General features: G+C 38.9%; 2 protein-coding genes across 3 annotated transcripts; both read right to left on the reverse strand.

Moving 5' to 3' along the window:
• Positions 1–3,964: 3,964 nt before the first annotated feature.
• On the reverse strand, positions 3,965–18,559 carry znf830 (zinc finger protein 830). 2 transcript variants are annotated; one of them, XM_028817429.2, is made up of 10 exons: positions 18,373–18,559; positions 18,045–18,144; positions 17,704–17,830; positions 17,025–17,058; positions 13,114–13,328; positions 12,160–12,241; positions 11,549–11,612; positions 10,361–10,441; positions 6,070–6,146; positions 3,965–4,379 (listed from the first exon to the last, which is right to left on the reverse strand). In XM_028817429.2, the coding sequence occupies exons 1-10, from the start codon at positions 18,504–18,506 to the stop codon at positions 4,181–4,183; spliced, it is 1,113 nt and encodes a 370-aa protein (XP_028673262.1). In that variant the 5' UTR covers positions 18,507–18,559; the 3' UTR covers positions 3,965–4,180. The 2 variants fall into 2 exon arrangements, with proteins under 2 accessions (XP_028673262.1, XP_028673264.1); XM_028817431.2 differs by having other exon boundaries at positions 17,025–17,052; positions 18,373–18,558.
• Positions 18,560–36,457: 17,898 nt separating this feature from the next.
• Positions 36,458–38,056, reverse strand: LOC114663794 (jerky protein homolog-like). Its single transcript, XM_028817716.1, has 2 exons — positions 38,053–38,056; positions 36,458–37,965 (listed from the first exon to the last, which is right to left on the reverse strand). The coding sequence occupies exons 1-2, from the start codon at positions 38,054–38,056 to the stop codon at positions 36,458–36,460; spliced, it is 1,512 nt and encodes a 503-aa protein (XP_028673549.1).
• Positions 38,057–72,089: the final 34,033 nt, after the last annotated feature.

Consider the following 72,089-nt stretch of genomic DNA (forward strand, 5'->3'; position numbering starts at 1 on the left):
TAATAAATGGCATGAGATTATGTGAGAATTCAGTCCCCAGTGAAAGTCAGCTTTAGTTTGTGGGTTTCACAAACATGGAAATATCTTACCTTAAGTGCATACTTGATTGAAAAAAATGCAAAAGGTATAACGTGGGTATCATAAAGGCTCTTCTCTTCTGATTGCTCAGTTGTTCTAAACTGCTTCCATGTAAGAATTATAGAGGTTGCTGTGCTCTTGAAAACCTTCAGTGCTGCAGGAATTTTTTTGTGGCCTTCCTCAGATCTGTGCCTTGACACAATCTCATCTCTAAGCCCTGCAGGTAATCCCTTCGACCTTCTGGTGTGTGAGACATGTTGTCAGCTCTGGGACCTTCTATAATGAGGTTAGTGTCTTTCCTAATCATGTGCAATCAATTGAATTAACCACAGGTGGACTCCAAACACCTCAACGACAATCAACAGAATGGGATGCAAACTTGTGCCAGGGGGCTATTTCAGTTTTTTTATTTGGAATACATTTGCGAAAATTCCACTTTCAGTTTACCATTTTGGAATACTGGGCTGTTGCTTGTGGAGGAAAAAAATTAACTGAAATGATTTTAGCATAAGGCTTTAAACAGGACATCGGGAAAACCTCTTCCCTTTATGAAGGGTGTCTTGGGATCTTTTAATGGCCACAGTGTCAGCACCTCAGATTTACATCTCATATAAAGGACTGTACCAATTTTTACAGCACAGTGTCCCTTGTCACTGCACTGGGATCCACACGCAGTGATGGCCTCACCAGCACCTCTGTTCCAAGCACTGGCCTTGATGCTTAGGTTCAGATGGACTACCTGCGCTGAAGTTCAACGTGCAACTGGTGCACTTTGAGAATTAACAAAGAAAATCTGTTGAAACATCAGTTTAACTTTAGAGCTGACAGATAATCAATAGAAGCTGTACGTTGTACTTAAGGGATGCCATAGTGATCAGTCTAATGGTTTCAAATGGGCAGTTGCTAGTCACTCACCTATTGTATTTGTCTTGTTTGTTTTAGCTTAAAATTCTTTAGAAGAGTAGCTTTAAAATTCATTTAAATGTTAGGTCGCCTGGGCAGCACGGTGGCGCAGTGATAGTGCCGCTGCCTTGCAGTTAGGAGACCTGGGTTCTTTTCCCAGGTCCTCCCTGCGTAGAGTTTGCATGTTCTCCCCGTGTCTGTGTGGGTTTCCTCCCGGCGCTCCGGTTTCCTCCCACAGTCCAAAGACATGCAGGTTAGGTGCATTGGCGATCCTAAATTGTCTCTAGTGTGTGTGTGCCCTGCGGTGGGTTGGCACCCTGCCCAGGATTGTTTCCTGCCTTGTGCCCTGTGTTGGCTGGGATTGGCTCCAGCAGACCCCCGTGACCCTGTGTTCAGATTCAGCGGGTTAGAAAATGGATGGATGGATGTTAGGTCGCCTTGGGTGTTTCCCCAGGGTCTTTCATTACCTTTTGGCTGAAGTGAATGTTTATGCCGTATGTTGGAAGTGTACTCTCTAAAGTGCTATTTTTTTGATGAAATAATTGCTACTTGTAAATTGCAAAAGCCAAGAAACTGCTTGGAATGACATTTTGTTTTTGTTATCTTTTAAGTAGTAACTCTACCAAAGAAAAATGAAATGAATATATTTAAATGCTATTATTTAAGAACAATCAGAATGTATTGCAGGTATCCAATAACATACTTCACATCTTCTACAGCTGTTGGGGGGCTGGTGTGATTTTTCAATGATGTAGTGTGCTGGGACAGTAGTGTCACTTCAAGAGAGGCCCACCAAATCAACAAGCTGAATAAAAAGGCAGGCTCAGTTATGGGGCTCACACTGGACCCCCTGGAGATAACAGTGAAGGAGGCAATGAAAACAAAACTGAGTGCCATTACGAGTAATGCTGCAGATCATCTCTTTGACACACTAATACGGAGGACTTTCAGCCAACAAATTATTCATCAAAAGTGTGTCGAGCAACGCTATGGGGGCTCCTTCATGCCAGCAGTAATACATCTGCATAACTGTGACTGAAACTGCCAACCCAAACGTTTTTTTTTCTTTCTATTTTGTCGTCATTTATTTAGCTTCTGTAAAAAGCCCCAATTCAACCCAGGGGGCAAATAAAATGCTATCACCTCTTCCGCTATTATCAGGTTTGTTTTTTTTTTTTCCTTTTTCCTAAATAGGAGGTAGCAAGTCAAAAATACGAAACAAGCACTGCTTCTGGCAATACATACAAAGTAATAGAAAATCAGAGTACATTATATACACACACACACCTAATATACACGAGGGTTGTCTGGGTTCCGTGCGGAATCACTCGAAATAAGTAGCCAAGGATTTTTTTTTCTATTTTTCTCATGTACTTCAATCCTTTTTAAACTTTTTCCAAGTATTCACCGCCAACATGAATGCACTTTTGGGCTCTTCTGACCCACATTGCAAAACACTCGCGAAAGGCTGTCTTTGGGAGGTTGTCCAGCTGTTCTTTGACAGTTGCAATCAGTTCCTCTCGAGTTTCGAAGTTGTGGCCTCGCAGGGGTTCTGTCACCTTTGGGAAGAGCCAAAAGTCACATGGTGCAAGATCAGGCGAGTAGGGTGGCGTGTTCAAAACGTTGACACCACTGTCTTCAATGAAATGCTTCTGCCATCGCAGAAAAAACATCAGGCAGGCACTGAGTGGTGTGCCACTCAGAGGTCACAGTTTTCCTCTCCATCAGTGGAATTGACGCGACAATGCCATCGATGTTGAAAAAGATGGCAAACATGGTGCATTCCACCGAGCAGATTAAACCATCAGAAAAGTCGTAAGAAATCATCACTCAAAAGTCACGCACGCACGGAGTCGGGAGCTTCGCCGCTAGCGCTGGCTGCGCACTCTCAGTTCGTTTGCTTCTCGTGTTCATTCTGAAGGAAGAGAGGGAGCAAAACATCTGAACAAAAACACGCAACCACTTAAATAATCCCTCTACACAGCAGAACAGGTTTCGACAGGCTGACACTCGACAAACGATAAAATTCCGCGCGGAACCCAGACAACCCTCGTGTATATATGGCGGCACGGTGACGCAGTGGGTAGCGCTGCTGCCTCGCAGTTAGGAGACCCAGGTTCACTTCCCAGGTCCTCCCTGCGTGGAGTTTGCATGTTCTCCCTGTGTCTGCGTGGGTTTCCTCCCACAGTCCAAAGACATGCAGGTCAGATGCATTGGCGATTCTAAATTGTGCTTAGTGTGTGTGTGTGAGAGAGTGTGTGTGCCCTAAGGTGGGCTGGCGCCTTGCCCAAGGTTTCTTTCCTGCCTTGCACCCTGTGTTGGCTGGGATTAGCTCCAGCAGACCCCCGTGACCCTGTAGCTAGGATACAGTGGGTTGGATAATGGATGGAGAGATTTATTTATATACACGCACGCACGCACGTACGTATTGATGTTTTTGATTTGATACATTTTAATCCTCATGTGAAATTGCTTTTTCTCATCTACTGCATATTACATATAGACCTCAACAAAAGTCAACATTAATTTGATGTCTTATTTACTTTATTATATTAGAACGCATTAAACTGAATATTTTACTTTTATATTGAGTTTATTTCATTGAACAGTGGTGGAGAGGTGGGGCAACATTCATCCTGTCAACACTGTGCACAAGGCAGAAATCAGCCCTGGCCATCGTGCCACTGTCCACACGCAGACATAAACAGGACAGGTTTAGAAGTGCCATACAGCCTTACTTAGTGTGTGGGATGTGGAAGGAAACAAAATGTACAAGGGGAGAATGTGTAGAGTGCTCATCCTTCTAGATGTGAGACAGCAACACAAACCACAGCACCTTCACACTACGCTATTGCTGAATGTGTTCACTCAGTAAATATGTACTGTATGTATAAACCAGCAAGAAAAACAACTATAATATAAAAAAAAAAAAAAAAACCACTGCTTTTATGTACACATAAAAAAAGAGGAAATTTTTCTTTCAGAGTCTGAACAAAGCTTTTAGTTGGTAAAGTTACTATTTACAATGTACTAAATAAATACGTAGAAAAAGGCACACATCTGCAATAGTCACCCAAATTTTCCTTTATCCATGACTGTCATTTTTATTGGCATCTGAAGTTACTGAAAACATTTGTTAGGTCTGTTGAAAGAATATGAAACATAAAAAGCAGGTCAGGAGGGAAAAAGAACAATGTCTTCAGAGGGGTGTTGAGAGCTGAAATAATAAAGTGCCCTTTGCCCTCCAATCTGAAGACAAAAGATCCTGAAGTTCCTCTTCACCTTCACTGTCAGTTTCATCAGCAGTGTGTGTGGATGTGGATTTCATTTGTTTCTTTAAGCTTTCCTTAAATAATTCCTGTTTGTCTCGGAGGACTTCAACACGTCGATAGCACTCACTAGAAACAAGACATAAAACATGGATTAAAAAAAAATATTGTGCAATGCACTTTCATAAAATCTGTCTGAAATGATGTAGTCATCAGTTACATTAAGCTGAAATATAAGCCTGGGACCAAACTAAGAAAAGCTACCAGAAATAAAGTCAAGTAGGTCATATAAAAAAGGTGAAATAAAAGAACTGGGAAGACAAATTGGCATCTCAAAAACGGAGTGAAAAAGACTTGCTAGTCAATCTGATGTGTTAAAGCCTTCATATTACAAAAAAATGGCCAGTGTGAAAGAGCTGCAATGAAAAGCAGAACGGAGTTAGCCTATTGCCTGAAGACAAGAATATATAAATATATATTTTACAGTTAAGATACAGTATATTACCTTTACTATAAAGACTAAATGTCTTGCATTCAATGTACAGGAACACAATATCAAATCACTGAAGTATGTTCAAAAATTAGGCACCTGACATGATTAAGCAATTATTGAATGCTATGTGTTTAAAAAAAATCTCTGGCATATGTAGGCATGGTAGGACTCATGCCATCTGCCGTCTGCCCAACAATGCCACTGCAATTTGTAGCCATTAATGGCTCCTTCCATGTGGCTCCACATGGCCTCAGCTACTTTGATCACTGCCTTGACATTCAAACGCCAGCTCCACCTTACACCTCACTTGGGACACCATCTGCCACAAATTCCCCAACTCTGTGAAACAATCCAAGCCATGCATCCAGACTACTGGGAATTAACACAGAAGCATCTCCGAAGTACTAGCAGGTGAAGTACTCTCTACCCATGTCCCCTCTTCTACCCTCTGCAATAGCTCCTTTCATGACTGGGTGGTGATCTCAATGATTTTGCTATTTGCCGTATCTTTTTCCCCCACTTCTACCCTCTTTATAATCTGCATCTTAATTACTAAACATACTGCTTTATGTTTTAGTGACATACTGCACAAATTATGCATTATTTTCTAATTAATATTATTGTGCACATAAAATAACTATACTCTCAAGTATAATAATTTTGCATTCTTCATCAGCCACAAAATCTGCAACAGAAAAAAAATAAAAAATAAACTATTCTGTGGAAGGAAGTTCAATAATAGCTAACACAACACTGTAGCAGAGTGATATTTAAGGATGTGCCATGGTGCATTTTATGTCTACTTCTACTGAGAGCTTTGTTCTCGGAGGATTCATTAGCAGAGGTGTTATTATATTTAAAAGGAAAGTGCATTAATATCTGACACTTGAAACTAAGATAGAACTATGACAGTGATCCATAAAGAAAAATATACCAAAGTCTATACACATCCACAAGTATAACAGAAATATAACTAACTGTCCCTGTGTGGAGTTTGCATGTTCTCCCCGTGTCTGCATGGGTTTCCTCCGGGTACTCCGGTCTCTTCCCACAGTCCAAAGACACATGCAGGTTAGGTGCATTGGTGATTCTAAATTGTCCCTAGTGTGTGCTTGGTGTGTGTGCTCTGCATTGGGCTGGCGCCCTGCCCGGGGTTTGTTTCCTGCCTTGCGCCCTGTGTTGGCTGGGATTGTCTCCAGCAGACCACAGTGACCCTGTAGTTAGGATATAGCGGGTTGGATAATGGATGGATGTAATGTAATATAAAAATGTACACAGAAAATCTTGTTAAAATAATGAAGGCCACAGTAAGAGAAATTAACTTACATTTGTTCATCAATTTCTCCAATCTGACGGTCCAAACGTCCTTGCTCATCATCTTCTGCTACTATTGCTTCAGACACCTAAATAACCAAACAGAGTACTTAACATTTGAAAATTGACACAACAATACATAAAAAAGCAACTGTGTTCATAAAGGGCCTAATAAATGTGTCAGTAAGACAAGAAAAGTCCACCAAATTCCAGTCTTGTCCTATGCAAAGGGAGCAAACAACATCGGACTCAGCTATCTTGTTTTAATGTTACATAACTCATGTGTATTGTAGTGATGACTAAGAATAAAATTTATCAAACTGCCATTCTTGCTTTTTGTTCACACCATGCTTTACCACTGCAAAATGGCACCTATCAATGGTGGCTTCTATCTTAATGTGTGCACATACCACGTCTTTAGTAAACTTACTGTGGAGATAATAAAACAAAATTAAGCTAAACTCCTTGTGTATTCGGTTCAAACAGTGTACCATTTTAAAGACTATATCGAACACTTCAATATTGTATGTGTGTAATGTTATAACAATAATAAATATATGCATACACAAGCCTATATATGTGCATGAGTATAGATTACATTAAGTGCTTTAACTTAAATAGTAGCTGCCCTGTTAGAAAAGGCTTTCTATAATTATGTATACCTTTACATTACAGATACACTACAGTCCAAATATATTCATATTTTGTGATTAGGGAAGCAGTTGGGCATGAAGATTTTCATAGCACAAGGAAAATTAATTTCTTTAACAAAAGTGGTGTGGTACTGATCCATATGAGAAAAGCACAGTAAAACCTCAATTGTCCGACAAAGGTCAGGACTGAGGCTGTGATGTAGAAGAGAAAAGATGCATAACAGAACAGCTTAAAAATGATGTACAGTAGATTAGATTAGTGAATAGTCAAATTTACAAAACAAAACTTAAGAAAATACAACACAGTATTAAAATTAATTTACATACTGCACTTAACAGGCATGACAGTTAGGGTTATGTTTTTAAATGACCTGAGCTTTTCCAAATTTTCTATAACAAGCAATGGAAATTTATGGTCATTGCTTGCGTTAGGACATATCATTACAGTGATGTGATCTTTTTGAAGGATGCCTGACTTATTAATGAGAACAGTAGTTATGAAATAGAAAATGCAAATACTGTTATTGGAAGTGGTGTGCTAATGGAGGATAAAATCTGAAAAAGTCTGCAAGTTACACTGCAATGCCCAGAGTGCAATAGGCTGATTACGGAATTTCAGTATTTTTCATTTAAGTTTGAATACTCAAACTGTACTGCACATTCAGATTAAATTTAATTCAATTTCTTATATTTATGGGATAGCTTTACTTAGTCAATTTGAGCTTTGAAGCAACAGTGCTAACTATTCTGCTGCTCTAAACAGAACAAATACACTTCTACCCATTAAGTATAACTACTATGATTTTTGTAAGTGGAAAAACCAGGACAATTAATGTTTGCATTAAAGTGGAGTTTCTTTGCAACAGACGTATTAACTTAAAATGTGCAATTTGCTCATCTTAAGCAAGATGCTAACATATCAGCCCACACAAAGTTTATCCTTTATCCTGAAGTAATATGTTTAATAGCAATATGAACTTTTGAAAACACAAATTCATACTCCTTTTGTATTTTCCTCTCTACCCTTTCCATCCAGCTCTTTTTCTAAATTTTTCTGTAGTTACTAATTATCCTCTTTATCACTTCTGTAACCCCATTGTTAAAAACATCTGGGGCCTCATGCATAACGCCATGCATAAAATTCGTACTATAACATGATGTAAGCACATGTGCTTACACACAAAAAAAAACTCAGATGCATACATCTGTGCGAACGCCAGCTTCCACGTTCTTCGGCTACATAAATCCCAGTCAGCGTGAAAATTAAACACACGCGCCTGCTGCCCCATCCCAGCTCCTCCCAGAATTATGCCTCTTTGAATATGCAAATCAATATAAATAGCCCTTAAGCTCAGTGTTCTGTGAAAAGACAATGGCAAAAGCATGGGGGAAATTGAAGAATTTCAGCGAAAACCAAGTGGAGGCAAGGAAAAACGTACTATTTGTTGGTTTGAAGTAAAGTAGCACGTTAAATGCTTTGTTTTGTATTTGATCTTTTATGTGCTCTGTGTGTGTGTGAATCACTATGTGCTTCCGGGCTTTCTCTTCCTCTGACAGGACACAGAATCCATTACATTCGTGATATTACAGCTCCCTGAATAATTAAAATAATGTATACGTGATATCATATTCATGATAATAGGAGTTAAAGCATGTTATTAAACATGGGAACACTGTGGCGCTGTGATTGTTCATGTTCACGCAAGATGCTTGCTGCGCTGTGCACAACCTTCGATGAAATACTTTATTGTAGCAGTACTGTCTCTCTCAAACGTACTAACCTCCAATTCCTGTCCTTACTTTTCTTTCTCAAAATACCCAATCGCAACACAATCAGCTCTGTAATAGACGTTAAGCCATCTGTAAGCTTAGAACACCGATTCTTCAAAACTTTTAAGGAACATTGAAATATCTTCGTAGTACGTGTTTAATTATTCTATCCATCTATCCTTCCAGTGTCGCGTCAGCACCAGCAAGAATACAGCGCAAGGCAGGAACAATCCGTGAACGGAGCACCAGCGGCTCGCTAGCTCTGCGGCACCATGTCATCACATGTTTAATTATTAACAATATAGATTATTTAAATGAAGTTAAATTTTTATCTGTATAATAATATAATAAACACATTTTGCTGCATTTCATCTTAAAAATATCATCATATGTAAATACACACTTTATAAAGTGGCTCAGGTTGTGCAATATTATAACTGTATAGCAAGTTTACAGTGAGGTAATTGTACTAATAAGTACAAAAAGTTCTACAATGAGCACTTGGACTGATTGAGTGTGTTTAGAGTTCTTGGGATGAAACTGTTTCTGAACCGCAAGGAAAGGCTCTGAAGCGTTTGCCATGTGAGAGCAGTTCAATAGACAGCATGGCTGAGGCAGCGTGTGCTTGATGCTGCACACCGATAATTCTCTTTTCGATCAGCTGCTGTACAGCTGTGATTCACACTCAGATACAGCGATATAAATACTCCGAGTGGTGCAGTGAGAGTGATATGGAAAAAGATGATCCGATGTGGCAACCCCTAATGGGAGCAGCTGAAAAAAGAAGAAGAAGAAGGTGCAGTGAGAGTAACAACGCTAAAGCAGCTATTGTATTTAGAATAGTTTGGCCATTCTGTGAACCATTATACTGTTAAAGTTTAAATACAATCAGATGCATTTAACTAATAAACAATATGCGGTTAATTTCAGTGTATTTATAAAGCCGCGTCAAGGATGTGGATCTAAAGAAGAAAGGGAAACTACACTGGAACAGTAGCATTGCTTTGACGCTGGGTGCCGCCAGTCTGCAAAAACCAAGCGTAGAACTTGCGTACAACAGGGTATGAGCTACCATGGAAATGTGTGTGGCTTTACGCCAAGTTTAGGTTTTATACATCACGATTTGAACGTGGAAATGTTCTTACGCAACATCTTTTTGCGTATGCACCGTTTATACATGAGGCCCCTGGTCTTCATGACGACAGTCTGAACAATTTTTGTCCTCTCCATCACTTAGCATGTCTATCTAAATTTCTTGAGCATGTTGTGGGTTCCCAACTGAGTAGTTACTACAAGTTACTTAAGTCGTAATAAGCTGATGGAAGTCTTTCACTCTGGCTTCAGATTACAGGAAAGCTGTAAAATTTTTATTTAGTAAAAGGTACAAAAAATGCATGAATACTACTGTATGAAAAATATGCATTCATTAAAATGCATAATATGTACTTACTTTATAATTATTAAAACTTTTCGTTACTACATAATCAAGTGTAACACCATATACACAACAACTAAATGATCACACATTGTGTGCACTGTGTAAAGATAAGCATTTCATTGAAAAAGTGATTTACTGATATGGTCATTAGAGAAGACTTTTGCATAACACAATAACAATATTGGCTTTATATGACAAATCTATTTTTCAAACTGTCCAGCAAGAGGCTATATTTAACATAACTTGTATTTTTAAACAAATGCAAACACCAAAGAACTTAACTCCAAATGTTAAGAGTTTACATAATAACATTTTGACTTTTACCTTTTTTTAAATTACACAAATGATCTGTATTATGAAAATAAGTTGTTGCTTGGTCACATGACACACACTGTTGAATAAGCATGAACCTTTTCAGACTGCTTCTGGTTTGGCTACTTACATTAGTAACTTGTCGCATTTCCTTTTGGAACTCGTCCCATTCTTTATCCATTTGGTCCTGTGGTGTGTCAACATTCCGTACCTGGAAGTTAAAACACAAATAAAAGAAAATTCTGATTTTTATAGTGCAAGATAAATGGGGAGTTATGTTCACTAAAATGTTAATTTATGATATTTTTAATCAATCACAATCTGTTTTAAAGTTTACACATAAATGAGGCAAAATATATTTCTTTACTTAATTATAAATCATTCATTGAATTGGCTTTTCTTATATAAAAACGTCTACATGTGGAAGTGTGTGTGTCTGTTCGGCCCAAAAGTGAGAGATGGAGTCGGGGTAAGAGCTCCGCCTCTGAGGAAATAGTAAACTCTCTTAGCTGCCAATAACATAACTGAGGCCAGCACGTCGGCAAAACTAAACCTCAGAAGAACGACAAAGTCTCTCAGTCGCTAACGTCAGCAAAATGGTATCCCTTTTACTTATCCTCCTGCCGCTAATGCACAAGCGATGCAAACACATCGACAAAACAAATCCTCCTAGGAGAGAGATGCTCACAATAGTTCCTTTCAATTACCTGACATGTCTACATTTTAGTTTTTTTCTGACAATTTTAATAGTTTCTAGAACCCCAGGCTTTTTACAGCATGGGCTTACACAGCAATTAGTTCATAATAATGCTGGAATTGTAGTAAAGCAGAAAGCATTTATTCTTCACTGCAGATTCTTGCAGCAAGACAGTTGTCTTACTTTACTTGTCTTTATAATGATCGAGTGTGTAAGTAACACTTTACGTAATTGAGGTGTATAATGAGTTAATTTTTCTAAGCACACAATTTTTTAATTTAAAAAAAAAAAAAAAAACACACCATCAGCATTAGTTTTTTTCATTTTTGGCAAGTACTATAGATAGTTTAAATTAAAGGTCTATTGACTATGACACTAACATACTGTACATACAGCTGAAGTCATTCTGAAATATGTAATCTTAACTGATAATCTGCCTTTATAATAAAAGAAATCAATGAATAGTTTTAAGTGAATACTAAAAAAGTAACAACATAATAAAAGATGCTAATGCTAAAACTATAGTGAATCTATGTGGCTGCATTGATTATATGATTGGATTACAAAATAAGTGTAGTTTGAAATTATTTGCCACTAGACCAAGTCGTAATAACTTATTACCTTTGCATCTTTAACAGGGTCATCAAAAAATCCTTCAGGTAAAGCTTCAGCAGCATTCTCCTTTCTGATAAGGGGAAAAAAAAATAGGTATCAAAACAATGCTATTGCTAGACAGACGACACATGCAAACTATATTCTTGTATATATTACTAAGACTTACAAAACATTTACCTTTATTTAAACCCTGCAAATTAAAGGCATTTTAGATTAAACATAAATAGAGTAAGTGTCAGACAATCTTTGACTTAAGCAGCTAACTAGAATGGATGACGCAAGTAATGAATTCCTTGTACATACACTTTAATAGTGATTTGACTATCCCAAAATATAATACAAAACTGAATGACGGTTTCAAAACAGACTAACCATCTTGGAACAAAGGTAACACACATCTCTCAGATCCATTGATATAAATTAGCTACATTTGAACACACTGATAACACTTATTTTTACGGTGTTTCATTAGGCCAACCTATGCATGAACTAGCTCCTAACCCTTTTGGGGACAAAGAATACCCCATAACGACCATCAAGTTTTATTAGTGTAAAGCAGATTAAAAGGAAAATCTCAATTACACATTTGATAACTCCAAAAGTCATAAAAATCTTACTTTTCAGCTGGCTTTTCAGACTCCTCTGCTTTTTGAATGGACCCAGAATGAGACGGAATGGGAACGTTGCTATCAAAAAAATCTACAACACAAAAACAAAACAAAGTCATATATTCAAATTAACTACTACAGTATTTTAACCAAATGAAAAGCTACATTTTTTACCATATGATGAAAACACGTAATGGGGAAAATACATACATATAAATTGTGTTAATTTAATAATACAATTGGGGGTGAGTCGGTTAGTGTTACGTGTAACATGTCATCTGTTATGAAAAATACCCTATGGGATTAACTGAATCCAGAGCATCCTCTTTTCTCCCTGAAGATTCAACGAATGAGAGAAACACTACTCACCCCATGTAGATTCAGAAATACTGTAGTATTGTAAATGCACATTTCATGCACTACTGTCACCATTGGGTGTTTTTCATGCTTCATTATTACTAGAAATACAATTTATGTCACTCCCACTGTCACACAATAAATTGCTTTGTACTTCCTGTGATTGAAAATGCTGTTCAAATAGCCCCCTACCAGCCAGTCAACCCTTGTGAGCAGCTGCTGCTCACACTATGACAAAAACTCGGGCATGATGATGATGTGTGCAGTGCCTACATATTAATGATGAGTTAACTCTGTGCATGCAACTAACAGTGCTTAGGGAATGGTGGTAAAGAGTTTGATGATGTAATTAGGTAATGGATGACAAAATAGGACCAAATATCAACCCAGTAAAAGAAAGTGGTGGTTTCAGTAACTAACAATTAAAAGTTTATTTGCCATTATCACAAAATTGTAATTTTTGTCAGACTGCCAACTATTTCAGTTGTAGTTTAGAATCCTTCCTAAATATTAATAAAAAAATCTTTCATAGCAATTATGACTTTTGAAACGTTACTTTACAGGTTCCCTTCTATAGGAAAGATTTCACTTGAAAAGTAAAATTACCTGAAGGAAGTTTGTCCGCTACTACTGGTGGAATCTCTGTATTTTTCTTCAGACTACCATTCCCAGATACTGGCTTAGAATTCTCATTTCCATCATTGTCTTCATCATCATCATCATCGTAATCATTAGCTAGCAATCGTAGGCCAGGGGTTTGAGAAACTGAAGAACTACAGACTCCTTTAGAATTTTTACTATCAAAAAAGTCAGCTGGAAGACTAAAATAAAACATGAAATAGACATTTAAGAAAACCATTCTACACAGAAAAAAAACATGAAAAAGGTATTAAAATCCTACAAACCTCTCATTATAAATACAATTAACTGAATTCTGGTACCTGAAATGCCTAAATGAACTTATTACTGCTATAAAGAGTGCCATAGCTTTCACATTATTATATAAAAATGCATGCAATTGATATAAAAGGGTTAAGCACTTTTAAATTATTGGGTAAGCGCCTTGAGTTATAGCTCTTCCCAGTAGGAAGGAAGGAAAAATTAACCATTATAATCGGTGCAGGCTGATTAATTACTTAAAAGTGTAAAACTGGCCATAGGGCAAATTTACTTTTTTATATTTGGTAAGGTTTTTCAAAAACTTATAGTTATGACATTTCTGACATAAGTGCTTAAAGAACACATTATAAAACATTAAAAAAATTAAGTCGATGAAAACACAAATGAACAAAAAAAAAAATAAACAAATAAAAAAAAAAAACAGATTTCCTTTACTCACTTTCAGGTCGTCAACAACTATTAGTTTTCTTGTGAAAAATGCAAGCATGCCTATTACTTGTTCAACAAAGACACAGTCTACTATACATTTTGATAAGTCACTCAAAATATTGCCCCATCTGAGACAAATTATGAACAGAGTTTCTTAGGGTTTAGTTATAAACATAAAATCTTCACAACTAATGGAACTGCACTGTTCAACAAAAATATAAAACTAATAAGGTGTTAAACAAATAGATGCCATGTTAACCTATCTGCCAGCCTCCCAACCACAAGAAACACAAGAGGCTCTCTCTATTATTGACGTTAACGAACCTAGTCAGTTTGGTCACACCCTACACATCTTTTAATGAAATAAAACCTACAATGTACTCATACAAGAGTGCTGTAGGCAGCCAGACATATTATTAAAAAACAATTGCAAAATGTTTAAGAATTTACTAGCATACAAATTAAGAAAATTAGTCTACAATGTTGCTGCTTAAATGTGAACATTCTTCAAAATTACATCACAAGCATGCAGGTCACCACATCAAGGAAATACTACACTTCTTCTGGTACAGCAGACGTTTGCGCTCCAATGTCAACAAAGGACACTAGCTGAATACCAATGGCAATGATGACAGAAAAACAACTTTGTTCTTGAATAAGAACACTGTTGCCAAGTTTGCAAAAAACAAAGTGGATAACGAGACTTTTAAAAGAATTTCCTATGGACGAATGAAGTCAAAATGTATCTTTCAGTCACAATAAAAATATGAACTGTGGTGAAAACATAACACTATTTTCTACAAAAACAACCTTAACTCCACTGTCAAGTACCGTAGTGGAACTGCCATAATTTTGGACTGTGATACGGCCCATACACATAAATGGCTTGCTATTATTTAGTCATACCAAAACATTCCTGGAAAAACAAATAAAATTAACCATCCATACGAAATATGCATACCATGATAAAATGATGCTAAAAATTCTAACACATCTACCAAAAAATGTAAAACAAAGAAAAAAAATGGGAGTGTAGGGGACTGCCCAAGGAAAGTCCAGATGTTCAACTGGAGAACAGCACTGCTGCAAGACCTGATTTAAGTGGTTTGTGTAAGATAGCCAAATAGGTATAGACCAGATGAAACAGTTTTATAAAGTACTAGCTACACTTACCTGTCATAAACAGATCATAGAACAAATATGAAAATATAGAATACTTGGCCTCTTTGCCCTACATGCACCATCAGCATTCCTTACTATGTCTCAACCTTTCTTGCTCTGGACTTCCTCTCTCAATCATGTTCCCATAAAGTCTACTTCTCAGACTTCGCCATTTGGCATCCTGTCTGCTTTTTGACTACTACCAATGGTAGACACAATTTGTATTCTCACAAATACTTCACATCTTTGAAGGCAACTCTGGTTGCACCTCATTAGCATGTAGCAACCCAACATTGCTAGGCAATTTATTCGCTTAGCTGTAATTGAAATGCTACAATTGTACTCATAAAAATAAATAAATAAATAAAAAATCAGGAATTGAACTTCACACCCTTAAACATATTGTGCCACCATCCCTACCACTGAGCCACCAAAGCCAAGCTGACCAATCAGATTGCGCAGAGGGACCAAACACACACAAGCACAACACAATGCTACTATGACAGATAAATGCATCTTAATGCAATTTGAGAAAATGAGTAATAGCTACAGTAAAGACTTGGTTGCTATCATAACTTTTAAAGGACATGCCTGAAATAAAATGTTCACTTGCATTTGCATACTACCTAATACTTACTGACCTTTTTACCTAGTGAATATACAAATAATTTATTTTCCTCAAGAAAAAAAGCCTCCTTAATTTAAATAAAGTTGAACTTTAAGAATTTTACATTTACAGTAATCCCTCGCTATATCGCGCTTCGACTTTCACGGCTTCACTCTATCGCGGATTTTATATGTAAGCATATTTAAATATATATCGCGGATTTTTTGCTGGTTCATGGATTTCTGCGGACAATGGGTCTTTTAATTTCTGGTACATGCTTCCTCAGTTGGTTTGCCCAGTTGATTTCATACAAGGGACGCTACTGGCAGATGGCTGAGAAGCTACCCAACCAGAGCGCGTATTACGTATTAAATTAAACTCCTCAAATATATTGTGAGCACGGGGGCTGTTCGCACCCCTAGAGGATACGGCCGCTCCTCAAAAAATACTGAAAGATTACCTTCACATTGCTCCCTTCCTTGCTGGGCTTACATGTGGCTGCTTTGTCAAGCGATATGCTTCCCGCACAGTGCTTTGCATACTTAAAAGCCAAACAGCCCTATTAATTTTTGATTGTTTGCTTTTTTTTCTCTCTCTCTGACATTCTCTGCTCCTGATGCGCACTCCTTTGAAGAGGAAGATATGTTTGCATTCTTTTAATTGTGAGACGGAACTGTCATCTCTGTCTTGTCATGAAGCACAGTTTAAACTTTTGAAAAAGAGACAAATGTTTGTTTGCAGTGTTTGAATAAAGTTCCTGTCACTCTACAACCTCCTGTGTTTCTGTGCAAATCTGTGACCCAAGCATGACAATATAAAAATAACCATATAAACATATGGTTCCTACTTCGTGGAGTTTCACCTTTCGCGGGGGGTTCTGGAACGCAACTCCCGCGATTGAGGAGGGATTACTGTATCCGATTTAAATTCTTCTGCAGATTCTCTTTTCTCCAAGCACATAACGTTACTATATATTTTTACACATAAATTGAGTAAAAACTTAAATACTAACAGAAAGAGTATTATTTTAGTATTAACAGAATATTTAATACCTTCATGTGCTACTCACAGAATGCACTTTAGAGATGGAAAATCCATTTAATGAAAGAATGCTTAAAAAACACTGCATTATTTTTAGAACTAGAAAGGTGCATAACAATAAAGTTAACTTTATTTATATAGCATCTTATCATACATTTACATGCAACTCAAGGTGCTTTCCACAAATTAATCAACATAAACATTTACTTGATTATAATACTATGATAATTTTTAATAAATGTAAGTACACTGAAATCAAAAATCAACCAGGTACTGTTAAGCAAAATTTAACCAACAAAGTGCAAAACAAACCTTCACTCTTATCAGAAAAAGGTTTTCTAATTAAAATATTTAAACATACGTATGAATAAAGACTTACTCCGATTCTGTAGAATGGGCTGTTTCTTCTAAAACTTAAAAGAAAAAAATAACATATTTAGATTTTCTACATCTATCCTCCACATCTTTGGGATCTTGTCATGTAGGAAAAAGTAAAATATGTTTATTAAGTTACTAATCTACTTTAAAGATTTAAATTAGCTATGAGGACCTAGATTATAAAATGTGAAGTACATATAATGCCGTGTTATAACATGTAATTTAATTTGACACATAAAACCATGTCTCATTTTAGCATTAAGTGGACAAAAATATGATATAGTTCAGGTAAGTGATAATGTCATGAAATATTGCACAGCATATCACAGACTAAATGGGGAATTTAACTGGCTTTTACGTAAATGAATTCAATAGGCACTTGATAACAAAATTGATTATTTTAAAGCAGATAGATTAATAGATGATGTATTCATCCTGAAGGAAAGTGCTGATGGAGACTGAAGGAAATGCGATCGTCACAAGGTGTAATGTGTAAAATCCAAAGTCTCAGGCTCTTGTTTCTGTGACACGATCATCACTTAACTTTAAGAAACCGCATCCCCGAATAACAAGCATTACAGAATTACAACAATTTGTACTGGTGATTTGTTAGTCACTCCGTATTTTTTTTTAACTGAAGACTTAACGAGTAATTGTAGAAAAAATGTCATATGCATTACGTTTTACTTTCTTCACGTCTGGATCGGTTACACTTGGTGCTTTCCTCTTCAAATCTACGGCTGCTGGTGTATTGCTAACAGGGGCAGGAGATGAGGTTTGCTCCGAGCTTTTCAGTTCGTCAACTTTCTATAAAAGAACGTAATTAATATATTACACTACACAATAAAATAATGATGCAATAAATGCAATTTTAAAGAAGTGACAATTTAAGTTTGCCATATACTGTATCGCGGGAGACTCCATTACAGAAAAGTACAGGAGATGCTGGACCTTACATCTGTACTGAGCTTTAGAGTAAGCACATTAAAAATTAGCAAACACAACAAACGGGCGATCTTACCTGTTTATGCGGTTTTCCAAGAATATGCGTTTGCCATAGTATGTCACTTTTAATGGGAGTATTGCACAATACACAGGTTAAGTGGCCGAGACTATTGTACGTGCAAATTATTTCATTAAGGAAAACCAAGGACCAAGTGTATTTTTAAGACAGTCCTCGCTTCGAACAAATAAAAAAATTGCATTTCAAAGATCGAAAGCATTACTTATTTGTTCCTAAAATATAAATGTATAAAATAAACTATCGAAAAGTCTCTATAACTGCACTCAGTCATATTCTGTAACCACATACAGCCCCCCAGCCCCAACAACGAACGTTAAAAGGATATTTAGCAAAAGGAGATTCGACTCGTTTCCTATTTTGAGATGTCTCTCGCTGTTTCTGTCGCATAAGCCGCCTCAACTCATCCTGGCTGACCGCCTTCTTCCCTTTACCCAACTTGGCCGTCGCCATTTTACTCATAACAAAATAAACACAGAGGCAAGTACAGCCGCAGTCACTTTCTTCACTTCCGGGGTAATAGACGCAATTGACGTCAACTGTGACGTAAACGCGCTCTCCAACAGTCTCCAAGTAGATATTGCTGCAGACCGGAGTAAAATGGGCGTAAATATCATTTTCGACTTCAGCCAATCATATATTAAATTTGTGAACGTCAGGCACTGATCAGCCAATCGAAAATTTAAACGTCGCGGTCAATCACCTTTTTAATTTAACAAATCGGAAATCGGTGTTACTTGTCGTTCATGCTCCACTTTAGCCAATTGCCTTATGGATACGTAAAAAGAAAGGTGGGAGTAATTTCTAAAGGTGGACGTGTAAGATAATTTCTAAAGGTGGACGGTCAAGATAAAATGACTGTAAGAGACGGAGTGTATATTCGTAAAATACATCAGCGACGATAGCCTACAAGTGCCAGTATCTTACACTATAACACTCTGTCGAGTGCATTATTAAGACTGCAGTGTATTTTTACCACCGTCATTTATGATTAGCGGCTCTGAAAAAACAATAATAATAAAAGTTTGGATATGAGATATTTATTGTTGGGCGGCACGGTGGCGCAGTGGGTAGCGCTGCTGCCTCGCAGTTGGGAGACCTAGGGACCTGGATTCGCTTCCCGGGTTCTCCCTGTGTGGAGTTTGCATGTTCTCCCTGTGTCTGCATGGGTTTCCTCCGGGCGCTCCAGTTTCCTCCCACAGTCCAGAGACATGATAGTTAGATGGATTGCCGATTCTAAATTGGCCCTAGTGTGTGCTTGGTGTTTGTGTGTGTCCTGCGGTGGGTTGGCACCCTGTCCATGATTGGTTCCTGCCTTGTGCCTTGGGATTGACTGCAGCAGACCTCCATGACCCTGTGTTTGGATTCAGCGGGATGGAAAATGGATGGGTAGATGGATATTTATCGTTACAGGTGGCGCAGTGGTAGTGCTGCTGCTTTGCAGTAAGGAGACGGTGGAAGATTGTGGGTTCGCTTCCCAGTTCCACCCTGTGTGGATAGCGCTTTGAGTACTGAGAAAAGCGCTATATAAATGTAATGAATTATTTTTTATTATTATTGTTACTAAACAAGGTCTGAAGAAAATTTAAATGAACATAACTATACAAATTTGTGTCTGCCTAATTTTAATGGATTGACGTGGACTTAAGTGTGGGCACTACTTGATTGAGTCAGTCAGATTAAAACAAATGTTTGACTGTTGTTGTTTACTCGAATGTCCAAATGAAGTAGTCGCTTACATTTAACAAGTCACCTTAAAGACGGGCTATAAATGTATTACAATTTTAAACGTTGAATAAACTGTCAGAGTTAAATCTTTACTTCTATAATATACAACCCTAAAATTAAATATTAAAATTAAATTAAATATTTAATTATTTATATTTAAATTAAATAATTCAATCTGAAAAGCTGCAAATTTATTTTAATAGTAATAATAATAATTCATTAAATTTTGAAATTGATATTTCTGGTAAGGCATTTTTTTCTTGTTTGTCATAGGTTTAAACTGAAAAAAAAAAAGTATATACTACTCAAAAGAAGTAAAGGAACCCTTTTTAATGAGAGTATAGTATCAAGTCAATGAAACTTCTGGGCTGTTGATCTGGTCAGTTAAGCAGCAGAGGGGCTTGTTAATCAGTTTCAGCTGCTTTGATGCACTAGAGGGGCAACACTGAGATGACCCCCCTAAAACAGGAATGAATGGTTTAACAGGTGGAGGGAAGCCACTGACATTTTTCAATCCTCATCTGTTTTGTCACTCGTTTTGCATTTGGCTGCGGTCAGTATCAGTACTGGTGGCATGAGGCCATACCTGGACCCTACAGAGCTGGCACAGGTAGTCCAACTTCTCCAGGATGGCACATCAATAGATAGATAGATAGATAGATAGATAGATAGATAGATAGATAGATAGATAGATAGATAGATAGATAGATAGATAGATAGATAGATAGATAGATAGATAGATAGATACTTTATTAATCCCAAGGGGAAATTCACAAAGAAAAAAAAATAACACTGGCATTTGTTCTCAGCGCTCGAAGTTGAGTACTTAAATAGACGAGTCTCGACGTGTAAAAATCCATGCCCACGTTGTAAAAGTAAGTGTGTCCAGGGAACAAATCCACATAAAATAAAGTGATAGGAGTGATCAATAAATAAAAATAGAAAAGTACACATACACATACAGTCATACACGGAGCTGCTGAAAAGGCTGCCACTCTCGGCGGTGCCGGAACTAACAATACCATGTGCCATTGTCAGAAGGTTTGCTGTGTCTCCCAGCACAGTCTCAAGGGCATGGAGGAGATTCCGGGAGACAGGCAGTTCTTCTAGGAAAGCTGGACAGGGCCCCTCGTAGAAGGTCCTTAACCCATCAGCAGGACCCACCGGTATCTGCTCCTTTGGGCAAGGAGGACCAGCATACAAACTACGGAGTACAATTTGGAGTTGCTGCAATGAAATTTTGGCAAAATGGAGTCATCTGCCTGCCTGCTGCATCATTTTTTCCTCTTTGATTTTCAGGGTGTCTTTGAATTCAGCCCTCTCTCTGTAGGTTGATCATTTTCATTTCCATCCTTTCGTTCCTAACACATCACCATATCAGTTCAAAGCAGTAGAGATAGCCAGCAGGATTTTTTTCCCATTGAGATCTGATGTGTTTTCAAAGTGTTCCTTTAATTTTTTTGAGCAGTTCATTTTATATATATGTATATATATATATATACATACACACTGACACACACTTAATGTCAAGACCATAGAATTACGAGGTTCTAGTTGTGAGTTATGGTTTTAGAATATTGAGCTTCAAAGGTTTTGACTCTCCATTTATCAGGAGTATTCAATTCTTTTCCTTTAATTTTGTTCCTATATATACAAGCTGCATTTTCAGTTAAAGACAATGCAAGTTTTATTGAAAATATGACTCCTAAATAAAGATAAGTAAGACCCTTATTGTTGTAGATTATGTTTGTAAGTGAACAAGAAAGTCTTGATCAGGATGCTCAGTTTCCAAGCTATAGGATTACCGGCGAGTCCAGCAAAGTGCCATTTGTAGACGGTGTTGATGCAAGTGGAGGCTCTGCTCAAATCTATCAGTTCTAGTCGTGTTAATACACGAGTTGATTGGGGCAGCACAAATTAAAACACTCAGTATTGTCACTACCAAAAACAAAGTGTTATTAATAATTATTCAGTATAAATTGTACAACCATTTCAAGAAATATTTACAATTAACAATAATGATGGGTCAGTTGAACTGAAAGAAAAATTAATCTTCTTTGTGCATTCTAACAAACAGACTGATTGGGGAATATACTAAAACATGCCCACTTCTATATATTATATATAAATAATATGTAATGAGGATAGACATGTTTGCTTGTAATGTTCAAAAAAAGTAATAAAACTGTACAATGCAGTTATAAAAGTTAAAGAAAAAATGCAGATGTCATGAATTGGCTAAAAACAGATACACAGACAATTTCAAATATACAGAACTTAATCAACAAAGTGTCCTTTATTATTTACATCAATAGTTAAATCAAATATACACAACTCTATTATGCACAGTCAGTTTAACACTCAGAAATAAAAAAGGCCAAAGACAAATAAAGCAAGTGACGCGTTTATTAGAGGAGTGGCTGAGATGGAATCCTAAGTTGAGATGCCTCAGTGATGCTGTCTGTCCTTGTACTCCAACAGTTGAATCACAAGTTTGTCAAACTCTTCGCTCACCTTAAAAAAAAAAAAAAAAGATTTATTTTCACCAATACTAAAAGTGTATTATGCGTATTTTAAATTTCACTTTAAACAAATATTAGTTTATATTCTTGTCTAAATTCACTACAAGTAAAATGGTATTCTCATTAACAGAAGAATGGTGCTGAAAATAAAAAGAAAGGACCGTCTGCTCCCAACACCACATGACATCCCACTCACCATCTGCTGGTCCATCAATGAACAGACCTTATACCTCTGGTAGAGAAATCCTCTCAACTGTTCCTCAAGCTTTAATAACAGCCAATCACAAAAAAAGAAACAGAGAGGACGTTACACATAGAGATACTTTCTGTACTCATTAGAGACTCACTAAAGCCAAATCAGCACATCCAGAATGATGTGAACTCTGTCAGTCTTTTCAAAGGTACCTACAGCTCTTGACAGTACTTCATCAGGTAGTTGTGGAGGACATCTGTCAGCTCCTCATCTTCTATTGTATAGAGGTCATTACCCGGTGACCTTTAGGATCTTCATCGTTTTTAAACCATTTGGATGACACCTTTTCAGATACAACAGCCTGTTGGACAAGCAAATACAAGAGTTTGGTGCTATAAAGTCATCATAGCTCTTTGCTACTAGATAGATTGCAATAACAAATTTTTACTTGTTAACTCAAGTAAGTTACCAGCAAGTGGTCATCTGCTCCATGGCTTTTATGATGAACTCCAACAGTTTTTATGTTGAGTCCTCCTGGAGGCCCTGCTGATCTCTGCAGCCTCATAAACCTGAGCCCCTTGTTCTCGAGTCAGCTGCCCTTCTGCAGTCACACAGCCACTGTGGAGTCACACAAATAAATACATCAGACTGTCACATGAAGTATTTGTCTTGTGCAAGCTATCTGGTTTTGGTCTGAACACTCCTGTTTTCTCATAAAAGTGGACACTTTGGAATAAAGTTCAAACTTTGAGAATTACTCTGTGGGTCACTACAAAAACTCTCATTCATGATTATCTCAATAGTTTTTTAGAATACATCCATTATTTCAGAGTATTATGTATACCCCAATCTGGACACTACCTAAAGTAATATGCAAGTCACAGACACGTCATCCTAAGATAAAAAGGATAAATACAGTGCTCTCCATTATTACTGGCATTGTTAGTAAGAAGGGTTACAAAAAAAATCCCTGTTTGCTGAAGAAATGTCACCTTGCACTGATTAGAAAATTAGAAACATCAGACTTTTAATTGAAACAATTTCATTCAAAGAAAAACAAAGCCCTCATCAAGAAATTAATATTTTTAAAATTAACATTTTTATAAGGGGTGTCATTAATAGTGGAGGGCAAGTTAAATGAATGCCACAATTAAAGGTATGCCACACATGAAGAGAAATATATATATATATATATTATCAGCATCTTTAAAAGACTGACAGTAAAATCAAAGGGTTCCTCCATAGTCAGATAAAGAGCATACTGAGAGAGAATAAAAGAAATAGTACTGAAATCATACACAATCTAAACACAAATGTAAAGTTACATAAAACTTACAGTTAATATTCACATACCATCAACATGTCTACTCCACAGTCTACTGAACCAGCAGGGATGGCCTAGGAAAAGAAGGAAAGAAACAAAGACACACGTGAAAGTCAAACGCTACAAGTGAATTACAATTTTAAGAAATGGGTGTTTACAATTTACTTTATTTTTCATCAGCATCCAATTTCCAGAAAAATATTCTTGTAGCAAGCTAGCTGAAAGGAAAAAAATTATAAATGTCACTTGTAAATAAATTGAAAAGGCTCTGTGCACATCGCGACTGTCAGTCTGGCTCACGTATAATTTAGTGGCGCACTGCCCATTGCAGGAAAGTCTTTAACAGTTTAGAAATAGCAGGTATCATCTGCACAAAACTACCATGAAATTCTATTAAAATTGACGGTACAAAAACATCGCAGATTATTTGGTATTACAATTTAGACACATTACTCGAACATAAGGAACTAAACTGAAAAGAAAAAAGGTAATATCGTTAGGGTGACCATATTTTGATTTCCAAAAAACAGGACGATCGGCACGGCCTCCAGACGAATTCAGACAAGCTTCTTGGTGGTTGATGAACATTATTTATTATACTTCAATGGTGCAGAATTAACCTCTGTAATAAAATAAAATGAAATCTGTAAAAACATAACAAAATAATAGCTTTCTTAGACTCTTCAAATAAATAATTAAATATTGTTCTAAATATGAACCATTCTGTTCCAGCTTCAACAATATATCTCTTAAATGTAATAAAATAAATAACAGAAGAGTCTCACAAAGACAAAAAAACTTAAACAAAAAGAATCTAGACTTTTCATCTTTAGTTTTCTTCTTCATCCTGCTTCTCTTCTTCATCCTCCTTGTCAGCCCATCCATATTTTGCTGTAGAGCTGATCTTTCCTAGCAGTTTTTGATAGCTTAACAAATAAGCATGAAAGTCTTTGCAAGACATGTCTTTGAAGTTGTACTGAACTAGTAGAATCCTCTTTAGTGACTCTACGGAGAGCTGGTTCCTCTCCTTGGTCCACTGGCTTTGCATTAGTGAAAAAACCCTCTCAACATTTGCATTGTGAGAGGGAAGTGCAAAGACAAACTGTGCAATTGTCAGTAGCTCTGAGTAACATGCAATGCTTTTTGCCTTTTCAAAATATTTGGTCCACTTCTGGTGTACCTGCAGGCCACTGAACTCCTCATCATGGTTGCACGTTTCTGTGAATTTCCTCAGATTGGTGACCTGGTCAAAAGACTTAACATCATCAAATGCCACCCCCTTCTCTCCAAGGTAATTGATGCATCATTCCAGTTTGGTGGCTCACTTGACGCATCATTCCAGTTTGGTGGCTCACTCAGATCCATCCACATGAATGTTGAGAACTCTTCCATGGGAGTCATCCACTTCTCCAGATACTCCAGACATGCACTGTACATGCCATGCACATCTGCACAGAACTGGTCACAGCCTTTGTCAAGTCCATCTTTGTACTTCTGTGCCAGTAGTCCCTTAACTTTAAGGGACACGAAGTTGTTGCTCTTGCGTTGAAGAAGAATGGTATGTATATTGTTTAATATCTTCTTCACTTCCATAATGGACATGTTCTCCTGTTCCATTTCTTGAATGTGGGTGTGGAACACAGACATGAGTGTGTGCATGTGCCAAAGGTAGATTTCAGCAAAATCATTTTCAGAAAAACTCTTGAGTGCTATGGGTGCCTTTTGCTGAGACAGAAAATATGCCTTTAAAGCTGGAAACATCTGTAACATCCTCTCAATGCTTGGGAACAATGACAGCCACCTTGTCTTGCTGTGAGAGAGCATCCTTCTGTAATCAATCTCAACAAAATCACAATACTCCTTCAGGCTCTCAGTGTGCACAGTGTAAATGTGAAAGTACTGGTAGATTTTGAATATGATATTCTCAATGTCAATTTCTATTGTGCCTGCCCCATGGTGTGCACAATTATTCAATATGTGTGCTGGGCAACCCACACCGATCAGAGTCTTGTTTTGCAGCAAACTCTTCAAATTTGCAAACACATTCTCCAGTCTCCAGTAAATGCAATGCATTTTTCCAACAGATTGTTTTTTGCCAGGGTTTCTGTGAGACATTTTGCAATGGTTTCTGCTGTCTCATTGGGTGTGTCTTTAACTTCAATCAATTTTGTTTGCCCGCCACCCTTCTTCCAGTCAAAATACTGGATTATGACTGGGAATATTTTCACTGCTCCGTGGTTACTCCCGTCTGTGGAAACACCACAGTACTGGATTTCTTTGAGTGCTTCATGAGTGATTTCAACAGAGTGGGGGGCTATAGCACCATTGACGATGGCTTCGGTCTTGGTGCGAGCACTACTAAACTTTTTTGCAATGTCAGAGTCAGGAAATGCCTTTTTAAGCAAAATACTGGTGCAATCCGTGGACCTGTAACTGTTGTGATGTTTCACTGTATGAAAAGCCATTGCACCTTCTGCTGCATTTACATCATCCTCTGTTTTTCCTGGTCTGACAAAAAACTCTGTCAACTTTGCAGATGAACTAGTCTCACCTCGCACAGCTTTTTTATGTTTCTCGGTGTCCATGTGGGCTTTCAGATCCCCAGCACCTTTATTGGATACCGAGACATATGTACCGGCTTTGCACACGGTGCACTCCGCCTCCCACTTGTCCCGACCGGGACGGTATGTGGGAAATTTTCTTTGCAGTTCATCGGTGAAGCTGCACTTAGGCTTCGGCATTTTCCCTGCTATACTGCTCCACTCTCTGCTCTGATCCCTGTCTGCACTGCTCCCTGTCTGTGTCTGTGTGTTTGCACGTGCGGCGCAGACCTGCCCACAAGGCAGCCTCCCGGTAATTACGTCGCGCAAAAAAGTAGTACCCTAGTATTGTGTGCAAAACGCCAGTCAATTTACGTACACGCGTAATGGTCCTATGAAAAACCGGACATTTTCGTGAATTTATAAAACCCACCAGGACGCCCCGGACAGGACGTAAAAAGTGGACATGTCCGGGCAAAAGAGGCCGCTTGGTCACCCTAAATATCGTGCACCACTGTAGTCAATCTGAACTTTATCAAAAGCCTACTTCACGACAGAATAACTAATTAAGCGTTTCCTAGATGCTTGTAAAAGTTTTTTTTCGTTTTCCATGCACAGACGAGGAGTTCTCGTGAAACCTGCCTTGTGGAATTTGAGGAGTTGCCGGTACCACTGAGTGCCGGTCCACTTCAAGCACTGAATATAAATCAATTACTACAGCGAAAATGATTATTAATACAAACGTAAAGGTTCACGGTACAAACATAACCATGCAAAACAAAGTTATTAAAAATACGAAAAAAACTGCCAACTTTCAGACGTTTTCAGTTCGAAGCACACTTACTTCCATTGTCAAAAATACGAGCAATTAGTTTCGTCGCTTCTTCTTCTTTTGTCTAATGGAGTTTCATCACCGCAGCTCCTATTTTTTTGTCTCTTTTCGTTTAATGGAGTTTCGTCGCTTGGTAAAACGGCAGGTTATTTAAGAGATACTGTAACTCTATAAGGCGGAACCTCAAAGCGGTAGGGATCACGAACTGTGAAACGTTTGGTTAAAGTTACACTTGATAGACAACTTCAAATGTTGATAATTGGACAGATGAGTTTTTGATTGTCATAGAGTAACAATAATCTCATTCGTTGAAATTCTGAATTAGCCAATACTATCCACTTGCATTTACAGTTATCCCGCCTTCAGATCCGCCCATAATGTCTCCGGTCTGCAGCAATACCCTTCTCAGTGTATTCAGTGTGTTTGCAAGTTTTCACCCGTTCGCGTCACTCTTTAAACATGAACTGTGAAACATTAATTGAAAACGTAAGTTTAGGATTATCTGATAGTAAAAAAAAATGTGACAAGACGAGCTACTTCGTTGTATTTGCATGCAAGCAATGTGTGTTGACCATTTGCCAATCATGTAATTTATACCAATCACAGGCATGAATTGGTTGTCAATCATTGATAAATACGTCGGTAATCCCCGGAGACGTGCGCATATTGACCGCTGTTCTGTAAGCGGCAATACGGCTATGTGACCGCCTTAATAGTGCGGGTCCACATCCGCTTTTAAACTAAATAGGCACGGAGACAGGTTGTTATTACTTGTAACTTTATTATTTTCAACTGATTTTTCACAAAGTTTGTTTACATTTTTGGACACATAAATAAATGTATAGACATTTTCTAATTTACGTAGTGCATTATTTGTAAAACGTTTGTTATTGATAGCTTCAAGAAGAAGTGATGGTGTGAAATAATAAATGTAATATCTAATATGTTCAGTTTTCTTGAAAAAAACACATATATAATAATTTGACATCTTTTCAGCACACAGAGATCAAATAGTACACATACTACTACTGTGAATAATAAATACAATTCATATTCCCCATGTGAAAAATAACCTTACGTCAACCATGCTAATGGGCCACTGGAAGTACTCCAGGGTACAGGATAAAAAACACCCACTGGCACTGCATCAAGAGCCAGAGTCGAAAGGAAAGTGACAAATCTTGCTGGAGGAGGAGTAGAGGAAGACAGAGAGTGAGAAGAAGACAAAAAAAGAACAAAAGACTGTTGTGCTTCTTGATACAGTGTTTATTACTATCCCTGTGTACCGTGTTTGTAGGTGGGAAATGCTTAGGAGAAGAGTTTCCCACAAATAAAATCCAGTGTGTGTTTCAAAACTTGTGTCTGCTTCTTTCTGTGCCTTCTTTTCTTGTGCACCCCCTGCAGTCCACCATATGCATTGTGAGATACGCCCAGACACCACCAGACTGAGACCACATCTTTATAAAAAGCACACATTTTATTAACACCGTTCTTGCACAACACAGCACAGTGCTCCCAGCACTAACCACCTCTAACACGGGCTTCTTCTCCAATGTCCTTGGACTGCCTTTCCTCTCTCCACGGGAGCTTCGTCCTGCTCCTACTCCCAACTCTAGCTTCCTGATTGTAGGGAGGCGGCCCCTTTTATTTCCACCCGGATGTGCTCCAGGTGCCTGATGATGTCCTTCCGGCAGCACTTCCTGGTGTGGCGGAAGTGCTGCTCTTGCACCTGGAACCACTCCGGGCGTGCCTGGAAGAATCATCCTCCATCTTCCTGGGTGTGGCGGAAGTGAATGTTTCCCTGGCTCTCTGAGGCTTGGGGCACCCCCTGGCAGTGGCCACGGGCCCCAATGGGCTTGAGCCTCCTTGCTCCTCTCCTGTGGTCCCCTCAAGATCCAGGGCAGTTGCCCCCTCGTGGCCCAGGGTACGTATAAGCCACCTCCAAGTCCTTCCAGGCGTTCCGGCTGGGCCTGTCCCCCAGCCTCCTGTGACAGCATATATTGTGACAGATAGATGGCTCTGGTGTCCTCTTGAACCCTCGGACAATACGCCAGACACCAGGTAAAAGTCAAATATGTATTTATTTGGACAATATTAAAGTGCACAAAACACCTTCCACTCCACAATACTCATAAATCAATAATCAATAATACAATAATCCCAATCCTCCACTCCCAGACGCATTGCCACCCTTCCACCCAGCTCAGCTCAACGCTCTGGTGTTTCACTGTCCTTTTTATAGTCCTTGACTCGGAAGCGTTTCACTTTCTCTGTCCATGTGACCTGGAACACTTCCGGGTCAGATAAAAATCCTTCTTTTCTTCACCCAGGAAGCACATCATTCCCTTTGTCCACATGACTCAGACATACTTCCTGGGCGTAAGGCAAATAGTCTCTGTGCCTCCCTGCAGCGTCCTCTAGTGGGCCCCAAGGTATCCAACAGGGCTGAGAATAAAAACTACATTGTCCAGTATTCCCTGCTGGCATTTGGAGCACCTCCATGATGCAAGAAGGGCTCCACCTGGCGGCCCAGGGATATTGGCCGGGATGAGGCGGCCACATATCACAATACCCTCCTCTCAGCGAAAAATTATGGTTTTGAGCGTCCAGCCCCCCGAGGGACGTATTCCTCCAGGAGGATCCATAAGTCGGGCCTTGGCAAGGTTGTCTAGCCTCCTTGGAGAACCTTGAGGGAATGTTATAACAGGAATCCCTCTGATCCCCTGTCCTCCGAGGACAACATCGCCATATGTGGCCCGGCCGACGACAGTTATAGCAGATCCGCCATCCTCCTGGTTGCCTTCCTCCATGAGACTGGAACCACATTGGAACGTCTGGCTCTACCCTTTTCTCCGCCGAGGGAGGTCCCATGGCCGCCTCTGTGCTCTCAGTCCTTTTTTCTATTTTGTTAGGAGACCCCGTTTTCTTTTTTGGGATCTCCTTCTTAATCTGGGGGTTGTTCACAGTTTGGGTCTCTCTATTAGTTAAAGAGTGCCCTTTTACTGTCTGAATCCTTTAGATTTTTTATTGTAAGGAGGCGGCGTCTTTAGCACCTTGTCGCTTCGGGAGACAGCACTTCCCAGCTGCTCCGGGTCGACTGGCGCTTCCTCCGCCCCTTCTGTCATTAACCCACATTCTTTTGTAGGGCTCGTAATGCCTTGGCACCCGCTACTTATTAAACGCGGGCCCGGATCACACTGCGTCCCTTTATGCTGTATGGTACCGATATGACTCACCTGTACCGCCAAATCATTTAAGATGGGAGGCTGTCATCCCAAACACCGCAGGTACTCATTCACCCGTCTCAAAGGCACTTCGGCCGTCGCTCCCAAATCTTCAATGATCTTCTTTATCGCCGTCATCATCTGTAAAATACCTTGCACGGGCTCGATTAATTTCTCGAGTTCCCGCACGTCTACAAAGTTATTTATTTCGACTGGAGGCAAGTTTACTTCCTTGTTTTTCTTACCTGCCGGCCGGGAGCCAATGAGCACGTCCGCTGTCGACATTTGCTCTGACGGGCTTCGCAGAGGCTTCTGGGATTTGGAGTTCTTTTCGTCTGAGGGCCGGGTTGCCTTCTTCGGCGAACTGCGGTCTGTCTTTATTAATTTGTCGACAGACTGATCAGCCTTCTCAGGGTTCTCTGACCACAGAAAATTTAAATACAGGTCCTCTGCAAAAGACGCTAGAGACTCCTGCCGACTACGCCACTGTGACAGATAGAGGGCGCTGTCGTCCTCTTGAACCCTCGGACAATACGCCAGACACCAGGTAAAATTCCAATATTTATTTATTTGGACAATATTAAAGTGCACAAAGCACCTTCCACTCCACAATACTCATAAATCAATAATCAATAATACAATAATCCCAATCCTCCACTACCAGACGCGTTGCCACCCTTCCACCCAGCTCAGCTCAACGCTCTGGTGTTTCACTGTCCTTTTTATAGTCCTTGACCTGGAAGCTTTCACCCTCTCTGTCCATGTGACCTGGAACACTTCCAGGTCAGATAAAAATCCTTCTTTTCTTCACGCAGGAAGCACATCGTTCCCTTTGTCCACGTGACTCTGATGTACTTTCTGGGCGTAAGGCAAATAGTCTCTGTGCCTCCCTGCAGTATCCTCTAGCAGGCCCCAAGGTATCCAACAGGGCTGAAAATTAAAACTACATTGTCCAGTATTCCCTGCTGGCATTCGGGGCACTTCCATGCTGCAGGAAGGGCTCCACCTGGCGGCCTGGGGGTATTGGCCAGGATGAAAGGCCGGCCACATATCACAATATCTATATATATATATATATATATATATATATATATCTATATATATAAAATTCTTTTCGCATTTGAAACGGAAATTACGTATGAGCATTTGAAACAGAAATTACGTATGACCACAGAGGAACAGGAAAAACATTCTTAATAAACCTGATTCTTGCCGAGAGAGCGAATGGTGACATAACTCTGGCTGTAGCATCATGGGGAATCGCTTCTACATTATTAGATGGAGGCCATACAGCACATTCGGCATTGCAATTACCATTAAACCACGCTCACAACGAAAATCCAATTTGCAACATATGCAAGGGCTCTGGAAAGGCAAAAGTCTTGCAACATTCAAAGATAATAGTTTGGGATGAGTGCAACATGGCACATAAAAGAGCTTATGAAGCCTTGAACCGAACAATGCAAGATCTCAGAGATCCTACCAAAATAATGGGAAGTACTGTTTTACTCGCAGGAGATTTTCAACAAACATTACCAGTTATTCCACGAGGGACACTAGCTGATGAACTCAACGCGTATTTAAAATCCATGCTTCTCCCACGGTCAGTTATATATCGTGTGTTCTCAGGTAGGTACACCAAAAAATTTATACATTTATGCACGTAATAGGCAAACAAAAAAATGTAGTATACCCAAAAGCACTGCAGTAGTACTCAATGTATCTTTACTTCTTAAATGTTAATTTTTTACTGTTTAATAAATTATATGTTTCTTATATGTTGTTCAAATTCTTTTATCAAAATACCAGTAACGGCGCACTGCACGATAACGTGCAGTGAATACACTTGACTTGAGCATTCATAGTATTCATCCTCTTTCTCTGTACATTTAGCATTCGTTTGGTCAGAGGTTGATGTGCTTGCAGCTTCCTGAGTAGCTCTTCTTTACTCCACCCTAGTGGCCCGCTGCTTCTCTTCTTTTGTTGGCATCTTTTCGTGTTAAAACAGATTAAGTTAGTTTTTGTGTTGCAATTACTTAGTACATTTTCATTAACCTTTCACTTAATCTGGCACTTAAGTCTTCAATCTTCCTCAAGAATGATTAGCGAAGGTGGTAGGGAATGAGAACGATGCCCGTACGCATCTGCCTCATGGCCTCCCTGCTGCACGCTGCCGAGAATTGATTCTACAATAAAATAAAATAAAGATAAAAAGAGTAATAAAATCATCACCCCGAAAGCGGATAGTAGACGTCACGTAGTATATGTGTACCAAATTTTAAGTCAATAGGTGAAATGGTTTGCGAGCTACAGGGGATTTAAAATCCTGGACAGACAAACGAACAGCCACGGTAGCATATTATAGAAGATTTTACTGTTTAAAAATTTATATTTATATGCAATGTGCTTCTTATATATTACTTTATATTCTCATATGATAATGATGTTAATAATGTTGTTTATATTGATTTCTATGTTATTGTAAGTGCTCTTTATTTGTTGAAAAATAAAATTGGCAATTAACAAACTTATTTTATAAATACTACATTTTAGCCACTGGGTAATCAGCTAGTATATATATATATATATATATATATATATATATATATATATATATATATATATATTATATATATATATATATATATATATATATATATATATATATATAATTATATATATATATATATATATATATATATATATATATATATATATATATAAATAAAGGAAGACTTTGAAAACACATCAGATCACAATGGGAAAAAAATCATGCTGGATTTCTATACTGATATGGACTGGGTAATGTGTTAGGAATGGAAGGATGCCACATCATTTGATGGAAATGCAAATTGTCAACCTACAGAGGGCTGAATTCAAAGAGACCCCGAAAATCAAAGTGAAAAAATGATGCAGCAGACTATTTTGCCGAAATTTCATTGCAGCAACTAAAAATCGTACTCAGTAGTTTGTATGGCCCCCATGTGCTTTTATGCATGCCTGACAATGTCGGGGCATGCTCCTAATGAGACGATGGATGGTGTCCTGGGGGATCCCCTCCCAGATCTGGACCAGGGTATCACTGAGCTCATGGACAGTCTGAGGCGCAACCTGGCGGCATTGGATGGACTGAAACATAATGTGCCAGAGGTGTTCTATTGGATTTAGGTCAGGCGAGTGTGGGGGCCAGTCAATGGTATCAATTCCTTAATCCTCCAGGAACTACCTGCATACTCTCACCACATGATGCCAGGCATTGTCGTGCACCAGGATGAACCCAGGACCAACTGTATCAGCATAGGTTCTGACATTGGGTCCAAGGATTTCATTCCGATACCTAATTGCAGTCAAGGTGCCAATGTCTAGCCTGTAGAGGTCTATGCACCCCTCAATGGATATTCCTCCCCAGACCATCACTGACCCACCACCAAACCGGTCATGCTGAACGATGTTACAGGCAGCATAACATTCTTCACGGCTTCTCCAGACCCTTTCACATCTGTCACATATGCTCAGGGTGAACCTGCTCTCATCTGTGAAAAGCACAGGGCTCCATTGCTGGACCTGCCAATTCTGGTATTGTATGGCAAATGCCAGTCGAGCTCCACGGTATCGGGCAGTGAGCACAGGGCCCAGTAGAGGACATTGGGCCCACAGGCCACCCTCATGAAGTCTGTTTCTGATTGTTTGGTCAGAGACATTCACACCAGTGGCCTGCAGGAGGTCATTTTGTAGGGCTCTGGTAGTGCTCATTCTGTTCCTCCTTGCCCAAGGAAGCAGATACTGGTCCTCCTGATGGGTTAAGGACCTTCTACAGCCCTGTCCGGCTCTCCTAGAGTAACTGCCTGTCTCCTGGAATCTCCTCCATGCCCTTGAGACTGTGCTGGGAGACATAGCAAAGCTTCTGGCAATGGTACATATTGATGTGCCATCCTGGAGAAGTTGGACTCCCTGTGCAACTTCTGTAGGGTCCAGGTATTGCCTCATGCTACTAGTAGTGACACTGCTCATTGCCAAATGCAAAGCTAGTGAAAAAACAGTCAGAAAAGATGAGGAGGGAAAAATGTCAGTGGCCTCCACCTGTTAATCCATTCCTGTTTTGGGGTTGTCTCATTGTTGCCCCTCTAGTGCACCTGTTGTTAATTTCATTAACACCAAAGCAGCTGAAACTGATTAATAACCCTCTCTGCTACTTAACTGACCAGATCAATAGCCCAGAAGTTTCACTGACTTGATGCTATACTCTGATTAAAAAGTGTTCCTTTAATTTTTTTGAGAAGTTTATTTTGGTTTGCAGTGCACTTTGAAATATATAAGTGTTTGTGTTAGAAATGTCATGAAGAGGCTTCTAAAATGGTCAAGTAAACAAGCAGAATGTTCCAGGGGGATGGTTGAAGAAACTAGCTGATGTAATTTTCTTTGCTAGTTGTCATGTACAGTATACCATTTTCATAACAGAACAAGAGCTGAATTTAAGAGATATTGAAAAACAATTACATAATTCAGAAAGACATTTATTTTAGGCTGGTTGTGCTCTGTGCTAAAGCACCTCATGTCTTTTAACCAATCAGAATATGATATGGATGCATTAATTCAGCAGTTATTCAAATTCAGTTGTTTATAAAACTGACCCCTGCCTTTATATTTTGACCATTTTGGCCATTCTGTAACAGACTACTGTGATGAATGCTCCCTCTTCAGCATTTGCTGATGTGATAATTAAAGATGCAAAGAACAGGTTTTCTCCTGAATGGTTTTCTGACTCAAAGATGTTTTGTCAAACTTGCCCTAACAGAGGATGAGTTTCTTTGTTTAATTAATATGTTGATTTCTTCCACACCACCTCCATCACCTTTCTATCTTAATCTAACAAAAGCCCTCTTTCTTCTACTAGACTAGCCCTTTCTTTGAATAATGTGTGGATTGTAAGCTCCACTCCCTCCTGAGTTTAAGGAGGCTGTAAACGTCTCTCCTGGATCATATATGAGGGAATCGCTGTAAGTACCTTTATTGTCAGGATTATGCTCTGGAAGCCATGCGGACATCCTTATAAATATCCGTGTAATGACCCCAAGTGTTCCTGCAAACCTGAACCCCTGGCTTTCATATGAAATAATAGGCATCCCTCAAATATCCTTTCCTCCCCAATATGTAGGGTACAAAGACTTTTATTGAATTGTTATTTATTCTAGGAGGTGGTATTCCACCTTGGGCCATAATAGTTGACAACATTACCAGAATGCACTATGTTTATGGTAAGCTTCCTGTTTTGGAGCAGTCTCTTGGCCCCATGTTTCTGCTTCTGACCAGGTACCTTCCAAAACTGTAAATAACAATATTGCTATTGTCATTTTTCATGTTGTATTTAGTTATTTAGTAATGGAACTGCATTTTTTATTATCATCATCTGACAGTGCCTCTGTGCCTTATGTAGAGGTAGACAAAAATTTGAACTTATGATGTCACCTGTAGAGAGTATTAAAAAATAGGTACAGTGTAGGGCCATTAAGCCGCGGAGATTGGGGTCCAAACTGCTTAACCGCGGCTTAGGTGGTCCGCGGCTTAAATATTTTTTGATAATGCATAAATTACAATAAATAATGAAAAAGTAAATGTTTTTTGATCACAATCCTTTCTCACGTGTTGACCCGTGTGTCGCCATTTTGAAAGTAGCGCCATAGTCTCACAATCGCGATATTGCGTGCTGCATATTAAATCGTGATTAACGGTCTTGAAATTAATAATAAATTATTATTTAAGAATAACAAAACATATCAAATACATTTAAAACATTTTATTTCACATCTTTTCATAAAAATTACTAAATATTTATTCGTAACATTGCATGGCACAATACAGTATTAAAATAGTAATTATTTGACATATAAATGAAATCACACGCAAGCACTTTTATTACCATCACACATTAATACATTAACAATGTTATAAACATTTTAATAAAATTTAAATTTTTTTTTATTTCCAATATAAAATTAAACATACAGTAATATAATAGTTGTTATTACACAATAACAAGTTACAAACAGTCTTTATTTTTTAGTAAAATACGAGGTGATGTCAGCTTGCTTCTTGTTCCTAGAAGCTCTCATCTTAGCATCTCTTATGAGAGACTTCAGCTGTAGTGTCTTTACTTTATCCCCCACACGCTCGTAGTACTCTAAGGCCACTTCAAGTCCTTTAACTGCATCATCAGCGGTTCTAGTTGGAGGTACTGGGACAGGATCTTCTTCTTCTTCATCTTCATTGTGGTTTTCTTCAGCTAAAATGGAGGATGCTATTGGGACGTCATCATCTATGGTGGACCATGCTGCAAGGATTTCTTGTACTGGTACATTTGAGTGGACAGCCGACATCAACTTCTGTTCTGCCTCCCATACTTCTTCTGGACTGAAACCTAGGAAGTCTTCATCTTCATCTTCTTCAACAGTAGTGGGGTTCTCTGTGATGGGACCTCCAAGGGCTTTAGTCCAACAATTTTGAATTGTTTCAGGCTTGATTGCTCCCCAGGCTGACTCAGACAAATACAGTGCTTCTTTAATTCTTACAGTCTTCAGGAACATAGGGACACTCTTATCTTCTTCAACCATGGACTTTATCATCTCCCGTCTATAATTGGCCTTTAACACAGAAATGATGCCTTGATCTAGGGGCTGAATCTTGGACGTTGTATTCTTTGGAAGGTAATAAACGAAAATCTTGCCATCTCTGGACTTCAACGTCTCTGCAGGGGGGTGGGCTGGACAGTTGTCTAGAAGTAGACATGCTCGTGGTTCCATTCCCTTGCTTCTAAGGTGCCTACGGACATCAAGGAAGAACGTCTGGTGAAACCACTTCTCAAAAATTGCTGCTGTCATCCAGGCATTCTTGCTGTGATCGTAGTCCAGTGGTAATGATGACATGTTGATGTTGTGGAAACATCTTGGGGATCCAAACTTGCCAATACAAAGAGGTGTTAGCTTGTGATGACCCGTCCAGTTACAGCAAAATAACATTGTCACCCTGTCTTTGATCTGTTTATAACCTTCTTTGCTAGTCTTGTCTTTCTTCATGGCTAAAGTCCTATCAGGCAGTATTTTGTAGTAAAGGCCCGTTTCATCAGCGTTGTAAATCATCTCTTCTGTTAGCTGCTGTTCTTCTATGAATTGTTTAAATTTGGGAATGAACTCTTCTGCTGCTACAGTGTCTGCTGACTTAATCTCGCCATTGATCTTTACTTGTGAAATGCCGTGTCGCTGTTTCCACCTTTTCAACCAGCCACTTGAAACTGTAAACTCAGGATCTGCATTGGGACCATGAATTTCCTTGTATAATTTTTCTGCCTGCGCTTGGATTACTGGACCAGAAATAGGGATACCATTGTTTCTAGCCTCACAAAATGCATTAAAAGTTGCTTTGTCTAATTCTGGATCTTTTGCTGTTCTGGCTCTCTTGCATCTTAAACCACCTTCATCAAGCTCATCAAGAAATGTTCTTAATTTGTTTTCATCTTTGATCCATCCGCGTAGTGTTGACTCAGGTACCCCAAACTCTCTGCTTACTTTAATGCGAGTTTTGCCGTTTCATATTCTTTCGATAACATCCAGCTTTTGCTGAACATCATATGAAGCGTGTTTACGTTTATTACTCATGGCGTAAAATTTTTTAAAGCAAATATGATGTGCTCACTATAGATTTAGAAACTGAAGTGATTTACGTTGGGTTTGTGACTCGTATTTATATAATTTCAAGTTTTATCAGATTATCGAATTAAAAATAATACTTTAAATACGAGTCGATTTTTTGCAGATTTACCGCGGATTACCTTTGTAACATTGTAACGTGTGAATCGGTTACAATGGCAGCCTCCATAACTCTGACACTCAGCGTGGATAAAACCGATTAATACTTGAATTTCATTGTAAGTTATTTTATTGTTTATTGATAAATAAAAGTAATCTTCTATAAATACCTCCTTGAAGTTATAAGCCAGCATTTAAATATTTAATCCGCGATAGTGCATAGCATGTCAATCACGGACATTTGAAATGCCAAAATGACAGCTGTCAACACCTGTCTCGAGTATTTGAGAGGCCATGTTTAGGTCCGTACGATCCATAGTGTCAAAAAATTTGGATCCAAGCTTTTTGCGCAGCTTAAGCGAATTCGCGGATTACTGGCCCACGGCTTAATGGCCCTACACTGTAATTGTTAATCTTATTAGCAGACACTTGAGTTTTGCGGCTCAATTTCTTTATTTGTGCTGCACATTGAAACTACTGATGGCAGTGAATCTTATAAAAATGTTTTTCTGCAGACTATGACAAGTACCTAAATATTTTTTGAAAAAATGTGGAAAATAAGAATTTGAAAGACAAAACTTATTTTTATCAAGTGCCTCTGCAATTCATAGGTTACATGCTTGTATAAAAACAAATAAGGTTAATTAGTCGTAAAAGCTTTTGTAGAAATTCAAAGTAAAACAGTTCACACAAAAATAGAGAAAAAAATGATATTGCAAAGAAAAGTTCTTGTTTAAGAAAGGTTCTGTTTAAAGCTCATAAATGTTGTTTGTTTCTTTAAGTTCTCTCATACAGTTAAACCATTTCTAAACATTCAGAAAACTGTATGCTTATCCCATTTTCTTAATATGTTAATTCATTCTTTAAAGGTAAATAATGTCCCTAAGCCCAAATACAATATACTCTTGCCAAGGAGGAAGTAAAGAGGACTGAATGCCTCAGTGATACCTGGAACTATATTGTTGAGTGATGTGTGCTCCTGATAGGTTTGGATTAGATTAGATTAGATAAACTTTATTTAACAATGGCAAATTGGTCCAACAGGTTCCTGGAGCTTCGTTTTGGAAGTCATGCATGATAGTTGATGGTTGGCGGCTCATGTAGCTCAACTAGGCCTAATTTTAAACAAAAAGCTACATGGAACATATAGGGTCATGGTTGGATGCAGTGACAGAACATGACAAAAAGTTTTGGATTGTGGAGCAACATGTGATGTCTGTAAACGAGGCACAGCCAGAGGCATCGCTAGATAGATAGATAGATAGATAGATAGATAGATAGATAGATAGATAGATAGATAGATAGATAGATAGATAGATACTTTATTAATTCCCAAGGGGAAATTCACATACTCCAGCAGCAACATACTGATAAAAAATAATATTAATTAAAGAGTGATAAAAACACAGTGCAAGTTAAAAAGTGCAAGGTTGAGAGTGCAAGGCAGGTATAACAGTCAATAACATTGTATAATGTTACCGTTTACTCCCCCACCCCCGGTGGAATTGAAGAGTCACATAGTGTGGGGGAGGAACAATCTCCTCTGTCTGGAGATGATACTGTTCAGTGGATGTAGTGGATTCTCCATAATTGACAGGAGCCTGCTCAGCGCCCGTCGCTCTGCCACAGATATCAGACTGTCCAGATCCGTGCCTACAATAGAGCCTGCCTTCATCACCAGTTTGTCCAGGCGTGAGGCGTCCCTCTTCTTTATGCTGCCTCCCCCACCACGTAGAAGAGGGCGCTCGCCACAACCGTTTGATAGAATATCTGCAGCATCTTATTGCAGATGTTGAAAGACGCCACCCTCCTAAGGAAATATAGTCATCTCTGTCCTCTCTTGCACAGAGCATCAGTATTGGCAGTCCAGTCCAATTTATCATCCAGCTGCACTCGCAGGTATTTATTTATTGAATATACATTATACAGACTTGTCCCTGCATAAAGACTATCAGTTATTCAGCCTTTGTCCTACCTCCTCTATTTTAAAAACAACACATTTCTGAAGGTGTTCCACCTTCATTTTTACTCCTTTGGTTTTGGTCTCTCTATTAGAAGCATTCTGAGACAGATGTGCATGCTTCTGTCTAAGTTTCCCTTCTCTCTATTACTCATATCTGCTCCATAAAGACCACTGTATTCCCACATTGGTGTACACAGAACCTCTCCTGTTATAGTCAGAGTGGCCTGCTTTCAACTCCGGAGGCTATCTGTAGGTCTTCCTCATGCCTTGTGCCATCCTAGTGGCACCCCTGTGCCTGGACACCACTTGCAAGCCAGCATCCATTTAATATTTCTTTATTTTTATAGTTGAAATGCAGTTAGTTGCAGTGAATTGCTGAAGTTTACACAATGGGTCAATGATGGGGACTGAGCTGTTAACTGGTAATTCTTCATAATCCAAAAAATTCAAAACATCTGTTTCTGACATGTTTTTCTTTGGGAGACCTTATTTGAAAGTTTAAACCTTTTTAATGTTATTTTCAATGACATTTTGTTTTTCCAATGGGTGCTGCCATTTTGAGAGTTTTGTGACAGTATCCCACAATGCTTTTGGATGGTATGATGTCATCATTAGTGCAACTATATAAAGGTGTCCACTTGCAGCTCTTGTTCATTTGAGAATTTTTTTGTGAAATCTTGGGATGTCATTTGCATGGTACTTTGACTTTGGCTTCAAATTTGTGGTTTTGTTGTATCTTTCTTTGATCTCTGGTTTTGATCTTTGCTACTTTTTGACCTTCTCTCTTCTCCTAGTCCTTCTTCATAATTTTTTTTTTTTTTGGCTTTCATTTCAAAGTCGGAACACCAAGGCATCCATACATGACTAAGGGTGTTCTTTGCATTCAATGGCATCTACAGGACTCTGATAGACCAAGGGCTCTGTCAGAAATTCCATGTCCTGCAGCTTACTCCTATCACTTTGGAAGAAGCTCGGGAGGAACAAGTAGGACACATCATTGTTCTACCTGAATGTTGCCCAGCTGCACAGAACCTGCTGGTTTTCCTGGAATAACAACTATTCCCAGGAACAATACTTTTTGACTATTCCAAGGTAGCCACACACCATAGTAACCAGGAAGCTTGGTGTCTCATGTACTGCTTAAAGGAAACTGTTTGGTTTGCCAGGAATAACATCAAGTTGAGAAGAATGAGACCATTAGTCCCAAACTGCCACAAGTACTCCTTCAGCCTGCTCTCAGACTACTCCATCCTAAACAGCGTGGAAAAATGGAAAAATAAACACAAGTGGAGAATTTCTTTATTGGCACATTAGCAATTGAAATATAATTAAAAAAATTATAACAAAAAAAAGCATAGTGCTCTGGCTACAAGCAGCAGTTGTCCCCCAATTATTAATGTAGGCTGAATTTGTAATCTTAAAGGAACTGTGGTATCAAGGAAGGAGTTTTGGAAACAATTTGCTGAAGAATGAATTATGGAAGCTGGATTAACTTTGAGCACTAGATGGCACTCTTGGGCTTTACAAACCTTTCCAACACACGAAACCCATTTTAGAATCAGCATGAAGGTAATTACAACTGAGACCAGTATATTTTATAAGAAATCGGAATATCAGAATTAATGCTTCTTGGCTTAAGAATTTCCCCATAAGAAATAATGGAAACTCAGATGATTCGTTCCACAACCCAAAACTATGCATATAAAAATGATTAATACAAAATATAAAGTAAAAATACATAAAACAAATTAACTTGCACTTTACCTTTGAAAAGAATCATGACTGGTGTGAATGAGTTTCTAAACTCTTGTGGGATTCCACCCAACGGGACGACACACGGAAGAGCGTCCCAAAGCAATCGCAGTCTCCCAGCGCTGTAGCAGTTCGCCGTAAAAGCGAATCTGAAAAGATCGCGGACATGCTATAAGCGCCTGCCATCGATGGGTGATACAAGGAACAAGGAACATTATAAATGCACAGGGCACAGTACTACTTGGCCACGACCCTGCCTGACTGCTGTGTCTGTGTATTGGAGAGCGGCAGATCCTGCTACAATAAATAACCGCGCTGTTGCTGTTTCAAGCTGAATAAAGCTGGTGTTGCTAAAGTACTGAGACTCAGCTTCGTGTTTTGGGGTGCAAGACGGGGACTCGCATATTACAGAACACACACACACACACAGTCACAATGCTGTAGTAAACAGTATACGCTTGTACGGATGTTGACTATATGAGTGAGGCACGCCAACTCAGACGGAGAATAGGAAACGCTTACCCACAATCCCGCAGCGAGAGAGAGAGAGAAGAACCATCAGCTCAATTGTGATCACATGACGCTCAGCAGACAAAACGTATACATACTATTCTTATTGCAGATAATGGAACAAACTATGTTGGAGCAGAAAGAGAGCTATGAGAAGCAATTAAAAATCTCAACCAAGAAAAAATCAGAAACACTGTAATGAAAAAAGAAATCAAAAGGACTTTTCAACCCACCATCAGCCTCTCATCAAGGTGGAGTATGGGAGAGGCAGATTAGAAGCATAAGAAAGACTCTAAACTTATTACTTAACCAACAAACACTCGATGATGAAAGTCTCCAAACAGTAATGATCAATCATCAATAACAGAACTCATCAAATAGACCCAAATGATTTGGAGGCCCTCACACCCAACCACTTTCTGTTACTGAAGACACAACCCACAACTCCTGGACTCTTTTCTAAAAGTGACCAGTATACTCGAAGACGCTGGAAGTAAGTTCAATGCATGGCTGATCAGTTTTGGAAAAGACCATAAGTATCTCGATTGTGACGTAGCTGTTGCTAAGAAGCAGCTTGCGCATTGCTGTGAACTTCTCAATATCCAAGCATAGCTCAAGTGAAGTTACCAAGAGTGATCTGAGTATGGACTCAAAGCCAGAGAATGTGATTAGGGATCTTAAAGATCACATAAGGAAAAGGCAAGATCGACTTTCCACGCTTATGGCTGAAATTGAAAGCCTTCACGAGACGTGTAGTCAGGTCGAGGAGCTGAATAGAAGAATAATATTAATACTAAGTAAAGAAAGCACAATTAAAAAGCAGTAAACAAACACTATATGAATTTAACTTTAAACATTAACTTTCTAGGATTGGCTTTTACAGTGTCCAATATTGTATATTCCCTGTTGCTTTTTCTGAATTCCTGTAATGCTCTTTGAGCATGGGAAAGTTGCTATACAATTAAAATGTACTATTATAATTATTATATTTTGTAGTTCTTAGTATTTACCTCACTTTAAAAATGCATAATGCTCACTTTGCTTATTAAAAGTAATTATTGATTTCTGTTTTCCCTTACCCTACAGGTCATGTTTTCTTCTGATGATGGTAAAAGGAGAATTTGAACCCACTGTCGGTTCTGTCTTGGCTGGTGGATCTAGGGGTGTTTATCCTGCAGAGTTACTCTTTGTGCCCCTTTTGCTGTCGAGCTTCCTCACTTTTAACAACTGATCTCTCTGTCAACAATTCAAATACATACAGAGAGTCATGCTAATTGTCATTCTTCTGGATTCTCTTTGGTTTGAGGTCACCAATTTGACTGTGGGTTGGTCTTGTGGGGCTTACTTTGTCTTAGCTAACAGGGTTGTTTGCTTGTTTTGCTGTGCCACCACGGGGGCGTCCCCTTTTGAAAAATGGTGTAGAAATCATTTACTGTATACAGTTAATTCTTTGGTGGCCACAGCAAATAAAGAGGCTGCTTTCTATTTTAGTTACTCCTGTGATTTGGGGGCAGATGCAAACTCGCACTCTTCTACCCTGCAGGAGTGGTCCACCCAGCTACTGAGTCTGATTGTTTAGTAAGCCGACCAGATGCATTTAATGTTAGTGAGAGGTCTATGGACTCCTTAAAGAAATGGGTTGGCCTCATATCACGGCTGGAGAGGATGGTGCTTGAACCGTGCACCTTTGTTTTTTACCCAGAGAATTGACTTGCTTCGTCTATCTTGGTGAGCAATTCCTCTGGCAGTAAGTTACAAGAAGTTTTTTATCTCATTGCCAAAATGGAAGGCACTGCAAATAAATGGACAGTTTGCCTGTTATGTGAGGTGAATCCTATGGGGAGGAGGTTGGGCTTCAGCTCAGGGCCTCCTTCAACTTGGGTCTGCCCCTTTGACCATGATGGTCGGTCTGTTTCACGTGGCCAACTTGGGTTGCTCTCTTTTCACGATGTCACACCCCTTTAGCTGTGTAGTCTATAAATTATTTTTATTGCCAACTCCATCAAATAAAGAGACTACTTTTGATTTTAACGCCCCTTTTCTCATGATGGGACTCGAACTCGTACATCTCATGTACTGGTGGGGTTACATTAGTGGTCTACCCAGTTGAGCTACCGCAGTTGATTCACCTCCCTGGCAGCCAGTCGTGCTTTATACGAGCGACACGCCTTGGACCCCTCAAATAAAGGGGTTCCGTACTATGACTGGACAGGCCGGTATTGTATCTGGTGGGCTGAAGTGGCCCATATATCGAAGTGAGCTAATTCTCTGCTGCAAAGTGCAAGATGTCTTTAATATTATTGGAAGATGGAAGGCACTGCATGTAAACTGGCAATTAAGAAATAATTTGAAGTAAATTCTGTATGGTGGGTATGGGGGCTTGAGCCCGAGGCTTCCCCTAGAAAGGGGAGCTTATCCTCCTGAGCTGCTTGCCCACCCTTTCTTAACTTTAACGGTTCCCATGTGATGTACGATAACGGATGGCTCAAAGGGGACACAGTTGTGCTGGGGACGAAATCCATTCGTTACAATCTGTTCATGTAAACTGAATACCAACAGCAGATCAAGTTAAACATTTTTCAGATCCTAGCATTTTGCTTTATAAAGGGGTCTATAAAAGTCACCTTGGATAAAGGTGTCAGCCAAATAATAACTAATAATAGGCATGTTGTGGTGTTGTGCTTAAAGTGTCCCATTTTGATATTCCATCCATGAGGTTGTATGAGCACAAATCCCCCCACTAATACGGTGTGACGCTGAGCGAGTTAATTCAACTGCCTGTGCTGCAAATGGAACAAAGAAAAGCAGCCAATTGTATCTCGCCTTGATCAAAGGATTTCAGTAAATATTAATAATTTAGCTCACTAACTTTAATGATTAAGTAAATAAAAATGAGCTGATTGAAAAATGGCAGACTGGGCCTTCTTTTTTAAAAATTAATTGTTCATCTTTGTGCTTCTTATATTTATGTTTACTTAGTGTTTTATGTGGATATTGTTTTGTATCCCATATTATATATTTCCTTTTGTTTAATTTGTAAAGCACTTTGAGCATGGGAAAGGCACTATATTATTATTAAATTTGTGTAAAATGCAGAATAGCCAGTTTTCTTTTTTATTATTTTTATTAAAAGTAAGAAATTGGTGTCTGTTCTTTCTTCCAATAAAGGACGCAAAGCAGCTTTTCTTTTGATGAGGCTAAAAGGTGAGATTTGAGCTCACTGCCTCTTCATCCTGGCTGGTGGTCTGGTGCAGAGCTACTCCTTGGAGCCTGGTTACACTGGAGCTGCAACACTTTTAACAACCAATCTGTCTGCTGATGCTGCAAATAAAAGATAGAGTAAACATCCGTTACAGGTATGCCAAGTCAATGACAAAGACATACATTAGGCTTTGACCATAGGCACATCTTCAAAAAAAAAAATACAGTATTTATGTACTGCAATTTTGTATATTTACCACAAGGGGGCAACAAAATGACAATTTTGCCTTTTGTTGTTTATCGCCATCATTTACCATTACTCTCATTTCTTTCTTACTTTGTCTTTTTATTTCATATAACACCTTTCATAGATGATAATATTATACACTACTTAATGAATGTCTAGTCATTCTTTCCTTTTTTTTCTTTCATATAGCATCTTTCATATTGGACACTATTATGGAGCTCTAAATAACTTCAATATTTCTTTTGTTCATATAGCGCCTTTCGCACTGGATACTATTATATAGCACTTAACAACTGTTCCATCATTCTTCGCTACTTTCTTTTTTTTAGTTTATTATCTGTCAGTGTGAGTATGGCACGCATGCAGTTATGCTTAGTTAGACAGAGACATATTTTTTGACCAGAAGCAAATCTTCTAAAAATAATTCTATGTACTGGAACTTTCTATGGCTAACAGAAGAGGGCAACAAAATGTCAAGTTAACCTTTTATTATTAATCATCTACATTTGCCATTTCTCTCCTTTGTTTCTTTCTTTTTTATATGCCTTTCATACTGGTCACTATTCATCGGAGGTCACTATTATATAGGACTTAATGACTGCCCAATCTTTGTTTCTTTCTTTATCTTTCGTATAGCATCTCTCATATCATATAATATTATACAGCTATGAATGACTGTCCTGTCTTTCCTTCTTTTTTTATAGCATCTCTAATAGTAGTTACTATAATACAGTCCTTAATAACTGTTGTATTATTCCTTTCTTTATTTCCTTCTTTTTCATATAGACTTTTTTTTTTCTTTTACCAGAACCACATTTTCAAAAAAGAACTTTTATATGCTGCAAATTTCTATGGCTACCAAAAGAGGGCGACAAGACGTCAACTTTACCTTTTGTTATTTATCATCTCCTTTTACATTACTCTCATTTCTTTCTTTCTTTCTTTCTTTCTTTCTTTCTTTCTTTCTTTCTTTCTTTCTTTCTTTCTTTCTTCATATAGTGCCTTTCATATTAGACACTATTATTTATGTCTTAATGACTGTTAATATTTCTTTCCCTCATATAGTATCTTTTATACTGGATACTATTATATAGCACTAAATGACCTTTCTATCATTCTCTTTTACTTTCATTTTTTTTCATATACTGCCTTTCAAAGTGGACACTAATGTATAGCAGTTGTAGGACACAACAATATGCTCAGTATTTGAAAGAGACTTTTTTTGACCATATGTGCATCTTTTTGCAGTATTTATGTACTGCATCTTTGTATTTCACCCACAAAAGATTGACAAGATGTGAACTTTGCCTTCTGTGGTTTGTCATCACCATTCCACATTACTCTCATTTCTTTCTTACTTTCTGCATTTGTTTCTTTCATATGGCACCTTTCCTACAGGACAGGCTGTGTTGTTGATGAGGCGCTTCCTGGTTCAGATGTGCCACTCAAAAGCATTGAATTTTCATTGCCCACCTCATTTCTTTTTTCACTCCCACATTCGCTGTCAGTTGGAGAAGATGATGTGCCATAAGATCCTGGCTGATCCATTCAGCTCTGCTTGTGGTAAGCCATATTGTGAATCTGAACTTGAGACTGCCTTAGACTTCGGCAGATTTTAAGTTGCTTTTTACCAAGACTTTGCATTTCTGTAAAACTTTTCAAGATACTTAAAGTGCTTTACATAGAGAGTGGGGAGCTACCTAAACCTTCACCAATGTGCAACATCCACCTGGATAATGCGACAGCAGCCATTTTTGCATCAGTAAGCTCACCACACATTAGCTATTAGGTGGTGAAGAGGTGAGAGATAGTTAGCCAGTTAGATACAGGGGATGAGTAGGAGGCCAGTAATACTAGGTCATGGTGGGAAGTTTATCCAGAACATCAGGATACATCCTACTCTTTATGAAAGATGTCCAGCGATCTTTTATGACCACAGGGGGAACACTGTACTGTACTTTACACTGGAAACCAAACAGAAGAGTCTTAGTCATGAAGATTAAGATCCTATAAACTGGAATGCAAATATTATAGAATAACATAAAAAATAAACTCCACCAAACCAACTTTTCTTCATGGTGATAATTTGCTATCACTGAGCCATCATCTGAAGGCTGTGCTCAATGTCATAGCAGCCTATAAATTAGAACTTAAGAAGTGTGAACTCTAGTACTGTAAGCTGTGTCAGGTCTGGAGGGAGCTGTCCACAGTGAATGGACTGAATGTGGACTTTTATTGATTCATTACTCCAAGCTCCATTGTACCAGCTTTATTACCCTCCATGATTCCGTTTCTCTAAGGGTGAGACTTGCCAGTGTTAACACTGGTGACACTTTGACACAGATGCCTCTTGGTCTTTGGACAGGGACACTTTAATATGGCATCAGCTTTAGACCACTGTGGTATCACCGTATCCCTGCCCACCAGGTAGCCCAAATATTTGGCTTTGGTCAACCCAAAGAAACACTTCTTTGAGTTGATATGAAGACCGGCCCTACCTAGTGTATGGAGCATGGCTTGGACCTGCTGTAGGTGTTCCTTCCATGTGCTGGTATAGACAATGATATCATCCTGGTAGGCAGCACTATTGGAATTATGAGGATGAAGCACCCTATCCACCTGACGCTGGAAGGTTACTGGCGCCCTGTGTAACCCAAATGGAAGGACACAGTACTGCCAGTGTCCACTAGGAGTGCTAAATGCAGTCTTCACCTTTAAAGGAACCTGCCAGTACCCTTTTATCATGGAGGTTGTCCACTCACGGCACTGAGTAAGCATTAAATTGTAAAACCTGATTAAGTCGACAGAAGGCATTGCAAAACCTTCACCTTCCATCAGGCTTAGGGACCAAGACAATACTACTGAACCAGGAACTATGACTCCCCTCTATCACACCTAAGACAGACAGGATAACTGATTCTAGCTTCTGTCGTCAAATTGGGTCTGAAGTTAAGTATTTTTTTCCGAGCAAAGAATGAATGGGGCTGTCCAGAGAAGGGACCAGGGTCCCTATCCTTCCACGTTTCAACAAGTTCACGTGATGTATTTGTCCACTTGGTCAGATTGGCTATTTCACAACAAACAATCAACGAGCCCTTTCCTCTCCTTAACTTTGTATGGGCCTTGGCAATGAGCCAATAATTTGGAATGGTAGGTGGGTACCTGGACCATGACACAATCTACTGGGCAGAACTCTTGAAGAAATATGCCATGGTCATAATTACAGGGCTGTGCTGCTTGCACCTTTTATGTGTGTTCTTTAAGGATGGGCTGGATTTTTCCAAATCTATCACATATTTGCACAATATATTTTAATATATTTGTTAAGGGGAGTGCCTTTTCCTACCAACCATTTTTTTAGACTGTCCAATATATTGCAGGGTTATAGCCCATATAATAATTCAAAACGTGAGAAACGCATGGAGGCTTGGGGAACTTCCTGATAGGCAAATAATACAAGGGGAAGTAAATGGTCCTAGTTCCTTCCATCCTCATTGGCCACCTTGCATAGCATTTGTTTTAGGGTCTGGTTAAACCTCTCTACAAAACCTTTGGTTTGTGGATGGTATACTGAGGCTTTTAAATGCTTCATCCAGAGTAACTTAGCCATTTCACTGGTCTGTTAGGAATACATTAGGGATGAAAACATTGAAAAGACTCCTATCAATTCCTGTACAATTGCTTTTGTAGCAGCTGTATGCAGAGGGACAGCTTCAGGATATCAGGTAGCATAATCAACAAGGACTAAAATATATTTATAGATAGATAGATAGATAGATAGATAGATAGATAGATAGATAGATAGATAGATAGATAGATAGATAGATAGATAGATAGATAGATGTCCTCTAGCTGAGGGCTCTTGGGGTCCTATTAGGTCAACCCTGATTCACTCAAAGAGAATATGAATAAGGGGAATGGGGACTAACGGAGCTTGGTCCTTTTTAGGAATTTGATTCAATTGACACTCCAGACAGGAAGTGCAAAAGCGTCAAACCCGTAGAATCAGGGCTTAATGTGCTCTAGAGTCTTTTAAGTTCCCAAATGGGCTCATAGGAGATGGGAATGTGCCAGTTTGCAGACTTACCACCATTAAGACTGCAGCACTAATAACAACAACCATACCTCCCACTCATGCTTGGCTCCCCAATAGAGAAGATCATTATTTAGAACAAAGTGTGGGCACTGTGGCATGGGATGATGAGTGTGTTGGAATCTAACCAGAAAGAGTGCATTTTTCGCAAAAACTTAATGGAATCATTTTTCCATTGCTCCTCTTTTAAGGAGGCCAGAGTTTGCATGAATTGCTTAGAGCACTGGTGGTTTGTGAGGAGGTACCAGGTGGTCCATAAGCAGATCTAGTCACCTTTCCTAGAAGCACTAACTTGTTGTTAGAGCCATACAAAATGGCTCTAAGACATTGACTACAGTCAACCTTCCTGTAGATGATAGCACCTTTTAATTCTACTCCACTTCTTCCTGCTCTGATCCTATACCATTGTACTGTTTGCTTCCTCTCTTTCAACATTTCTCCAAACTCTGAGTTTCTCTCACTCTCTCTTTCTCCCATCCAATCTAACTTCTTCACTACCTGGGGCTTTAGATTTTCAGATCCACCTTGATCTCCACCTCAAAAGCTAACCCCTGGTAATAGCAATCCCTAAATTCCACCTTCAAGGCTTTGTTATGAATCATGGTCTAAAATCAGGGACATTGAAACAATAACATGGAAAAGTTTGAATATTAGTCTTGTAAGGCAAGAGATTCAAATAGGGATAATATTCAAATAGGGTGTGTACCAACCAGACCTGAAAGAAGGTCTAAGGTAAGAGTTGTAGACTTGTGGGTAAAACCAACACAAGGAGCTTAGCATGGTAGTTCATACAATAACAATACATTAATTAGTTTGCAACATAGAAAGATACTGAGGAGCAGTGCAAGTCTGACTTTCTTAGGTCACCTTCCAAAGTCATAACAGTGGGAGTAGTACAGCAATTAAATAAAATTTAAATTAAATTTCCAATGAATAGTCCTGTTCAGGCCTACTAATTCATTATCTGAGTCTGTAAGCCAACTGTTCTTCTTTTCACCTCAGGTCATTATAGTATTTTTCAAATGAATATGTCATAGGTGGTCCTTCATATATTTGACTTTAACAAGTGGTTCTTGGTGCAAAACACTTGGTGAACCACTAAGAATCATCTAAATGAAGCCACAAAAAACCCTGAACAAGGTGGCATCATAGGGCACATTCATGCACACCAGCAGTTTGGACCTACTAGCTAACCCAATCTGCATGTTTTAGGTATGTGACAGTGAAACTGGAGTGAAACTCCACACAAATTACACTGGTCTACAAAAAATATTTTTTGTTTGCTTCTGGGATCTTCAGAGCATCTCTTTATTAAGTTTTTTACACTTGTGGAACTTGGCCCGGACACAGACAGGCAGACATGTTAATTTCACCACCACACGTTTATTTATACAACGAATATTTACAAGTATTGTGCCACAAACCCCAATCTTCCCCAAAGTCCAGGCCAACCACTCTGCCTCTTCGGACTGCCTCCTTCTCTCTTTCTTGCACCTTGTCCTGCTTCCACCCAACTCCAGCCTCGAATGAAGGGAGGCGGCCCCTTTTATCCGTACCTGGATGTGTTCCAGGTGTGCACCGGCAATCCCGTGGACACGTCCCAGCGTGGCGGAAGTGCCGGCTGTCCTCCCAGAAGCACTCCGGGTGTTCACTCTCTTCTTCCCCCCAGCACTTCCTGGTGTGGCGGAAGTACTGGGGTCCAGGGTCCTTCAGGCAGGGGAACGCCCCCTGGCGGTGACCATGGGCCCCTACAGAGTTGGGCTTCCAAGCCCTGTACCCGTGGCCCCCAATACAACCAGGGCGGACGCCCCCTCGCGGTCTGGAGGAGGAATGAGCCCTCCTCCTGTCTTCCTGGGCGTCCTGGACGGAGCTGCCACACACTGATTTCATATATGAAATCGGAGTTAAGCTAGCATGTCAGGTTTTAGAAATACACATCATTGATGCTTTGACATGTTTGAATATCAATATAATATATCAACACAATATCTGGAGTTTGGACTATGTTCCACCAAATTTTGATGTGTTTATTTTGAAAACAAACCAGAAGACGATACCAGAGACACGTTAAAGCATATTTATGTCAATTTACCTCAATATAAAAGTGAGGTCAGTGTGCCCAAAAATGTTGGAAGCACTCGCTTTTGCGCTTGTACTGCACATTCATCTCTCTTTGCAAGAACCAACAGTACTTACCCATCATGCTCAGAGTGAATTTTTCCCGATATCAGTTTTCCATCATCTTTATATCTTGACGAAATCTTTCCCCATGCTCATCTCTGACATCGCTTAGATTTGGTGGAAAATAGTCGAGATGAGAATGTAAAAAATGCGTCTTCAGTGACATTCTGGCTCCCGTAAGCTAATATACTTTCAGCATATTCTCCACAAGCTCAGTATAATTCTCTGCTCTGTGACTGTCAAGAAAATTCTGGACAACCTGCACAAAGGAGGGTGCTGATTTAGTTGGCTTCAGTTTCCTTTTAAACTCATGTCAAATATTAGTTCGCGTATTTCAGGGCCAACAAAAACATCTTCTTTAATTTTGGCTTCACTTTTCTCGAGACCAAACTTATTTCTTAAATGTTGAAACGCATCGCCTTTACTGTCCAGTCACCCTGTTTGTCCTGTAGAAGGAAAATTTTTACCTTAGCATAAAAATAGCAAATTAACATAAAGAGCCATAAAAAGTAATTAAAAGCTTGTAAAACATTAGATTGAGCATAAATTAGAATGTTAAGAAAATAAGATAGGTCAAGTAAATAGTTAACTAAAAAAATCAGTCATTTTGCATTATTTTTTAAGCTTACAGCAAAATTGCTAGTGTGGCAAAGAACAGAAAAAAGAACAAAAAATGACGTATAGAAACCAGCTTAAGAACAGGATAAGAAGATTGAGAACACCTGTGTCCAAGGATAGGAAGCTAAAAGAATGATACCACAGAGAAAAGATGGCTCTGGAAGACACATAAGGAAACCAGCTGGATTGATGAATCAGCAGAAAGGCAACAAAAGGCTTTTGCTGTAAGCAAGGTCACAAATTAAGGCAAACCAAGCATGCCAAGCAGATGATTAAATAAAGGCACGTGCCATAGTTCACTTTTAATTAAAGCTTAAGCTTCAGGCCACCATTATAAAAAAAGTTTGGAAGGCTTAGGAAAGGAAATTACATAAGAAAAGCCCAAAGATGGTAAGAGGAAGCCATCTGCCCAGCCTTAGACCAATCAAAAATAAGCAAAACAGAAACTTGAGAGAAACAATGGGCAGTAAAGCCAGGTGCAGAATGAACTAATTGAACGAGGTCAAAGTGATAAGAAAATGATATATAAGGTTGGGGTTTTGAACTGTTCGGGGCTCAGCTCAATTTGGCCGTATTGGGTTGAGTCCATGTTATTTTTATGCTTATTTTATTGCAATAAAACTATAGACTCTGTATGCCTATCCCAAGTCTCCTAATAGCCTTTATTTCAGGTAAAAAGCCTTCTGGTGACAATTTTTTGCCACGACAGTCCAAGACCTGGAACATTATAACTAAAAAATGGGACGTGCTGGACGAAAACGGTTTTCAGATTTGGAGTCAGCAAGTGAAATTTGTTAAAGTACAGATGAAAGAATCCCAGTAGCAAAATGCTTGTTGGCCAGTGTTATCAAACACTATAGTATTTAACCCCTACACAACTGTTCCCAAACCCCACTCAGACATTTGAAGAAAATGTTAAGCATAACCGATAAGCTGCTCAATAGCAGAATCCAGCAGGAATCACAGAACAAAGTGCTTACTCTAGTTTAAAAAGGTATGTGGCCTGTTCGTCTCTCATTTGAAAGTTATAAATACAGTCAGTTCAAAGAAATCTTATCTGTTTCTCAAACATAACTGGCTTTTCATATTTAGCCCTGGGCTAGTTTAGTAATGCATCCATCCATTCAATGATTTTCTAAAAAATGAAAGCAATCTTATAAAGAAGGCACACTCATACACACCCATGCTCATTCATACAGAGCCAATTTTGATTTATCAATTAACCATGCATGCCTGTCTCTGGTAAACCCGAGTAAACACCAGGAGAAGGTGCTGACTCCAAAAACACAATGACTGGTCTGGGAATGAAACTAACTCATGAAGGCAGGGCCTAAACCACCAAAAGAGGTAGGCCTAAACCACTGTAACACATCATGTAATAGTATAGCAAATACTTTAAATCACACAAACAGTTTCATATCACTCCCAGCATGTTGAAACCAAATCTATCTATCTATCTATCTATCTATCTATCTATCTATCTATCTATCTATCTATCTATCTATCTATCTATTGGCCACTGAGCAATCAACACCATAAATAAAACATATATCACAAAACAAAACAAAACCAGTCAAGCTTATCTTCCCTTAAAACCAAAGGGTGAATCTTAGGTTGAAATTTTAGTCAAAAATTACGGAGATGGACGTCTGAAGTGGAGCTCCGTTGCAGCGGCTTTATTTTTTCTCTTATTTCTTATTATCCCAAGGTATCCAGTATTTACCTAACCAAAAGAGTCTCTACTACAGTATATAAGCATGAGTAACAAGAAAGGGGGTCAGAAAGAAACGGAAAAGAAATCTAAAACTACACCCAAGCCAAGACAGGTGGCAGGCCCAAGTGCAAGTGCAAGTACAAGGTACGGCCTTTCAGAGACTGACCTGGAACAGGCAGGTGAAAGCATAGACTTCCCAGGACCCCATTCCACTGCTTCATCTCCAGTCGAGAGTGAAAATGGGAACGAAGGTACAAGTGATGCAGGTCACGATAGCTCGCCGATTCCAGAAAATCACTTGAAACTACAGATGGCCTTGCAGTCCGCGCATTCATCTACTTCTTGCGAGTCGGAAGAATCGGCTGTAACGTGGGTTGCCACTTCCCCCGCGGAGCACGAAAGCCAAAACGATTTGTCTGAACTGAAGGAAATGATCGCAACATTGGCCACGGCCATAAGCGAGCTCAAGAACGACATTCAGAAAAATATGAAGTAAGAAATAAATGGCTTGCTCAAGACAAACGAGAAGACAACTCAAGACTTGCTCGAGACAAACGAGAAGCTGCGGCTGGAGCTGCAAGAGATGCGACAGGAATATAAAGACTTGGAAAAACGTACATATAATCGTTTTGATGCAGTCTTTAAAGATATGCTGAGAAAAATTGAGGAACACATTCAGGAAAATGCGTCTAAACTGAGAGAACTTGCTGATGAGCTAGAAGATGTTAAGCAGACATTCACGGCTCGAATTGAAACAGCGGAACAATTTGCGAGTGACATCATTCATTCTGCTGTTGCTAAGTTACAAACGCAGTACCCTGAGGCGCTTGTGCTAATCGCTGGAGATTTTAACCATGTGACGCTGTACAAAACATTACCTGCCTTCCCCAAGTATGTGGACTGTAACACCCGGGGAAATAAGACTATTGACTTACTGTATGCAAACGTTAAAGACGCATACAGCGCCACCCCGCTGCCTGTGCTTGGGAAAGCAGATCATAACCTGGTTCTGCTTCAGCCTCACTACAAACAAAGAGTGAGGGTCCGACCTACAACCACATGCTCATTCAGGAAGTGGTCCCCTGAGGCAGAGCAGGCACTGCGAGACTGCTTTGGAACTACAGACTGGGATATCCTGCAGGGATTACATAGTGAGAACACTGAGGAGGTTGTTGACTGCACTATTGACTACATCAACTTTTGTATGGACATTGTAGTTCCAGTAAGAACTGTACGCTGCTATGCTAACAACAAGCCATGGATTACAAGTGACATCAAGGGCCTTTTGAACCAGAAGAAATGGGCTTTTAAAGGCGGTGATAAGCATGAGCTCAAGCGCGTGCAGAAGGAACTCCGAGTCCAGCTCAGGGTGGAGAAGTAGCAGTACAGGAGAAAGCTGGAGCAGAAGTTGCAGAATAACAGCATGAAGGAAGTGTGGGATGGGATGAAGATCATCACTGGCTGCAGCTCGAAACGGGGTGCCACCATCGAGAGAGACATGAAGAGAGCAAACCAAATGAACAACTTCTTTAACAGGTTTGACCACCCTAACCCACTCTCACCTCGGAGTACTGCACCCTCCACTCATTCTTCTGCTGATATCAGCATAGGAGAGACATCCCCACCCACAATTACAGCAGCGCAGGTGAGCAGAGAGCTGAGGAGACTTCGTGCCAGCAAAGCAGCGGGTCCAGATGGAGTATCGCCACGACTGCTGAAGGTCTGTGAGTCGGAGCTGGGGAGTTCTCTACAGCGCATCTTCAACCTGAGCCTGGAACAGGGGAGAGTCCCGAGGCTTTGGAAAACATATTGCATCATCCCAGCCCCAAAGGTATCACGTCCTAGTGAGCTGAACGACTTCCGACCTGTCGCTCTGACGTCACATGTGATGAAGACCATGGAGAGGCTGCTGCTTCACCACCTGAGGCCACAGGTCCAACACACCCTCGACCCTCTGCAGTTCGCATACCAGGAGAAGGTGGGAGCGGAGGATGCCATCATCTATATGCTACACCGATCACTCTCCCACTTCGCCAGAGGCAGTGGTGCTGTAAGAATTATGTTTCTCTAGCACCTTCAACACCATCCAGCCTCTGCTCCTTAGGGACAAGCTGACAGAGACGGGAGTAGATTCATACCTAGTGGCATGGATCATGGACTGTCTTACAAATAGACCTCAGTATCTGCGTCTGAGGAACTGCAGGTCTGACATTGTGGTCAGCAACACAGGAGTGCCGCAGGGGACTATACTTTCTCCGGTCCTGTTCAGCCTATATACATCGGACTTCCAATACAACTCGGAGTCCTGCCATGTGCAAAAGTTTGCTGATGACACTGCTATCGTGGGCTGCATCAGGAGTGGGCAGGAGGAGGAGTATAGGAACCTCACCAAGGACTTTGTTAAATGGTGCGACTCAAACCACCAACACCTGAACACCAGCAAAACCAAGGAGCTGGTGGTGGATTTCAGGAGGCCCAGACTCCTCATGCACCCCGTGATCGTCAGAGGTGACTGTGTACAGAGGGTGCAGACCTATAAACACCTGGGAGTGCAGCTGAATGATAAATTGGACTGGACTGCCAATACTGATTCTGTGTGCAAGAGAGGACAGAGCCAGCTATACTTCCTTAGAAGACTGGCGTCCTTCAACACCTGCAATAAGATGCTGCAGATGTTCTATCAGACGGTTGTGGAGAGCGCCCTCTTCTACGCGGTGGTGTGCTGGGGAGGCAGCATTAAGAAGAAGGACGCCTCACGCCTGGACAAACTGGTGAGGAAGGCAGGCTCTATTGTAGGCATGTAGCTGGACAGTTTGACATCCGTGGCAGAGCGACGGGCACTAAGCAGGCTCCTGTCAATCATGGAGAATCCACTGCATCCACTGAACAGTATCATCTCCAGATAGAGGAGCAGCTTCAGCGACAAACTGCTGTCACTGTCCTGCTCCACTGACAGACTGAGGAGACCATTCCTCCCCCAAACTATGCGACTCTTCAATTCCACCCAGGGGGTAAACGTTAACATTATTCAAATTTATTGTCTGTTTTTACCTGCATTTTTATTACTCTTTAATTTAATATTGTTTTTTTGTATCAGTATGCTGCTGCTGGAGTATGTGAATTTCCCCTTGGGATTAATAAAGTATCTATCTATCTATCTATCTATCTATCTATCTATCTATCTATCTATCTATCTATCTATCTATCTATCTTATGCCGATGGGAAAGCTACAGCTGCGAATTCCGAATGCAAAAAACTCAGAGACAGACTTGTGGCTTTGGAAGATGGATGCAGAAGGAATTATATTAGAATCAAAGGTCTACCTGAAAATTGTGAAAGTCCAAACCCAAGTAAATTCATAGCTGGACTATTCTCAAAAATAATTGGAGAGGACTTTAAATCAGATACCGAGATAGCAGCAGCTTATCGCATTTGTGGATCAAATACCAGTAAAACTAGGAGTTTAATTGTCCGCTTCGAGAGATTACAATTTAAACTTAATGTAATGGCACTTCACAGACACAAACAAGAGATTATATTTGAAAATAACCACATTCGTATTTTCCCTGATTTCTCACCCTCAACAGCTGCTAAACGTGCAGCTTTTTACAACATTAAACAGCAGTTACGGAAATCCGATATCAGATACAGCCTCTTGTATCCTGCCAAACTGAAAGTGGATATTCAAGACAAATATCAAATCTTTTCCTTCAAGGAGGAAGCAGAAAAGGAGTTAAGAAAGCTGATCCCCATGCTTTTTTGAAATACGAAAGTGAGTTGCATCCTGTCATGGTATGGCAAGAACATATTACCTGCTGGCTGATCTGCTTGCAATTATACGGGTACCATAATTATACAACCTTTTTTCTTCTCAGCCACTTTTTGTTTATGTGTTAATTACAATTACATGCGTATGTGTGGAAGAAATTAAAGTAGTTTTTTTTTTTTTTAACTGTTTAACATCATACCCTTGGCTTATTGTTATTGTTATTATTGCATTAGGGTTTACTATGCTTATCCAGGGCCACTTTTTAACACCATTCCCTGGGTTTGCTGTCTTAATATTTCAAGACTGTTGATGATTATATTTTATGCTTATAGCATTTAGACTTTATTGGCAATAGATATCTCTACTTTTTAATCCTCAAATGGCGCTGCTCGGGGGCTTGTTTTGTTTTGGACGTGCTCTGTCTCTAGGTATGTCAGAGGACTGCGACTTTGAGAAGTGGGGTCCAGCCTCCCGTGGGGAGGCAAAATGGGGAGGTGGGGGGATAAGGGAGGGAGAGAAAGAGAGCAAGCTATATCTAATCTATCCTTATAATCCTTACAATTATAACTTCCAACGTAACAATAGGCTGCATGGCAATAACTTGTGGGAAAATTTGAAATTAAGGTTAAATCTGTCTCACTTCTAGTTAAGACTACAAAATGACATCAAAAATTCAGAATCAATGTCTCCACAATGTGACAGTTAACTTTATGAGCTGGAATTTTAAAGGACTGAATCACAAATTAAAGAGAAAGAAAGTATTCTTTCACCTAACAGGTCTAAATGCAAAAATAGTATTTTTACAGGAGACCCACTTATTAAGCAAAGATCAGTTCCGGCTGCAAAAAGACTGGACTGGCCAAATGTTCCATTCCAGCTTTACAAAGGAAACTAGTGGTGTGGGAATTCTTATACATAGAACAGTCTCATTTGTAGCAGATGTAGTATCTGATCCTAAAGGGAGATATGTGATTGTCATGGGTAACTTAACTGTAAAGTGATTTTGATAAATATTTATGCATCCAATGTCGATGATAGGGAATTCATGCAAAATGTATTTGCTTCTATTCCCAATGTAAACACTCATAAAATTATAATGGCTGGGGACTTTAATTGTGTTTAGAATCCACTCTTAGATAGGTCTCCTGTCACAGGGGAGGGGCGGGGTGACATCTAACACTGCAAAGACAATTACACAGTTTTTAACCGACCACAACTTCTCAGACCCCTGGAGGTTTCTAAACCCAAACTCAAGAACATATTCCTTCTACTCACCAGTGCATCATTGCTACTCAAGAATTGATTATTTCTTTAGAGATAATAATTTCTTGCCTACAATTAAATCTTGCAAGTACGACGCTATTGTTATTTCTGACCATGCCCCTCTGATCTTGGAGCTGAAATCATTATGCCCCACATACTCATCTCGCAGATGGCGTCTTAACCCACTTCTATTAGCAGATGAGAACTGTACAGAATTTATATCAAAACAAATCAGTTCCTTCCTAGAGACAAATATATCCTCAGAGATCTCTGCAGGAATACTCTGGGAAACTCTACAGACCTTCTTAAGAGGACAGATTATTTCATATCTCTCCCACAGAAATAAATTAGAAACCAAGAAGGTATCAGAGCTAACCAGCGAAATTACTAGAATAGATCAAGAACATGCCAGGTGTCCAAGTGAAGCTCTTCATAGGAAAAGACAGGCTCTGAATTCAAAGCTCAACCTCTTAACAACCAAAGAAACTGAACAACTCATTTTTAAATCAAGACATCATTACTATGAACACAGAGAGAAAGCTAATAAGTTCTTAGCTCAACAAATCCACAAGCAATAAGTTCACAGTACAATCCCAGCAATCACCAACACGAACAGAGATAAAATCATTGACCATAAAAATATAATGCATACATTTAGAGACTACTATAAATCCTTATATTTTGCTGAGTTCAAAGAAGACAACACACAATCTAATGCATTTCTGGATACATTACAGATACCACAAATAGATACTTTTATTGCAGAGGAATTGGATAAACCCCTGGCGCTATCAGAATTACTAGATGCTATAAAGTCACTTCAGAGCAGGAAAGCAGCAGGCCCTGATGGCTACCCTGTCAAATTTTATAAGATATTTTCCAGTCAGCTAGCTCCCCTCTTATTAGCAACATTTACAGAAGCTAGAGACAATCAAATTCTACCTCAAACTTTTCGCCAAGCATTAATCACCGTCTTTCCAAAACAAAACAAGGATGTGCATCATACAGACCAATTTCACTTCTGAACAATGATGTTAAGATACTCTCCAAAGTCCTAGCTACAAAGATGGAGAAAGTGCTGCCTTTGGTAATATCATAAGATCAAACTGGATTTATTAAAGGCCGACACTTAGCTTCCAATCTCTGACGCCTGTTCAATGTAATATATTCTCCTGCAAAGACAAACATTCTGGAGATATTATTATCGTTGGATGCAGAAAAAGCATTTGATATGATTGAATGGAACTACCTTGTCACTACATTAGAGAAATTTGGGTTTGGCCTGAATATTTGTGCATGGATCAAACTACTGTATACCAATCCAGAAACTTCAGTTTGTATTAACAACATTTGCTCAGACTACTTTAAACTAAAACGTGGTACCAGACAAGGATGCCCCTTGTCACCACTACTTTTTGAAATTGCCATTGAACCACTGGCAGTTCACTGTCAAAATGCTTATCAGATAAAGGGGATTATCAGAGAAGGACTGGAACAGAAAATTTCTCTATATGCAGATGATATAGTTTTGTATATATCAGATCCACAAAACACTGTGCCTGCAGTCTTAACAGCACTTACAGAATTTCAAAAGATCTCTGGTCTCATAATTAATTTGAATAAAAGTATGCTCTTTCCAGTGAATTTTCAAGCATACAATATTAGATTGGACACCTTCCCTTTTATTATTGCAGACCAGTTTAAATACATAGGAGTAAATATCACAAGTAAACATAAATCTCTTTATCAACAAAATTTTGCCGTCTGTATGGAAAGAATTAAGCAAGACTTGCATAGATGGTCATCCCTTCACCTCACTTTACCTGGAAGAATTGATGTTGTTAAGATGAATATCCTTCCTCAGCTTCTCTTTGTATTTCAAAATATTGCAACATACATCAATAAATCATTCTTTAAGCAATTAGATTCAACCATAAACTCATTTATTTGGAACCTAAAACATCCACATATCCAAAGAGCGACCCTACAAAGACCTAAGACAGAAGGAGGCATGGCTCTGCCTAACTTTCAGTTTTACTACTGGGCAGCAAATATACAAGCTATAAAAACCTAGACATGGACACAAATAGATGAACATACACAGGCTTGGTCAGCAATAGAAATAAAATCATGCAGTACTTCATTATATTCCCTGCTTTGTGCCCCAATAAAGTTATCGCCAATATACTAACAACCCAATTGTGCTTCACTCAATCAGAATATGGAACCAATGTAGAAAGTATTTTAAGATGGAGAATCTTTTATCTGTAGCACCTCTGCATGAGAACCACCTTTTTCAACCCTCGCAAACATGCAGTTTTCAATATCTGGAAAACATTTGGGATTAAATTGCTCAGAGATCTTTATATAGACAACATCTTTGCATCCTATGAACAATTACATTCCAAATTTAATTTTCCAGCAACACATTTCTTTCACTATCTTCAAATTAGAAACTTTGTCAAACAGAACCTGCCCAATTTTCCCCATCTCCCACCTTCCACTATGATGGAAAAAATATTGCTCAGTCTCGAGGACTCTGCCAGCATTTCTGCAATATATAAAAATATTTTACAGTCCCTCCCTTTCAAAGATCCAAGAGGACAATGGGAAAAGAATCTCTCCCTCAACATATCAGATAAGGAGTGTAAGGTAGCAATGCAGAGAATTAATCCATATGCACAAAGCATATAATTATTCAGCTCAAAATTATATATCGAGCACATCTGTCTCACTTGAAATTGTTCAAAATGTTTCCAGGATGTTTCCAGGGCAAGATCCAACCTGTGAACGCTGCAATCAAGTTCTAGCCTCACTGGGTCACATGTTCTGGGCCTGCACCAAATTAACATCATTCTGGACAAAAATGTTTAAGTGCCTCTCTGACAGCCTTGGTGTCACAATCCCTCCTAACCCACTAACAGCTGTGTTTGTTGTCCTTCCAGATGGGTTTAAAGTGGAGAAGGACAAACAAACTGTGATTGCCTTCACTACACTATTGGCACGCAGACTTATTATGTTAAACTGGAAGAATCCTAACTCTCCTCTTTTAAGTCAGTGGGTAACTGATGTTTTATATTATTTGAAATTGGAAAAAATCAAATTCTCACTTAGAGGGTCTGTGCAGAACTTCTTCAAAACATGGCAAGATCTAATTAATAATATTTTAGAATAAGCTTTTAAAGCACTGAGGAAGTAGATTCTCTCCCTATTTCTTTTTCTTCTCCATTTATTTGTATCCGCCTATTAAACTCTTCAATTTATTTATTTTTACTATTTTTAAGTTTTAGTCCAGTGGCCATGCTTTCTTTCTCGGGGTGGATTTGTTTTCAATCCTATTTTTTTTTTTGTAAATATTGATCTATTTGTATGGATTGATTACAATAAAATCAATAAAATAAAAAAAAAATAGTTACAGAAATAAAAGTCTTAAACCAGAAACATACCAAAATAATGATCTCTAGAAACGTTGCAGTTTTTATTAAATCTCAGATTCTAGGAAGTGCATGGATCTGACCATTATACTCTAGCTCTTGACTCCTAATGACACTTGCAGTATGACCCAGGTAATCTCCAATAGCAATGTCATACCAATCAGTACAACAACAGACAGAAAATGGTGACTCCAACAACACAAACAAAATGACATTGTGACATAGTGGTAAAAATGCTAAACTCTTAAGGATGTATTGAAATGAAAAACAAATGCCTTGGATCTATTAGTCTCATGAGGTCATGGGTGATTTTCAAACAAGAATACACATCTGGGGAACAAGTTGTTAAAGAGTTTATCGTATTTAGAGGTGAAATCCACTGTTGAAAAGGCTCTGTCCACAGGTTTCTTCCAAAAATACTAAAACCAATTTCCTCCAGTCAATGTGTTATGAAACTAAAGAGTTCCAAAGCAGGTTCTGAACAATCCTAAAAAATCCTGTCATGAACCACAGCTAGTATCACAGAGGGCACTGAAAAATCTTGCAAAAGGCTCTGTTAAACTGTGAACTTCAAAAAGAGCTTTTTGGGAGTGTTAAAAGGAGTTGCCAGCAAATGCACTTCAAGGTGACCAAAGTCCCAATATGAAATCCAAAGAATAGTCAAAATACAGAAAAAAAAATGCACAAAAAATTACAAAAGCAAGAAACTCACTTCTCCCAACTGCAAAGGACTGTCACTTGGCCCCCATCTTTACAGGGCTGAGGGCAGTCTCTCACAGTGATTGGCAGGTGGCCCCGCCTCTTGGACAACAATCCACAAACACACAGTATAGTACATAGGACAAGATGTTTAAACACAAGCAAACTACATAAACATAAACCAAGGAATCAAAGACAGACATAAAAATGACATTTGAACTCCAGCCCAGGGAAGAACACTGGCTGACACATAACACATTTGTACTTATGTATTAGGCAAGTATGTAAAACTAGCAAAATACCCGCGCTTCGCAGCGGGGAAGTAGTGTGTTAAAGAGGTTATGTAAACATATATATACATATACATATATATATACATATCTACATATACACATATCTACATATACATATATATATATATATATACATATACACATCCACATATATATACATATATATATATACACATATCAACATATATATACACATACATATACACACATACATAAACACACACATATACATATATACATACATACATAGTGCGTTGTAACACGGGCTGTGATTGTTACATGGGAGGGAGACGACAAATCACAGCTTCCCGCTTTCTAATCGGGCCTGTGATTGGTGCTTTGACGGATGTCCAGATCCCACAGTATCTCCCCTTAGGAGAGGCGTTAGGCAAGTGTAATTGAATAGTGGTGCTGCAAGTTTAGCTTTACACCTGTTTTTAAGACTTATTGACTGAAAGGGGCTTTCATGAAAAAACTTAGGGCTTTGCTACAGGATACACCCTCCACAAGTTAAGGAAGTAAAAATAAAGGTATATATTTCTGTTTTATTTAAACCTTTTAAGTTTGTATGCGGGCAGTATGGTGGTGCAGTGAAAGGTGCCAGTTAGGAGACCCGGGTTCGCTTCCCTGCGTGGAGTTTGAATGTTCTCCCCGTGTCTGTCTGGGTTTCCTCCGGGTACTCCGGTTTCCTCCCACAGTCCAAAGACATGCAGGTTAGGTGCATTGGCGATTCTAAATTGTCCCTGTTGTGTGGGTGTGTGCGCCCTGCGGTGGGCTGGCACCTTGCCCGGGGTTTGATTCCTGCCTTGTGCCCTGTGTTGGCAGGGATTGGCTCATGTATTTAGGATATAGCGGGTTGGATAATGGATGGATGGACATTTGTATGCATAGCCCCATTTGCCCGTTTTCGTTTTTTTTCATTCTTCAGTAATATTTCAGCAAACCCGGAGCTTGTCAGTTCAAATCCTGGTACTGACACCACTGTGTGACCCTGAGGAAGTCACTTCACCTGCCTGTGCTGCAAAAAACCAAAGTAATGTAACAAATTGTACCTCAGATGTTGCAAGTTGCTGGAATAAAGGCATAAGTCAAATAGATAAATATGTATTATACACATAGGAACTATTCATTTATTTTCAGTTAAGTCATCTGCAGCAAACCTTTATAAATGAGGGTTTCTCCTTTTAGATAAAATATTACTAAAGAGAAAAAAAAAAAGTAAAATGGATATGTTCTTTTTCTTTAAGGAGATTAAATATTACTGAAGAAAGAAAAAAAAAATTAAACAGCCAAATGGGGCTATGCAAACGAACTTAAAAGGTGTAAATAAAACAGAAATATATATTTTATTTTTACCTGCTTAACTTGTGGAGGGTGTATCCTGTAGCAAAGCCCTAACTTTTTTTGTGAAAGCCCGTTTCAGTCAATAAGTCTTAAAAAAACGTGTAAAGATATTGACAATAAGCTAAGTCATCTGCAGCAAAGTTTTATAAATGAGGGTTTCTCCTTTTTAGATAGTGCAAACTGTTTCTTCTTCATTGACGTTTTGTCTTGGAGAGCTTTTTTCATTTCATTGAAAATTAAAGCAGCAGCTACCAAAATATGTAGCTTTCTTATTAATTTTTCAACATTGTGTAAAATAACTTTATAAAGTAACATAAAAGGTTTAAATACTGGTTATCCTTTTACACTAAAATATTACTAAAGAGATACAAAAAAAGTAAAATGCATATGTTGTTTTTCTTTAAGGAGATTAAATATTACTGAAGAAAAAAAAAAAAACCTAAAACAGCCAAATGGGGCTATGCATACGAACTTAAAAGGTTTAAATAAAACAGAAATATATACCTTTTATTTTTACTTCCTTAACTTGTGGAGGGTGTATCTTGTAGCAAAGCCCTAAGTTTTTTCATGAAAGCCCGTTTCAGTCAATAAGTCTTAAAAAGAGGTGTAAAGATATTGACAATAAGCTATGCAAACCCACCAAGACATGCAATCGTTTAAATCAAGGTGCGAGTCGAAAAACACCATCCGATACTATTAGTTAACGATTAACACATTTCTATATGTATTGTAAGCATACAATACAACTGATAATATGTTGCGCTTATTTATCTGGTGTACCGACATTTTTGTGCGTTTAACGGCTGAAATCTAACGTGGTTTGTGCCCTTCAGAATGAAAACAGTTTGCATTTACCTTTTTAATAAAAAGCGAGCTTTTAAGCCTGAGAAATCTCTCCGTAAATGCACACATTTCTTTATCACTTCAAACAACTGAACTATCCAAAACATTTCAGGCATACATCCAGCATTCAAACTATGTATAAAAAGCACAACTGTTAAAGGAATTCAGCATTTCTTAATTGAAAATGTTCCTTTAATCCTCAACATGTCTCAATGAGTCGTTCTGGTGGTTTTACTTGACATTTTGATATTCTGGTTAATTGTGTTTGCAGTTGAGATGTTCTTTCCTGATTTATACTTGTTTTCTCATTAATATTTGTTTCGCTGGTGTTAGTGTTCTGATTAGAGGTTATTGGTCCTTTGATGTCTTGACGGTTTCTTCTTAGAACAGCTCCTATTACGCAATTCCGTCACATACTGGTCTATTGTTTCTCCGCTTTTCTGGAAATATGTAAAAAAACTTGTGCCGCTCAAACGTCACATTGCGCTTTGGGTTGCAATACGTTTCGAATTTTTCAACTATTTTGTTCAATTTCATATTGTCTCCATCTTCTTCAAACTGAAAATTGTTATACACCTCTAGCGCCTCTTCGCCAATTACATGTAGAAGCATAGACGCTTTCATTTTTTCAGTTTTCCTATCTGCTTCAATCGCAGCAAGATACAACTCGAATCTCTGTTTAAATCTTTTCCAATTTTCAGCTACATTTCCCTTTAACTGGAGATTTGGTGGGGGCTGTAATCCTAACATATTTTTTTTTTCTCTTTTGCTAAAACGTCTTAGCGCTTTCTGATCACGTTTTCGGGTTACCCACAGACACGCGACTCATTCAAACGCTGAACCTCTTCTTCAGATTCCTCTTCCAATCCGCCACTTCTGACACCATGTAGTGATCTTGTTAGGTTCGTAGTTTAATCAATACACAGGATTGAAAGATATAATAACTTTTTAATAGACAGACTTTAGAGACATTTACTGTACAAGTTACTAATCGTTCTTTAGTTCACGCCCATTCTCCTACTTGCATCGGCATTCACAGGCATTACTAATCATTCTGTAAGTATCCCTTAATAGACCTTACTAATCAACTATCATTACAAAATCCAACGTGGTTTGTGCCCTTCAGAATGAAAACAGTTAGCATTTACCTTTTTAATAAAAGGCGAGCTTTTAAGCCTGAGAAATCACCCCGTAAATGCACACGTTTAATTGCACGTGTTAATATGTATGCTTACACAGTATTAAAAGACACTCAAAAATTAACGTCATTTACCTTTGTTCCCGCGTTTGAGAAAAGGCGAGCTTTTAAGCCTGAGAAATCACCCCGTAAATGCACACGTTTAATTGCACATGTGTTAATATGTATGCTTACACAGTATTAAAAGACACTCAAAAATTAACGTCATTTACCTTTGTTCCCGCGTTTGATAAAAGGCGAGCTTTTAAGCCTGAGAAATCACCCCGTAAATGCACATGTTTAATTGCACATGTGTTAATATGTATGCTTACACAGTATTAAAAAACACTCAAAAATTAACGTCATTTACCTTTGTTCCCACGTTTGATAAAAGGCGAGCTTTTAAGCCTGAGAAATCACCCCGTAAATGCACACGTTTAATTGCACGTGTTAATATGTATGCTTACACAGTATTAAAAAACACTCAAAAATTAACGTCATTTACCTTCGTTCCCGCGTTTGACTCGTGCTGTAAATCTCTTCCTTGTTTTTAGTTCAAGTGATTACATAGGAGGCGTGATGACGCGATACGTGACTCCGCCTCCTCCATTAGAGTATATGGACAAAAAACAGGTTCCAGTTATGACCATTACACGTAGAATTTCGAAATGAAACCTGCCTAACTTTTGTAAGTAAGCTGTAAGGAATGAGCCTGCCAAATTTCAGCCTTCCACCTACACGGGAAGTTGGAGAATTAGTGATGAGTGAGTCAGTCAGTCAGTCAGTCAGTCAGTGAGTCAGTGAGGGCTTTGCCTTTTATTAATTAGTATAGATAACTGTGGAACAACAGGGGGAGAGAGAAAAAGAAACTAAACCAAAAACCGGACACTGAGAGAAAGTAGTTACAATTGCTGTGGCACAAGGTAACTGAAGCTTAATAATTAACCTGCATATTGTAATGAGTACATGCAACAGAAGAGACAGATACACATGCATAGAGACCACTGCTGGTACTTGTATCCATGCATCTGAGAGACTTGTGTCTGCTATGATATCTTTCTATCATTTTGACAATTGCGTCATTATATGGCAACTAGACATTAAGCCCGTGACAATAACGGGCGCTAGAACAGTAGTCCATAAACATTAGTAGGAACAGGTCTATATTAAATGGCAAGGGACCTTTTACCTCATTAAATTTTTTCCGTAAAATGCCTGTAATTTTCTTTGACAGTAATACTGGCTTTGCTGTCCATAATATGCGTTTAATTTTCTGTCACAACAGTGGGCAATCAGCAGATTCTCCCCAGCAACTGATTTAATGTGTGCGAAAATAAATCTACTTTTAAAAGTCATTGTATTGTAATACAATGAAAATTCGTATATTTAGGAAAACCCCTTCAACGACTGACACTTTACACTTTCCCGGGCCAAGCTTCTTAATCACAAATCTGACATCCTCAGAGTGAACTCTTGCACAACAATGGGGAAGCTGGTCTCCATGTCTCAGTACCCAATTGGATTCTTCATGTTTTATGTTTTAGGTCTTACCTCATTTACCGAAATCCGATTGGATCGGCCGTGCAATATTTTACAGGTCCCGCCCTCTCTGTCTTGTGTGACGCGTCAGGCGGCCTTTGAAGCATCTGCTTTGAAGCATCGCACCGTGCCACGCGCATGCGCACTTCACCAGAAAACACACACACACGGACACTGGACGCACACAGGGGTTTAATTAAAGAGGATACAGCAACAAACAGAGTTTAGATAAGCATTGTGTTCTATCTATGTTATGTTTTAAAATGCGGCTATACTCTGGCCTGGCATGTTTGTATTTCTAATTAGACAGTAATTTTAAGTTACTTAAGTCATTCGTTTAGATGCGCAGTGAAGGGGTGGATGTTGTGCAGTCTTGGTTTGTGGTTCTGCTAAAGTGGTATCAATGTTGTTAGGCACATTTACTGTTTTGGATGTTTTGAGTACCAAAATCTGCATCTCATGTAGCTGTTCACTATTAGCTTTATTTTTGTTAACAAATCATTATTCATGAAGATTCTTTGTTTTCCCCTTTTTTATACATGCCGGTGGTTTACGGTCAGCCCTCCTTTTGTAGGGATTTTGTGGTATTTTGGGACATTTAAGTTTATTTTTGAGGCTCAAATCCCTGTTAGGTCTGTAAGGCCTGGGGAAAGACTCCTAAACTGGGATTAAGCCCATTAGGGTGAGGTGTTTTTCAGGCAGGCCAAAGTACACACTGATGCTTTAATGGCACAGGAAAGGGGGCTAGAAGTGGGTGAAAATGGGCAGCTTCCCTGCACAGGAAAAGAGAGAAGGTGGTGATCTGCTTATAAAATGAGATGTGAAGTACACAAAGAAAAGTTACTCAAAACTGAAAGAAGACATGGTTAGCAAGTGGCCTCCTTGAGTACATGCAGTACTCCCTGTTCTGTCAACATCTTCTTACTCCTCACAATGAGGTAAAACAAATTCAAACTCAGGTCAGTTTAGATTGTTGAGGGCTTGTATATACATAAACTTCAGTTTAGGAAATTTCCTGGGTGAACTTGAGTAACATAGCCAGTATTACCCAGGTATTTTTGTAAAATGGTTTAAACAAAAAAAGCAAATGTTTATGTGTTTTAAAAATAGTGACCCTGTTGTTAATACTAGTTGTCCAATACGAGGTGTGTCTATTAAATAATGAGACTGTGATTCCACCTAGTAAACAAAGCAGTCACAACCGGTTATAACTGCGTGAGTGGTGACCTTGAACATGACTGAACCTGCATGACAAGCAGCAACACTCTATGGCATTCAGTTCATTGTGAATCGCCATTTAGTCTGGTTGTGTTTTCTGTAGTGTGCCGAAAAAATGCTAAGTTTAAAAGTTGTGCAAAGATGGTCCCAAGTGTTCTCACACCAGAGCAAAAAGAATGTCGCAAGGAATGTTGTGTTGACATTCTGCAGCAACTTGACGCAGATCCAAACCTGTTTCATAAAGTAATCACTTGTGACGAAACCTGGATCTTCCAGTATGATCCTGAAACCAAAAGACAGTCAATGCACTGGAAAACACCATCATCACCAAGAATGAAAAAAGCTTGTCAAAGCAAGTCAAAATTCAAAGCCATGCTCATTGTGTTTTTCGATATCAAGGGTGTAATTTTGGAAGAATGGGTTCCAGAAGGCACAACAGTTAACAAGCATCATTATAAGGAAGTTTTGATAAAGCTGAGAGGAAAAAGTCAGAAAAAAACGGCCGCAACTGTGGGAAAATAGTTTCATTCTTCACCAGGACAATGCGCCTGCTCACACAGCACTTTCTGTAAAGCAATTTTTCACCGACAAGCACATTACTACACTTGAACATCCTCCATAATCGCCCGATTTAGCACTTTTATCTTTTCCCAAAAGTTAAATCAGTGCTTAAAGGGATACATTTTGAGTCAGTTGAGAGTCAGTTGATGCTGTAACGAAGAAAACGGCGGATGTATTAAAACAGCTGACAGATATTGATTTGCTCCATGCCTTCAACCAGTGGAAAACAAGACTGCAGCAATGTATTAGTGCAAATGGGGAGTATATTGAAGGGGGCAAGCATTAAATTTGTAATACATATAAATAAAGGTGAGTTATTTAATCAGTCTCGTTATTTAATAGACACACCTCGTATGTCATCTACACTGTCGCTCAATCAATGTCTCTGCTCTCGTGAGTTGAAATTTGTTCTTCTTGGGTCCAGTTGGATTCCAGAACTGCAGGAATTCCTCCTTGGGTTGTAACTATGAACGCTCTCATGTCTGACTTCTTAATTCAAGGTGGACAGCTTGTAAAGCTTACGTTCTAAAGAAAAGCCAACAAAGCAGGCATTAAAAAACAACCCTTTGATTCTCCTTTGTGCTGCATTTCCACTCTTGATCAAGCCTCAGCCAACGCCCCCCTGCTAAAGTGCACAATACTCTTTTTTTATTTTACAGTAGATAGAGGCAGATAAACGCACACTGAGTTTCCCAAGTACATATTGTTAAGTTCTCGTCATTCCGACTTCTAGTCTGGCTTCAAACATAACAGTATAATAACCTCAACAATCCGTATTAGGGTCATGTGCAGCAGGCTGTCTAAATGCATGTATTATAGAATTGTTAATATTTAATTGAAGACAGGCTGTCACTTAATTGAGTTTCATTGAAAAGAAGGGAAACCTCTGCTACTCTCTTTGCCCTGTTGTTCCTGATTAATGTATTTGTCACGAAAAGGAGGAAAATTCTGCTCAGTATTTTCTACTTAGAAAGAGGGGATGTCATACTTCGGTCAAGATTGAGGACGAGTGTTAAAGTTAAAGTTCACATAAAGGAAGAAAAAGAAAGTGGGATATGCTTGAAGATTCCCTTACTATGGACTACTATTTGTATTCACTCTCTTTTTGTAAATAAAAATGTAAATAGGAATAGAGAGTTGTGAATATTAAAATATTTAATGTAATATTCATGATAAAAATTAAGTGAACTTAAGTGTTAATGAATTTTGGAATGTGTAAATTAATACTTATTATGTAAATTAAGTAATATTTATAAACTTATTTGTTACTGAGAATAGATTTGAATCTCATATTTTAAGATGCAAGACTCTGTCTAGTTACAGGTGTGGTCAGCACTGGTGGCCCTAAAAAGTAAAAAAGCTTCAGGCTTTGACTGATGGCTATTATCTTGAGCCAGTTCTGTATGGAGAGGGACCAACATAACAGTTAAAATTAAATAAAAAAACAGATACATATATTTCAG

This window comes from Erpetoichthys calabaricus, chromosome 13 (assembly GCF_900747795.2).
Source record: "Erpetoichthys calabaricus chromosome 13, fErpCal1.3, whole genome shotgun sequence".
In the NCBI taxonomy this organism is placed as follows: domain Eukaryota; kingdom Metazoa; phylum Chordata; class Cladistia; order Polypteriformes; family Polypteridae; genus Erpetoichthys; species Erpetoichthys calabaricus.

Excerpts from the sequence above, each read along its gene's own strand:
- znf830 (XM_028817429.2), bottom strand. The coding sequence starts at position 18,506 with ATGAGTAAAATGGCGACGGCCAAGTTGGGTAAAGGGAAGAAGGCGGTC. Across the intron at positions 18,145-18,372 it reads GTCGAATCTCCTTTTGCTAA|GTACAATAGTCTCGGCCACT; the intron begins ATATCCTTTTAA and ends AATAATTTGCAC. Across the intron at positions 6,147-10,360 it reads AAATGCGACAAGTTACTAAT|GTGTCTGAAGCAATAGTAGC; the intron begins GTAAGTAGCCAA and ends TTGGTTATTTAG.